At 37.7% G+C, this 72,089-nt stretch overlaps 1 long non-coding RNA gene and 1 pseudogene across 1 annotated transcript; one reads left to right on the top strand and one right to left on the bottom strand.

The window, feature by feature from the left end:
- Positions 1 to 26,657: 26,657 nt before the first annotated feature.
- LOC116422496 lies at positions 26,658 to 54,823 on the top strand (annotated as a pseudogene).
- Positions 54,824 to 64,337: 9,514 nt separating this feature from the next.
- LOC111719812 lies at positions 64,338 to 70,708 on the bottom strand. Its single transcript, XR_004233176.1, has 3 exons — positions 70,196 to 70,708; positions 68,098 to 68,208; positions 64,338 to 64,395 (listed from the first exon to the last, which is right to left on the bottom strand). It is a non-coding gene; the product is annotated as an uncharacterized LOC111719812 (long non-coding RNA).
- Positions 70,709 to 72,089: the final 1,381 nt, after the last annotated feature.

Raw genomic sequence — 72,089 nt, 5'->3', positions numbered from 1 at the left:
AAAGATTCTGGCAGCTTGTAAAGTTCTAAAAGTAATGGAATTTGAAAAACTAGGACTATTCCCAGGCAAAGTAGGGTAACTTACAAGTTTTCTTATACTAAAAAAACAAATTTTGTCTCATAGCTTATTTGATCATCACTTATAGAAGTTATGAAATTATACCTGTTAATAAATAATATGTATTGAAGTTATATCTTTGAGCCAAAATGCACTTTAGATGCAAAAATTTCAATTTTGCTTTTTCATTTAATTGAATATTGGTTAGTCTGGAGGTTTAGTGTAGTCAGCATTTTTCTAGGAATTGGAATCTTGTATTCACTGTATGTATTAAATTGCAAAAGATGATTATTCCTAATTGATAGAAGGATAAATTGGATATCCTTATATATGTTGTTAACTAAATAACATAAGAAAAATAAAAATAACCTAACCTCTAAGTTATGTTTAGTAAATTTTGCTATGTGAAGTAAAATTTCTTGGAACTGTAATTTGATATTCTGAGTTTTAATTTTAGGCATGGATGTCTGAGTTGTCATTAAGCCAATATTACACCATTCAAGAAAATTAACATGTTCTGCCCAAAGTGAGTGTAGTCTCAAAATTGCTACAAGTAGACTTGTGTCTGGGAAAACTGAGGGAACCTTGCATAGGTAAAAGTAGGATCCTCCTGACTCGGTTTCCCCACTGTGCTTTTTCCTTTCCGAACAGGATATTTTCCCTTCTGATTAATTCTGAGCCTTACTGTGATAGCCTTGTTGTATATTTGGCTATTAACCAATTTTTACCTGAAACTGAAAACAACTGTGGGAGTTTTTTTCCCCCTTGTTATTCTTATGTCAGGTTAGTCTGTGCCTTTGAAAGGACAGTCTTGATATTGCCCCTTTTTGTTTTCATGGCAAATTTTTATTTTATTTTATTGAGGGGAAGGAAACAAATCATTTTAATTCAATAATCTACTATGCACATGAACCCAAGCTGAGTTATTGAGAACTTGAATGAATAAGCATAGTTTCTGCCCTCAAGGAATTTGCATCCTAATAGGGGACATTAAGTATAACAAAAACAGTGTAATAAAACATTGTATATCAGATGAACTGGAGAACCACAAATAAAGTCCTAAGGGAGAATCAAACATGATCAATCACAGATCAGGAGAATCAAGGTGAATAACAACAACACAAACATTATTGACAACAACAACAGATAACATTTACATTACACTTTTAGATCTTCAAAGAATTTTATATATTTTATCTCCTTTGACCTTCAATAAGACTCAGTAAGAAAAAATGATAGTAAGATGTCTGTTTTATATATGAATATGCAAAATCTCAGAGGCATTAATACCAAAGATCACATAGATAGTAATATAGTGAGGAAGAATTTTTGTTTCAATAATATTTTATTTTTCCAAATACTTGCAAAGATAAGTTTCAACATTCACCTTTGCAAAACCTTGTGTTCCAAATTTTTCTCCTTATCCCTTTCCCTTATCTCATCTCCCCAAGACAGCAAACAATACAATATAGGGTAAATGTGTGTAATTCTTCTAAACATATTTCCATATTCATCATACTGCACAAGAAAAATCAGATCAAAAGGGAAAAAAACCATAAGATGAGAGTGAGCGGGGAAAGCAAGCAACCAACAAAAAAGATGAAAATACTATGCTTTGATCCATATTCAGTCTCCATAGTTCTCTCTTTGAATGCAGATGGTATTTTCCATTCCAAGTCTATTGAAATGTATAGAAAATTTTATAATCAGGGCATTTTTGTCATTGCAATACTCACTATGGATTAATACTAAAACATTTGAGTTACCATAATAGGATGCAAATATAAATGACCTTCCTTTTAAAATCTGAATTTGTGGTTAACTTCCTAACCTAAGCAACTAGTTGAAATGAGCTCTAAGGCTTGTCAGCCCCTTGCTAATAATATATATTCTTGTATAAGATTAGGTCCTTAAAGTATCTCTTTCTTTCTTTTTTTAATAGCTTTTAATTTAAAAGTTATATGCATGGGTAATTTTAAAGCATTGATAATTGCCAAACCTTTTGTTACAATTTTTCCCCTCCTTCCCTCCATCCCATCCCCTAGATGGCAGGATGATCAGTAGATGTTAAATATATTAAAGTATAAATTAAATACAAAATAAGTATACATCGGACTCTGAAAGAATGTACAATTAGCCTGTGTAGGAAATCCAAACTGCTGGCAGGCAAAAATATAGGGATTGGGAATTCAATGTAATGGTTCTTAGTCATCTCCCAGAGTTCTTTCGTTGGGTGTAGCTGGTTCAGTTCATTACTGCTCCATTGGAACTGATTTGGTTCATCTCATTGCTGAAGATGACCAGGTCCATCAGAATTGAAAATCATATAGTATTGTTGTTGAAGTATATAATGATCTCCTGGCCCAGCTTGTTTCACTCAGCATCAGTTTGTGTAAGTCTCTCCAGGCCTTTCTGAAATCATCCTGTTGGTCATTTCTTACTGAACAATAATATTCCATAATATTCATATACCACAATTTATTCAGCCATTCTCCAATTGATGGGCATCCACTCAGTTTCCAGTTTCTGACCACTACAAAGAGGGCTGCCACAAACATTCGTGCACAAACAGGTCCCTTTCCCTTCTTTATGATCTCTTTGGGATATAATCCCAGTAGTAACACTGCTGGATCAAAGGGCATGCACAGTTTGATAACTTTTTGAGCATAGTTCCAAATTGCTCTCCATAGGTTGGATTCGTTCACAACTCCACCAACAATGCATCAATGTCCCAGTTTTCCCGCATCCCCTCCAACAATCATCATTATTTTTTCCTGTCATCTTAGCCAATCTGACAGGTGTGTAGTGGTATCTTAGAGTTGTCTTAATTTGCATTTCTCTGATTAATAATGACTTGGAGCATCTTTTCTTTTTTTTTTTTTTAATAGCCTTTTATTTACAGGATATATACATGGGTAACTTTACAGCATTAACAATTGCCAAACCTCTTGTTCCAATTTTTCACCTCTTACCCCCCCACCCCCTCCCCTAGATGGCAGGATGACCAGTAGATGTTAAATATATTAAAATATAAATTAGATACACAATAAGTATACATGACCAAAACGTTATTTTGCTGTACAAAAAGAATCAGACTCTGAATTATTGTACAATTAGCTTGTGAAGGAAATCAAAAATGCAGGTGTGCATAAATATAGGGATTGGGAATTCAATGTAATGGTTTTTAGTCATCTCCCAGAGTTCTTTTTCTGGGCATAGCTAGTTCAGTTCATTACTGCTCCATTAGAAATGATTTGGTTGATCTCGTTGCTGAGGATGGCCTGGTCCATCAGAACTGGTCATCATATAGTATTGTTGTTGAAGTATATAATGATCTCCTGGTCCTGCTCATTTCACTCAGCATCAGTTCGTGTAAGTCTCTCCAGGCCTTTCTGAAATCATCCTGTTGGTCATTTCTTACAGAACAGTAATATTCCATAATTTTCATATACCACAATTTATTCAGCCATTCTCCAACTGATGGACATCCATTCAGTTTCCAGTTTCTAGCCACTACAAAAAGGGCTGCCACAAACATTCGTGCACATACAGGTCCCTTTCCCTTCTTTATAATCTCTTTGGGATATAATCCCAGTAGTAACACTGCTGGATCAAAGGGTATGCACAGTTTGATAACTTTTTGAGCATAGTTCCAAACTACTCTCCAAAATGGTTGGATTCGTTCACAACTCCACCAACACTGAATCAATGTCCCAGTTTTCCCACATCCCCTCCAACAATCATCATTATTTTTTCCTGTCATCTTAGCCAATCTGACAGGTGTGTAGTGGTATCTCAGAGTTCTCTTAATTTGCATTTCTCTGATTAATAATGACTTGGAACATCTTTTCATGTGGCTAGAAATAGTTTCAATTTCTTTGTCTGAGAATTGTCTGTTCATATCCTTTGACCATTTATCAATTGGAGAATGGCTTGATTCCTTATAAATTAGAGTCAATTCTCTATATATTTTGGAAAGGAGTCCTTTATCAGAGCCCTTGACTGTAAAAATATTTTCCCAGTTTATTGCTTCCCTTCTGATCTTGTCTGCATTAGTTTTGTTTGTACAAAAACTTTTCAATTTGATGTAATCAAAATTTTCTATTTTGTGATCAGTAATGAACTCTAGTTCTTCTTTGGTCAAAAATTCCTTCCTCTTCCACAAGTCTGAGAGATAAACTATCCTGTGTTCCTCTAATTTATTAATAATCTCATTCTTTATGCCTAGGTCATGAACCCATTTTGACTTTATCTTAGCATAGGGTGTTAAATGTGGGTTGATGCCTAGTTTCTGCCAAAGTATCTCTTTCTTTTAGGATGATATAAGAATAATATATTTTTTTCTAAAGAGAGGGATACAATAAAGATATTAAAGTTTTAAAGTTTTAATTAAATAGTGAACTTTGAGAAAGCAAAATATTAGACCATTTTCTCTTAGCTAGGATATATACATATATATGAAATATATTTATATACACACATACATATTTACACACATATTCACACATATACACATGTAGCTTCTAAATTTTTCTAATGAGGAATACAAGCTTTGAATATGGTTTAGTAATAAATTCTCAAAGTTGGATTAAGGATTTTACATATAAAATTTCATTAATCATTAGAAAGAACATTGTAAATCTTAGTTTTTTTGTTTTCTATTTGAAGTCTTTCTCAGATAATAAACAGGATTCATTTTATAGCTCAGATTCTCATGAATCATTTTAAAATATTCTTCCTTCAATCTGTTGATGACATTGTTCAAATCTGGTACAAGCTTCAAGTAAAGATAGAAAGAGCAAGTAGTATGTAAAAATGGAAATTTTCTGAAATTTCAAGTGAATTTTGGGTTCCTAATTTGATGCTTTTCTTAGAGTTCTATCATTAATAGGATTAGATACAGAAGGTTTGAGCTGGTTTTCAACTTATAAACTAGCTACTGGAAAATCAAATTTAAGAAGTTGCTCTGAGTCTTGTTACTAGCAGATTTCAGCAGAATTACTTAGGAAATTGCTTAGGAAAAATTAGGAAGTTGTTTAGAGCCAGAGAAGCAGATCTGTTAGGAGTAGCTTTAAGAAGTAGGCCTATTTCAAAATGTTTAAGAAAAAATAATACTAGGGATTAGACAATTGCAAGGGACACCTGGTATTCAAAATGTGTTGATTAAGTGGATGTTGGGAATGGGTTATAAGGAGACTTGATATTATATAATATTGATGATTAGTATTTTATTATTTTGATTTTTTTTGTTTCGTGGTTTTTATATTTGCCTGGGAAAGAAGTATGTCCTAAGTCTTTTTATTTATTATTTGGCGATCAGGACCATTCTTACTACAATTTTTGGTCTCAAGCTTATTTTCCATTTTTAGAGAAACTTAACTAATGTTTTATAATGTTAACTATATGATACTCCTCAGGTCGAAGGCAAAGATAAATTTAAAGCTCCCCAAGTTAATTGTGTAAGAAATGATTTCTCTAATACTGTATTTTTTGGGTTACCTTAGTCATTTGTAAATCTCCCTTTTCAAATTAGTCCATTGTTGGGACAGCTAGATGGCACGGTGGATAGAGCACCAACTCTGGAGTCAGGAGGACCTGAGATCAAATTTAGTCTTAGACATTTAACACTTAAAACCTATGTGACTCTGGGCAAGTCACTTAATTCCAATTGCCTCTCAAAAAAAAATCAAATTAGTCCATTATGAACTCTCTAAAAAGATTAATCTATAACTTGACTTAATTGACCTATAGAATCTTTTTAAACAATGTTTATTTCTGAAATCCCATTTAAAATAAATATAAACAAAATAAAAGATTTGAGTGTTTATCTGCCAAGACAAACTTAGGAACTTTATGAACACAATTATAAAACACTTTTCACACAAATATCTAAATAATTGGAAAAATAACAATTACTCACCTATCCTTTGATCCAGCCATGTCTCTACTGGGTGTATATCTCAAAGAGATCATAAAAAAGGAAAAGGACTCACATATGCAAAAATGTACATAGCAACTCTTTTTGTAATGGCAAGAAATGGAGTGGATGCCCATTAGGGAATGGCTGAGTAAGTTATGGTATGTGAATGCTATGGATTTTATTGTTCTATAAGAAACGATCAGCAGGATGATTTCAAAAGTACTGGAGAGATTTATATGAACTGATGCTAAGTGGAGCACAACCAAGAGAACATTATGCACAGCAACAACAAGGTTTTTGATGACCAACTGTGATGAGGTGATTCAGGACCGTTCCAACAGACTTGTGATGTGGAGAGAGCCATCTGCATCCAGAAAGAGGAATATGAGAACTGAATGTGAAGCACAACACAGTGTTTGCACCTTTTTTGTTCTTTGCTAGCTTTTTTTCTTTCTCATTTTCTCCCTTTTTGATATGATTTTTCTTGTGCAGCATAAAAAATATGAAAAAATATATAGAAGAATTGTACATGTTTAACATAGATTATCTGCTGTCTAGGGAAGAGTGTGAGGAGAAGGGAGAGAAAAAAATTTGGAACACAAAGTTTTGCAAGGGTAAATGTTGAAAACTAGCTTTGCATATTTTGAAAATAAAAAACTATTTAAAAAAAAAGATTAAAAAAATCAATAATAGTATCAGATCTTAAACTCTATAAAACAGCAATTCTCAAAGCCATATGGTACTGACTAAGAAACAGAGTGATAGATCAGTGGAATAAGTTAGATACACATGACACAATAATCAATGAATGTAGTAATCTAGTGTTTAATAAACCTCAAAATTCCATCTTTTGTGATAAGAACTATTTCACAAAAATTGCTGGGAAACCTGGGAAATAATATGTCAGAAAATTGGCATAGATCTATATCTCACATCCCATACTAAAAGTCAAAACCGGAATATGATTTAGTGTAAAGGATGATACTATAAGCAAATTATGACAGCAAGGGGTAGTTTACGTATCAGATCTTTAGAGAAGGAAGGAATTCATGGCCAAAGATTAGAGAACATTATGAATGCAAACACGAACAACTTTGATTACTTTAAATTAAAAAGTTTTTGCACAAACAAAACCAACATAGCCAAGATTAAAAGGGAAGCAGAAAAACAATTTTTGCAGCCATTGTTTCTGATAAAGACCTCATTTCTAAAATATATAAAGAACTGAGTCAAATTTATAAGAATACAACTCATTCCCCAATTGATAAATGGTCAAAGGAAATGAATTGACATTTTTCAGATGAAGAAGTTAAAGCCATCTATAGTAATATGAAAAAATGCCCTAAAATATTATTAATTAGAGAAGTCTAAATTAAAACAACTCTGAGGTACTACCATATATCTCTCAGATGGCTAAAATGACAGGAAAAGATGATAAATGTTGGAGGGCATATGGAAAAATTGGGACACTAATCCATTGTTGGTGGAGTTGTGAAATGATCCAACCATTCTGAAGAACAATTTGAAAGTACTCCCAAAGGCCTTAAAACTACATACCTTTTAGATCCAATAGTACCACTACTGGGTCTGTATCCCAAAGAAATCAGAAGAGGGAAAAAAGACCCACATGTACATGTTTGTAACAGCTCTTTTTGTTGTGCAAAGAATTGGTAAATGAATAGATGCCCATTGGGAATGATTGAATAAGTTATAGTACATGAAAATAATGGAATATTATTGTTCTTTAAAAAATTATAAGCAGGCTGATTTTTAAAAATGTAAAGATTTATATGAATTGATGCTGAGCAAAACAAGCAGAACCAGGAAAACAACAAGCAAGACTGTGCAATAATTAATTATGAGAGACTTGGTTCTTAGTGGTTCAGTGATCCAAGGTAATACCCATAAACTTTGGATACAAAACGTCATCTGTGTCCAGAGAAAGAACTATGGAAACTATAAATCAACACATGTTAAGTTCACTTTATTTTTATTCTTTTTTTTTCCTCTTGTGGTTTTTCCCTTTTGTTTTGATTTTTCTCTCCCAACATGATTCATAAAGAAATATATAAAAAATTAATATACTTATGAACAGAAGTATTATTTTTATATGTAACTAGGGAAAATAAAAATTAAAAACAGACAACAACAACAGAAAAATGATGTTTCCTTAAAGGGAAATGTAAGACTGGCTCTGTGAGCAATTTTTATAACATTGAAAGAAACATGCGCTAACGATTCCTGTGATACTCATGGCCACAATACACTTTTGCCCCATAGGTTTAAGTCTCCTAATTTACAGTCATCAATACTTATTTAGATTGATCCTTCTGATTATGACCACATTCCATTTGTCACTAATCTTACCCCTCTCCCTCCTTAAATGACTTATATGAGATTTTAAACAATATGGATGGTAAGGAGGATGATTCCATTAGTTCGCTTTGACATCTTAATCTAATTTTTTTCTTCTATAATTACTCTTTCCTTAACATGAGAATGTTGGGCTTAGAAAATCCCCAAAGAGGAAATTGTGGGGGAAATGATTTATTATGCTGATTAAGGAAAATTATTATACTGTTTAAATCCAACCTTATGTTATTAAAGGTTGTCCACACCCAGAATGTCTCTAGATCCCAGTAACTCTAGGCACAGAGACAGGTATTTCCAATTCCTTCAGGCCAGAATTCCTGAGGGGTCCATCCCAACCTTCTGTTTTGGTTCACAATTGCTCATATCTATTTCAATCTGCTTTGTTTTCAAGCTGCCCTTTCGGCAAAATTGCTTAACTGTGGGGAAAACCTTTGTCAAAATTCTATTAAATCTTGATTCAGGTCTCACCCTAATCAATGAGGCAAAATCATGAGGAAAAAAGGCAAAAGTATTTTATTACCACACCAGGGCATTAACCAGTTATTGTGATTTGGGGGAATCCATTGTATAAAACATTCTGTTAACAGTTGTTAACAGAGAGTATTGCCATTGCTTAACTTTCCTGTATGGGAAAACTTTGTCAAAATTCTATAAGTAAAAAGTAAACTTTCCAGAATCTGGACAAAAGGAGGCCACACCTCCTTTCCATGGCTCTTTCCTGTACAAAATGACACATTTCTTTCTAAAAGTGTTTCAGATTTTGGGGTCTGTTCTCACATATAATATTGACTAGTTCAAACACACTGATGAGAAATTGTCCTACCCTGTTTTTCCAGTCAAGAACAGTGTTACATTATTCTTTATTTCTTTAGTGAGCTCAGAGCATTTCTATACTTCTGATCAATATAACTGTTATTCTTAGGCACTCTGAGGATTATAAAGCTAGGTACCAACTCAGATACCACATTTATTGAAGCTTAGTCATATCTGAGATGTCCATTCCCATATAATGATCCAATTTGAGATTTTTAGCTCTTACATAGTTTGGGACATGGGCCACAGGTTAAAGAAAATAGAGGGAGAAAGTAGAGCTGGTATTTGAAATAAGGAAAGAGAATCAGAAGACTAGGTTGAAGGAGCTAGCAGGGCCAGTAATAATACCAAGAGATAGTACAAAAAGTGTTGCTCAGGAAAGAAGCTAAAAATGAAAAGTAGGTCTTGGAGACTAGGAAGGGGATAAATGTATGCTGATACATTTATGAGATGATAAATGGAAGCTACTCTGTAGTCTTCTGGGTTGGAAATTTCATGTGTCATAGAATATATGACCCTAATAGTTAATAGCTCTAGGCAATATGAAAATTCATTAATGTTTTAGTAATGATATTGATGGTGATATTGATATATATACATATACACATTTTTTAAAACTATTGTGTTGTGCCATCCTGTTCCTCATTTCCTTCACCTCATACGACTGACCCACATGGACCTTTATAATAGAATTTGTTGTTCATCAGAGTTGAAAAACTTGGTTTGACTAGAGAAATATTTATGCAATACATATTTGAATCTTGGCCCACAGAAGTAGAGGGGTAAACTTGGGGCCACTCCTTTGTTCTTCTTTTCTCTTCCAGCCCTCTCTGGAATTGCTCTACAGGAAGTGGGGCACTGATGCTTCTCTAGAAACAAGCTGCACTGAATTGATGAGCTAATTATCCCAGTTACCTCCACCCCTCTTATGACACCATTCCCCAGCCTGTTGTACCTGCTGGTAGGCCTGCTTTAACTGTGCTCATGGGTATTGTGGCACCTTGCCAGGGTGAGGTATATGGGTGATTCACTGGAATGGTGCCCTAGCTGGCTGTTGCTCCTACATGAATCCCACAGTGCTAAGTCTGACCTCTTTGAGTCCAAAGACCTGAATACTTACTGAATCCTAGGAACTGAGTTGGAAGGAATTTGAGAAATTATCTAATTTAGCCCCCACTTGAATAGAACTGCCTTCTAAAACATTTTTTAGGGTAGGTATTTTGATATTTATTCTTAAATATGTATATTTATTTATAATAATTTTTTGTTTTTCCAAATATAATCTAAAGATAGCTTTCAACATTCATCTTTGCAAAACCTAATGTTCCAAATTTTTCTCCCTCCTTCTTTCCTCCCTCTTCCCTAGATAGCAAGCAATCCACTATAGGTTAAACATTCAGTTCTTCTAAACATATTTCCATATTCATCATGTTGCACAGAAAAATCAGATCAAAGGGGAAACATGAGAAAAAGAAAAAAACAAGCAAACAACACTACCATCCAAAAAATGTGAAAATACCATGCTTTGATCCACATTCAATCATCTCCATAGTTCTCTCTCTGGATGCAGTTTGCTCTTTCCATTACAATCTTTCCATTGTTTTGAATCATCTCATCTCTAAAACATTCTTAACAAGTTTCATCCATAGCTTTGGACTTTTTACACTGCCTATAGAGGCAGCTAATGAATTTTTGGATAGTTCCTATTATTAGGAAGTTTTTCTTTATACCTTTCTACACTTTTCATCTTTCTTCTCATTCCACCTTTGGGCAATAAAAGAACAAATCTAATCACTGTTCTACATTAAAATTTTCAAATACTAGAAAATAGTTATGTTTCTCTTCTTCAATAACGCTGAGATTCTTTTATTTTTCACATCCCCAGATGTTTTAATAGGTTTTCACATGGCGCGATGGCCAATCCCATCAGCAATCTAGCCATGTTTTCTTTGAATTTCTCCAGCTTCTTAAATGTCTCACCTAAAATGTTGTATCCAGAATCAAACACTATTTTTGAATTTTCAAAGTACCTGATTTCTCTATTAGGAATTCTTTTGGGGAATACAAACCTAGGATGGTCCAGTACTATTACTGGAGACTAGATATTTCTCCTCTGGGTCACTGGTCATGTATGATATCCTATGGCATAATGTTATGGTCCCCAGGACAATCCAAAAACTGAAGACCTAGTAGCTAGGCTCTATTGTGGCTTGTTTGATCAACAAGCATTTACTAAGTTCCTATTATGTGCCAAGCACTGTACTAAGTGCTGGGGATACAGCTAGTCAGTCTCTTAACAAGTGTTGAGTCTGCTACTTGTCAGGAACTGTGCAAAGCATAGGGGATACCAAAAAAGGCAAAAAAGAGAATGCTTACTCTCAAGAAGCTCACAATATAATGAGGGTGACAAGCAAATATGCACAAACAAGCTATATAGAGGAGAAATGGGGAAAATTAAAAGAATTGAGTAGTTGGAAAGGCTTCCTGTAGAATATTAAATTTTAGATGGATTTTAAAGAAAGCCAGGGAAATCAGTAGGTAGAGAAGAGGAGAGAGACCACTGTAGGCATGGGATGTATAAAGTATGTACAAACAAGATTTATACTAGATAAATTGGAGATAATCAACGAAGACTATCTATGGCAATAGTATATAAATAGCTATTTTTAGGTGCCCAACTTTATTAGAGTAGGAAGGAATCTATAAGCTACATAGAGATAAAAAAAAACCCTGGATATAGTTTTATATTGCTTCATTTACATGAAACATTATTTGGTTACTTCAATTTTTTACATCTTAGGTTATCTAGCTTTTCCTGTAATTCTATACTCTGAACCATTATTCCTTTATGCCTTTTCTATACTCCTTTACTCTCTTAGTCCCTAAGAAAGCAATGTTTTTCCCAGGTCTGACCCCAGGACTAGCCTCCATTTTAGGTTGAAATTGTTCTTTTATAGCCTCTTCAGAAGATATGCATATTTCTCAAAATAAGAATTGGAAATTTTTAACAATCATGTGGCAGAATGTTTCAAATCTTTAATAATAGAAATACAAATTTAAAAATCTGTGAGCTTTTACCTTGCACAGAAAATTGGCAAAAATGACAAAATATTGAGAACAATTAATGTTTGAAGGATTATGAAAAGAGGAGCATGCTTATAAATTTGTTTTTTGGAATTGTGAATTTTTCTAACTATTCTGGAAAGCAATTTAGAAGTGTGCAAAGAAAGTGACTAAAATGTTGATATACTTTGACATAGAGATTCTACTTAAAGAAAGACAACAAAAAAAGATATTATACACACTTAAGTATTTATAGCAGCACTTTTTGTATTAGCATAGAACTAGAAACAAATAGATGCCAGTCCATTGTAGAATGACTAAACAAATTGTGGTATTTGAATGTTATTGTTTTGTAAGAAGCTTTGAAGAAGATAAAATATAGGGGAGCAAGGAAAACCATATGGATTAATAAAGACTGAAATAACCAGAACCTGGAAAATGATAAACACAATTACTGAAACAATGAAAATGAAAGAGTAACAGTAAACATATATAAAGTTCATAATCACCAAGCTTAACCCCTAGAAAGAGCTTTGAGAAGTCCCTTTTAAAATTTCCTTTGTTATGTAGTCTTCTCCAATTAGGTATAAACTTGAAGACTCTTATTATATTCATATTCAGTGCTTCCTTAGCTCTGTGTCAAGCCCTTTGTATTTAGTAAATGACTGTTAACTTGACCTTCCCTCTTCTTCTCACAGGTCGGGGAACTATAGATGAGGAACATTTAAAATATTAGACTTTTTTTTGATGTGGTGTTTAATTTTCTAAATGTTTTCCCCTCCTCTTTATTCTTTATGATTCTCTGGAAATGAGATGGAGCGGACCAATATAGTGGGAAATACAGTAATGTAAAAATCAAAAATATCAATAATTTATTTTGGAAAAAGAAAATAAACCATATTGTGATCTAGCACCAGGGTAATACAAGATCCTGTTGGGAAAGTGATTTTCCCATGCAAGGTGTTCAGATTCTTGTCTCAAGCAGACAGGCATTCATAGTGGGGAAACGACTCCAAAGAGAAATCTACATTTTCTCATTTTTCTATGTTTTATTGTGCCCCTATCCAGAATTTAACTAAGAAAAAATCTCTAAAACAAAGCTTAGTTATGTCTCAAGATTAAAGTCTCTTTAAAAATTAAATATATATATGCATATATATATACATATGTATATAAACACAATACATATGTATATGCATATATATGTTCAATAGACTTTAAAGTTTAATCCACATTAATAAAATCCTCTCCATTACTTAAGTCTAGTCAATTAACAAAATAACAAATTAAACCATATATTGTGGCATTTGCCAATTTCTGAGATATAAATGTTCACATTGAAAATTTAATTTTGGGTTCTGGCAACCTGATCAGAGCTGTCTCCTGAAAAACTCTGGAACAGATATTAGACTTAGATCAATATCTTACTCCATATGCCACATTAAATTCAAAATGTTTACCTGACCTAAATATTAAAGATCATAATATAAAAAGTTGAAGAAAAGCAGATCTTTCACAATTATGTTGTTCATGAGAATAGAACCCAAAATCTGAAATAGTTTTTAAAATAAATTGATTAGGGTATTTAGTAGAAGAGAGTGAACTGGAAAGGAGATGTAACTTCATATTCAAGAAGAGTTGTGTTATGTAAGATTTTGACAAAGGTTTCTCACACAGGAACCTTACATACACAGGCTACACAGGCAAAGAGAAAGCCGGAAAGCAAGGTAAATTGAAATGAGTAAGTGTAAGCCAAAATAAAAGCTTGGAGTAGATCCCCTCAAGAGCTCTAGAGTATGATAACCCAAACCAAGAACATTTCGCATGGAATCTGGGCATGATAGAATCAGAACTCCTTTGTAGCCATCTCAGGTATTCCTAGAGAGTGATTAGGACCTAACAATATAATCTGGGTACAGACAACCTTTAATCATATATGGTTGGATTTAAACAGTTTTTCCACAACTATGGGTAGAAGTTAAATTCTGAAACACAGGATAGAGGCCATTACAAAAGATAGAATCAATAATTTTGATTCCATGAAATTGAAAAGTTTCTGCATGAAGAAAATTTACATATCTAGGATAAGGGAAGCAGTCAACTGGAGGAAAAAAATCTTTGTTTAGAATTTCTCAGATAAGAGTTTGATACACAATACAGATAAGGTAGACATCTAAGGCTTGAAGTCATTTCCTAATTGGTAAGTGGTCAGATATGAACAGTTTCCAAAAGTACTTCAAACTAATAACTATATGAAAGAATAGTCAAATAAATAGGGAAATGTAAAAATTTTACCTGAAATTTTACCTCATGCCTAAAAAAAGTTGACCAAAATGGGAAAAGATGGAAATAATATTTGTCAAATTGTGGAAGGGTAGGCACATATATACATTGTTTGTGGGGCTGTGATTCATTACAACCATTTTGGAAAACTATTTGGAATCATTTGAATAAAATAACTAAAATATCTATATCCTTTTATCCTGAGATTAAATTGCTATATACCTCAAGGAAATCACTGATTTAAAAGAAAAAGAAAAGAAATGAAACCCCATATGCACCCAATATGTGTAGCAGCACTATTTAAAATCAATCAATTAACAAGCATTTATAAAATGACTGAGATGGGCTAAGCATTGTGCTAGGTATGGAGATACAAAGACAAACAAACTATCCCCTGCATCAAGGAGTTTACATTCTTTTCATACACACTTACTTAATAGTATTTTATTTTTTCCAATTACATGTAAAGATAGTGTTTTGAACATTCATTTTGTAAGATTTTGAGTTCCAAATTTTTCTTTCCTTTCTGAGAATAAGTTCAGAGATAGAGGTTGTACATGTAAATCATTTAAAACATTTTTCCATTTTAGTCATGTTGTATATCAGAAGTTTTTGTGCTATCAAAGAGCTGGAAACAAAGTTGATACCCATCAGTTATGAAATGGTTAAATAAATGATGACACATGAATGTAATAGAAAAGTACTGGGCTGTAAAAAACAATTTGATGGACACAGAGAAAATGGACTTACATGAATTGATACAAAGTAAAGTAAGCAGAACCAAGAAAACAATATACACAATGACTACACCAATGTAAATGGAAAGAACAATCACAAAAAAATTAATGTTGCAAAATTAAAAAGAACAAAGTTAGCCACAACACTAATATAAGGAGACACTATTCCCCCATTATTTTGTAGAGAAAGGAGGTCCAGAAGTGTGAAACATAGTCAGATTTTTTCAATATATTGATGAATTTTGTTGATTTTTTTCTTTTCTTGTTTAGAAAAAATCTTTGTTATGAGGGGTGACTCTGGTGGTATATATAGTGGGAAAATGTAATATAAAAGCAAAAGATAATATATTTTCAAAAAATAGTAGTTAATAGTCTCTTGTAGAAATTGTAAGCATTGTATTAAATAGACATTGGGTATAAGGCAGAGTCATTTCCTCCACCATAAAATAAATGCTTAAAACACAAAAGACTCAAAAGCACTTATTATTCAAGACATAAAACCATAATCGATTACATCTATAATACGTACATATATATGTATAATATGTACATATATGGTTTTTCTTATACATGCCTCTACTCTCCCAGGAGATAATAACTTTGCAGTACTGATGAATAAATATTTCACTCTTAGCTTGAATCTGGACCATCTCAGCATCTCACAAGATCCAAATCTTCTGACTGGCCAGGCATGATTCTTCAATCCTTTCAAGTGAAGAACTATTGTGTTCACTTCTAATTGGCAATGTGTTTCCAGAAAGCGACTCCTGTCAGGCAGTTGGTGCTCACTCAGGAACCAAAGAATTCTTTGGATCACTGATCACTGGTCACCTACCCTGTGCTCTGGTAACTAGAGATAGGTTTACCTAAGTAAGCCTCTGTTCTTGATATCATGTGCTTATAACCACCTGTAGTGTGAGGGAAGGTGAAAAGAAATCCTTTCTCCTTCATATCTAGAAGTCCATGGTACAGGGAGCAGTGGCTAACTTCTAATAAAAATTTAAAAGGGAGCAAGGAAGAGAAACAAGGCCACCTTTTTTCAAAATGCACTCTTAAATCCAGTGACATTGGCCACCTGGCTGTTTCATAAACAAGACATTTCATCTCTTAGCTCCAGGTATTTTCTCTGACTGTCCCCCAAGCCTGGGATGTTCTCCCTCCTCATCTCGACCTGCTGACTTCTCTGGCTTCTTTTAAGTTCTAACTAAAATTCCGTCTTCTGTAGGAAGCCTTTCTCAATTACTCTAAATTCTAGTACCTTCTCTCAATTATTTCCCATTCTTCCCATAGTTAGCATATTTGTACCTATTTCATTATGTTCTGAACTCCTTGAGGGTAATGATTGTTTTGCCTCTTTTTGGAGCTCCAGTGCTTAACACTGTTTTTGCCATGCTGTATGTGCTCGATAAATATTTTTTGACTGTTTACTGACTGACTGATGTGAATTTAATTGAATCTTTACAAATGCACCTGGTCCAGAAAAATATAAGATCACATGATGTTTATTGTCTGATATTTATTTAAAAGGGCACCAAAGATGGCACAGTGGATAGTGTTAAACTTAGACTCAGAATTCATCCTTCTGAGTTCAAATCAGGCCTCAGAGACTTTCTAATTGTGTTACCCTAGACAAATCTTTACCTTAATCTTGTTTACCTCTATAAAATCTGTAAAATAAGCTAGATAAGAAAATGACAAACAACTCCAGTATCCTTGCCAAGATGATCCAAGATAGACTCACAAAGAATTAAACACTACTGAAACTGAAGAATCATGTGATTCACAGAGCAAAATACAGTCTTAAAAGTATCTCACCTATATGCTTTAAGATCATTCAAGATTCTTTAATCAATGAATCAAATATCTATTTAATGATTTGTCAGTGACTATCACTAGTGAATAAAGGCATGAAATAAGGACTGGGTGCTTGAAAAGATAATATCTATTTGATGATTTATCAATAACTATCACTAATGAATCAAGTCATAAAATAAGGAGTGGGTGCTTGTGGCAGAGTTCAAATGGAAAAGGCATTTCCTGTAGATAATCATATCTTCCACGTATTTTAGTGGATAACATTTTGCTGATTGTATCAAGCTCCGGAATACTAGAGAGTACCCCAAATTTCCACAAGGACTCAAAAAAGTTTTGTCTCATACACATAAAAATGCCTGATATTCATACTATGAAATACAGTTGGATGGGCAGACTATTAAGCTGATCTATCAGTATATAAATCTTGGATAGATATTGTATAAGAACAATAACTTGTGCCCAGAATTTTACAGGAGGAAGAGTACAGGCTGGATTACATTTGAGAAATTGAGCATTGTTTCTAACAAATCCAAGCTCTTTTTGAAACAAAATCCATATTTCTAATACCATTGTTCTTTAGGTGGTACTAGATTCAATGTGCCCAGAGAATATTTCCAGGTTGACTTGAGCATTTTAGAAAGTTTTGATTAGGGATCTTCAGGCTTTCTGATGAAGAAAGAACCTGAACTCTCTTCTGGCTCTCCTTGAGAATTTCCCAAGTACTTCAGTTTTCTTCCTCTGGAGGAAATCTGTCGCCTTTCAGAAATGACAGGAAGTTATTTTATTCTTTGTTTTAACAAGCACTGAATGACTTCAGGACCTGGTATTCTTATTGTCAAGAATATTGAAACAAATAAGAACTGACCTCTACTCTCAAGGAGCTTATAGAATAATTTGCTTTATTAATCACAAAGTACTACAAAAGTTTGAGCTGCTATTATTAGCTACAGAATAGGTGGTAAAACATAAGGGATATAGAAAGTATTCTAGGAATTTAAAAGATGAGACTACTAGGAAGATGTTATTGGTACCCAGAGGAAAAAAACCCAATAAATTTATAAAATGCATGTATAGAATGATTTTGCACATATAGTATGCATATATTACATTTTACATACATATACATATTTATGTCTAATACGAGCCATCTTTAGGGTGAGAGAGAGAAGAAAAAGGGAAAAGAATTATACATGATAACTAATATATATTTTAAAAAGAACAGCAAGTGATACATAATAGATTTGCAGTTTCATGCACAGTCATTTTTAAAAAGTTATACTATGTTGTGGAAATATTTAGTTTATTCCATAAATTAAAAATTAAATAATTTTTAAAAGATGAGATCACTCTTAGATAGAGGGAATAAAGCACAGGGTCAGAGAGCTGGTGATATTTTAGCTGGGCTTTGAAAGATGGGCAGTATTTCAACACTTGGAAATGATGGTACATTAACAAAATAATCTATTTAAGAAAGACACCCTAGCATAGTGGACAGAGAGCTGACTTGGTACCAAGAAGACTGGGTTTAAGTACCTTCTCTGAGATATACTATGAGCCAGTTTCTGGACAAGTTGCTTAAACCCCTTGGTAAGGCTAAGTAAGGCTTAGATGATAATTTTTAGAGAAGGTGTTGACACGTTCTTGGAGGCAATTCCCCAATCTGTGGGGTTCCAGTATTACAGAAATCACAGGCTCAGTACCTATCCCTTTATCTGTCATTTGAATATACTCCAATTTACCTGCCAATTTAAGATTTACAGAACACTTTATTTACAACTCTGAAAGGGACAAGCATTTTTATCCTTCTTAAATAGTTGATACATGCTCAGGATTACATAGTTACTAAATGGCAAAGCTAGGATTTGAACTTGGTCTCTTCAGGACTCTATATGATACCATGTAACCTCTCAAGAATACATAGGGAATGGTGTGAACAGAAGGTCAGAGGTAGGAAATGGACAAGATGTTGAGGTAAAGGCTCTCTGTAATAGTCCAGTAGTGTTGGGATGGAGGATAAATAAATGGGACTGATAGATAAATCAGGAAAACAAGTCTGAATCTAGATCATGAAGTGTGACTTGGCAGATATGATATAGTAGACAGAGTACTTTCAGGAAGGCCTCAGATTTAATGACCTCAAATATTGACTAGCTGTGTGACCCTGAGCAAGTCCTCTTCCTATTCCTCATTTGTAAAATGAAGGTTTGGGTTCCATAAGTTGTAAGGCAGTGGTTCTCAAAGTGTAGTCCAAAGAATTGTTGGGGTCTCTGAAACCCTTTCAGAGAGTCTACAATTTCAAAATTATCTTTTATTTCTAATATAGTAAATAGCTATAAATATAACCCATGTGAACAAAAACTCTTTGAACAGATCCTTGATAATTTTTAACATGAAGATACTAAGAACAAAAGTTTGAGAACCACTGCTGTAAGGTCTCTTCCAGCTCTACATCTCTGATACTATTAATTCATTCTATAGGCAATAAGGAGCCAAAGGGGAAATAACTGCAGAATTTTGAGCACAGAATTTATTGTTCAATTATTTCAGTCTTGTTTAATTAACTCTTTGTGTCTCCTTATAGGATTTTTTGGTATAGATATTGGAGTGATTTGCAGTTTTCTTCTCCAGCTCATTTTACAGATGAGGAAATTGAGGCAAACAATATTAAATCATCCAGAATATGAGTCTTCCTGATTACAGCCCCAGCATTCCATCCACTGTGCCACCCAGCTGCCCCATGAACAGAACTAAAAATTGTAAAAAGATTATAAAAATGTAGTCTAACAACAACAGGTAGAAAGGATATGGAAGGGAGGGAGTAAAGATAGAGAAGTTGGGAATTTAATCCCAGGCAAGAAGTAATAGTGACCTCAGGTTGGTGTCAGAAATGAAAATGAAAGTAAGAGAATGCATTTAAGACATATTAGAATTAAAATTTCGGGGACTTAGGACTGGTAATATATTGTGAGATCCAAGGAGAAGGGAAGTATCAAACGTCTATTGGATAACAAGAAAAATAGTGGTAATTGACAGAAATGGAGACACCAGTAATAATTTGCAGGGGAAAATAATTTGGGATTGGGAGATGGTGAGTTTAAAGTGCTTATAGAGACCCAGAGGAAGATACTCAATTTCTCATTACAAGAAATAAAACAAGTTTGTTCATTTATGATTTTTTTTGCAAGGCAATTGATTTAAGTGACTTGCCCTGAATCACATAGCTAATGTTAAGTGTCTGGGGTCACATTTGAACTCAGATCCCTCTGATTCCAAGGCTGATGCTCTACCCACTTCACCATCTAGCTTCTTGCTTATTGTTTAAAGAACATTGGCACCATTAGCAAAATTTAGATCCATTTTGTCAGCTAATTCCTTGCTTTTCACATTAGTAAGTTCTATGTATTAAAGAATATTTTAAATGAAAGAATTTTTGAGAAGTTCAAGAATAAGTATACTTGTCCACCTCAGAGAGAGAGAGAGAAGAATTGGGAGATTCTTTCCCTTGTGAAGACAAGGAAAGACAATTGCTGTCATCAGTATTTGGAGCTTTAAACATATATGAGCAGCAGGAATTTGTTTAGTCCTTATTAAACTCTGTTTCTAGAAGTTTCTTTGTTATTTTGTTTCTTCAGACATCTTTTATCTTTTTTCATAAAAAGGTCTTTTTTTCAATTATCAAGTTTTTCTGTTTTTTTTCTTCTCTACCTATTGCTATAGTCCTTCCCCACTGAAGTATAACTATAATTCTTTTAAAAAGTACAGTATAATCAAAGAAAACAAGTTTCCAAACTATGTCCAAAAATTAGTGTTTGATTCTTCATAGTAGTTCACTGCTTCTGTTAGGAGATGAGTAGTATTCTTCATCATTGGTCTCTAGATTAATAATTAATCATGGTTATTGATAGTAGAGTTCTTAAGTCTTCCAGAATTATGTTTTTACAAAATTGATGTTATATTATAAAGTTCACTTGACTCTGGTCACTTCACTCCATACCAATTCATATACAACTTTCCAGGTTTCTCTGAAATTGCCTCTTCATTGATTATTGAATATTTCATTATATCCATAAACCACAATTTGATGTCCATTATCTAGTCAGCCTTGCTTGCTTCTGGTGAGAAGCCTCATGATTCTTCTGAAGGTATTAGCCTTCGATTTTTGAACTTTAATTTCTGACTTGGCCACCCAACAAGTTTTCCCTGTCCTGCTCCTCTGACTCCATGATTATTACATCAAGAATTTTTTCTTTTCTGACAGCTAAGTACCTAGGGCAGGGGTTAAATAAGACATTTTTCTCCCAGCATCCCTGAGATAATCAAAGGTTAATGCCAAATATTAGAGAGTCTAAGGAGAGTTTCCACATGGGCCAGGGTGCTGGTTTTATGAATGAGGAAGCTATTGGGGAGGGGTTTGACAGGACAACTGGAGCCAAGATTGTTAACATAATATTGCCAACATATTTCTGGAGAGGCCATTGCCATGCTTAATCAATGAATCCACAAGCACTGATTAAATACTTATTATGTGTCAGGCATTTATACATTTAAATAATATTTTATTACATTCATATACCATAACTTATTCAATCATTCCCCAATTAATGGGCAAGTACTCATTTGATGAAGACATTCTCAAAAAGGATATTCATCTATATTTCAGAAGGTTTTCCACTTTTCCTAGGTATATAGAACTACAAAGATAAGAACTTTTAGAGGTCCTCAGTGGAAGGAATCAAGTCAACAATCATTTAAGGATCTTCTGTAGCAAGCACTGGGCTAAATGCTAAGTATACAAAGAAAGGTACAAAAACAAGGAGCACGTGGTCTACTGTAGAAGACAACATTCAAACAACTCTGTATAAACAAGATATATACAAGGTGATTTGGAGATAATCTCAAAAGGAAGGCATGAAGATTAAGGAGTACAGGAGAAATGCCTAGGAAAAATCTCCTAGAAGATAGGACTTTATCTGAGGCTTGAAGTAAATTAGGAAGAATCTAGAAAGCTGGAAGCTAGAAAGTAGAAGTGAGGAAGGAGGGAATTCCAGATATGATAAACACTGAAAATGCTTATAGCTGGGAGATGGAATGTCATGTTTAATGAACAGCTAGGAACCCTAGATTGCAGAATATGAGGATGGAAGATGGGTGGAAAAGAAAATAGGGTCTAAGAGAATTTCAAAGGTAGGAAAAGGCCAGGTTATAAAGCAGTTTAATAGCCAAATAGGGGTTTTATATTTGAGCTTGTAGGCAATTGGGAACCACTGGAATTGACTGAATAAGGAGTAAGACAGGTAAAATTGTACTAAACATAAAGATACCAGGATTCTTCGTAGCTTTTTAAACTAGCTATGTGGCTTTGGGGTTGTCGCAGCTTCTCTGGGACTCAGTAAAATCAAGGAACTGGATAATCTGTAGGGTTCTCTCCCTTTCTCAGAACCAGTCATTCAAATTTGTTAGAGAGTTGAGATCCCTATTTCCATTCTAAACTGCCATTTCCTTTTAAATGTTAGCTAGAAAAGGCAAAAATTATCCTTAACCCTATCTGAGTCTTTCACTTCTTTTACTACCAAATTTTAATCTTTTCTTCCTCTCTCATATTTTCACCCAAGAATGTGAGGGAGGAATGTGAAAGACCAAGAATAGTGAGAGGATGATTGATTTGGGGAACTGAATTAGTGGGATGACAATGGTCTCATCATTAGAAAAGGGAAAGTTTAGAGGAGAAATAGGTTTTTGAAGGAGAAGACATCCAGAAGAACATGATGAGTTCTATTTTAAATATTCAGAGTTTGAGATACTAATGGAAGGAGATAGTGATGTCTTGAGATGTTATGCTAGAATGCAGGAAAGAAAAATGTTCTATAGCTGAAAGGGACTCTAGAGCTGATTTGGTTCATTTCTCTCATTTTATAGATGAGTATTCAGACTGTCTTCAGTACACTGAAATAAAGTATTTTATTCTATTCCTTTATAAGAGAAACAGCTCATTTTAGTGTGCTTTCACAGGTATTTACTATCAGTGATGTCTCTAGGAATATATATGTATATATAGTTTTGGTTTTTTGGTTGATTTATCCTGTCCAATTTTTGTGACCCTATTTGGGGTTTTCTTACAGAGATACTGGAATGGTCTACCATTCCTTTTCATTTTACAGATGAGGAAACTGAGGCAGGTTAATTGTGACTTGCCCAGAGTTACATAGTAAGTACCTGATTTGAATCCAGCTCCTCCTGACCCTAAGACAACATTCTATACATTCTGCCACCTATTCCTTCTCTTAACTTGAACTTGGGTCTTCCCAAGCACTTGGGTCTACACCAAGCACTCTATCAACTGTACCACTTGGCAATCTCAGAACTAGATGACATGAGTTCGAGTCCCATATCTGACACTGATGGCTGATTTGGGGACTTGGGAGGGGGGTTTAAATCAAGAAAGCCTTTCCCTACTGGGTTTAGAAATTCATTTGAATCAAACCCACTTTTCGGTACTTGATCACTTTGTCCATTCAGCTGTCAAAAGCACTGGGTGGGTAGAATTCAATGGCAAAAAGAGATGAGATCATTTAGTCCTGATAGCATCTGAATGAACATACTTTCATATCATGACTTCAAGGATTTGTAATTTCATCCATGTGGGTACTTTTACTAATGCAAACAACACCCCCTCTATGACTTAGTAGAGAGTTTAATGAGTTGTTATAGCCAAAAAAGATAAAACCCAAACAAAACAAAAAACAACGCTTCATTGCCTGGTGACCAGCAAAGGCTAGAGTCAAGAAGAAAATCCCAGATTTTAATGTATCTGGTCAAGAAGAAGAGGCTTCTTTTACTTGGAAGCTCTTGATGACTTCTCCAAACTTGGGCTGAACTTGGATGACAGATTTACCACCATATGGGCCATTGTCAGGCCTTTATTCTTCCAGCTTGTGCTACCAGAGTGTGTGGTACATGGCACTGCCTTTGAGAACCTGATGCCATTTCAATGCCATGGTCAGACTTGAGACTAAAGTGCTTATAATGTACAATATACCTTGCCACGTACTGGAAATACCTAAATGAAATAAAATATAGTTACTGCCCTCCAGGAACTGACTTGCTTAAGAATGCTGAAGAACAAACCCAACCCAACACTTTTTTTAGGGTTCTTATTCTTATCTATGTCATCATCTTTGATCCGTTAGTGATGGCTTTTGGATTATTTTATTTGTTACTATTATGAAGCTAAGGCCTAGTCTTGTGATTTTACTGGAATGTTTGGAACTATTTGGTGAGAAAACTCCCTCTACCTAAATAGGTCAGCAACTTGTTTGTAAATTACCTTAGTGAGTTGCCTAGTTGGCTGAGAGATTAAGTGATTTGTTCAAGCCATCCGTGTCAGACATGGGACTTGAATTCATGTCATCCTGGTTCTGAGGCTTCCAGGTGGTACAGGAGATAGAGTCTTGGTGTAGAGTTAGGAAGATCCAAGTTCAACTATGTCCTCAGCAGACCCTTATTACTTGTGTGAATGGGGCAAGTCACTTAGCTTCCATCTTTCTGAATCTGTAAAATGGGGATCATAAGTACTTACCTCTTATGAGATAGTTATGAGGATGGAATGAAATGCTATTTGGTAAAGGATTTAGCACTGTTCCTGGCACATGGTAGGCACTTAATAAATGCTTTCCCTCCCTTTCTCAGTCTAATGTAAGTGAACTTTTTACTGTACTGAGGAGAAAAACAGAAATGTGTATACCCACTTGGTTCAGCAGTTAAATTAGCCAAAAGGTCTAAAATAATTAAAGACTTAAAAGGCTTATATAGTTTCTGATTTTTATTTGTGTGTGCTGATAATTTGGGTCTTTGTATGTTTGGGCTGATATGTTGTTGCTCCCTTTAAATAAAACAAACAAACAAACAAACAAAAAAAAGCAGAAGGAAGAAGCCCAATTCCCCTGTTTAACAGATAAGGAAACAAGCCCAGGGAGGTTAGAGGGTTCCTTAGCATAAGAAAAATGGGGAATTGAAACTTTTTTCTAGTTTAAAATATTTAGAGTTTCACTTTATGTCTGGGTGGTTCCTCTGAATTTTATTTCTATATTCTACTATCCTAGGCTGTGGTATTCTTCCATAATTCTCCTTTTCCAAGGGCCAAGTTCTTCAGCAGTATTCCATTTTCAGTCTTCCTTTGATTTCATTTGCACTAAGCTATTTCATACAATAACAGTGCCCATTACTTTATTAAATTATTTGTATCCTACTTTACTCATGCTTTTCTTACTTCTCTTCCCTTTACTTTTCTCTAGGCCTTTTTTTTTTTTTTTTTTTGCTGTATTAGGTACTACTGACTCCAAACTAAGCAATCTTCATTTTTTCCCCACCCTGATCCTCCCTATTTTATAGTTGATTCCTCCCTTCTTCAATGCTCTCTGTCCCAGATTTGTCCACCATTTCCTAAGAATCCCACTAGCTTCTGTTCCTGGAGTGCCTTCTTTGTTTCTATCCCTGTGCCCATACTTTTACCAGTCTGGTATTTACCCATTGAGTTTTGTAACTCTATAATCTTTTTCTGTTTGGTCCTAAGGGGCTAGTGCCAACCAAACTCATCATTTAAGACCTTTAAGCTTGATAGCTGGAGTTCTTTCAATGGGTTTATTGCTTTTAACTACAATGTACTTTCCTCCAGCATTTCCAGGAGAGAAGGATAGAAGGGGAAAGGAAAAGGAGGAAGAAAATAGCAAATTATTTCTCTCCTCTTCACCCCATATTTATGTAGACAATCTCTATTTATGTGTGAATTCTACCATTACTTCTGTGGGACTCAAACCACTGGCCTAAATGCTTGACACCTGTTTCCCACAGTTTGTAATCTTTTTTACAGATACATTTCTCCCCAGAAACCCGCAGATTATTTTAGAGGTCCCCCTTTTTTTCTCTTTTGGTGTCCCAGAACCCTTTCATTCAGAGAGTTTTAGAGTCAAGAGGAATGACCTACCTGCCATAAGGAGGTACATACACTAAGTTTTGGGGTCTCAGTTTCTCATATGTAAAATGGGGACTGCTGAGTGACCTTTGTGCTCCCACTTTAATGATCTCCACTTTTCTGATCCCACTTTAATCTGGCTTGATTCAGCGTTCCCAAATCCGGTTTCTGTGCCTTGGTTTCCCTGTTCCACCCAGGAAAAATCCGTGTCTTGCTTTTTTTTTGGAAAGGAATAGGACCATTTATCTGGATGCAGGGCAGGCACTTTATGGGAAAGATAATGCTGGTACACTTAAGAGCAAAGGGGCTCTGGGCTGAAGAGGGAAAGATCAGAGTGAGTTAGGGTTGAAGCCGGGCAGATATCAGACGTCTTTCAGCCCCAGAACCAGGGGGCGAAAGTAAAGGCCAACTTAACGCAAGTTACGAGACGAAGTTTGGATGCGGGGAGGGTAATAGGAGCGGAGAAGGCTGAAGCTGAGGCGGGCAGTTGGGCCTTGACCCAGCCTCTGGGGAACCGTCAAGGGAGGGACTAAGCTAGGGGCCGGGACTGCTAACTTTTGCCTTGGGGTCCGGGCGGGCCGAGCGAGGAGGTGTATTTAAATCCAGCTCAGCAGCCTCACTTCAGTAAACTTTCCGGGCTTCCGGCATCTATTACTTCTTCCACTTCAGGCTGGTGGTCTGCCTCCTGACTGGGCACTATGCGGTCCTCCCTAGCTCCCGGCATCTGGCTCCTCCGTGCCTTTTCCAGGGACAGCTGGTGAGTGGGATTTCTGGGGAGGAGATGGGGGTCATCTGTGGGCCCTGGTAAATTAAAGAGTTTGCAAAAGTCGATCCTCGCCGCTTTCTTCCAGATATGACCTCCTTTGGCTGGAGAGATCTCTGGAGATGTGGCCTTGTTTGGTCCTCTCTGATAGATATCTAGACCCCTATCCTGAGAAGACAGTGGGGCTCCGGAGCTTGCAATTGCTGGGATGGGACATTGTGTGGGTGTAGCGCACTTTGGGAGAGGATAGTGGAAACCCAGAGGGTGAGGGTTTTGGCAATCTAGGCACCCTTCTGTTTGATGATTTCCAAGCACCTCCTAACCTGCTGGCAGGGAAACAGGTTGTAGTGTAAGTGCTTAAGATGGCTCTCTGGAGTTCTGCTTGGCCAGTTCTTTGATGTCCCTCTTGGCCTCTGAATAAAACTGTCTAAGGTAGGAGGAGGGTAAGACGAAGGTGAAGAGTCAATGCTGATTTGATGTGAATTGACTCGCCTTGGAGCCTCATGTCCATTGATTAGAAAGCTGGAACATCCCCAAAGAGCTCAGATTTGTCATCGGAATGTCGCTCCGCTTCTCTGCTTGGTCCTTACTAATTAACTGGCAGTATTTGGTTAATTCACTTTATTTGGCTCCTCTAGCCACGAGAGACTGTGGAATAGGAATTTCAAATCTCTTTGTCGAAAAAAATCTATCGTCCACTTGACTGGTGAGGCAACAGCAGCAGCAGTCCACGTTTAAATAGTGTTTTAAAGTTTACAAATAAGTGTTTTCTTCAAAGCAAGTCTTTAAAGTCAATAGTATATTATCTTTCTTTTACAGATGAAATTCAGAGAATGACTTGTTCAAGATAGTATAGGTAGTAAAGATCTAAATTTTGGCTCAAGTCTCCTTATTCCAAAGTTCAGCACCTTTCTTTGTTGTTCAGGTGTTTTCAGCCCTGTCTGACTCTTCTGATCCCATTCGGATTTTCTTGGCAAAGACATTGAAGTGATTTACCATTCCATTTCCTTCTCGAGATCATTTTACAGCTAAGAAAACTGAAGTAAACAGGGTTATGTGACTTGTCCAGGGTCACACAAGTAGTAAGTGTCTGAGGCCAGAAAGATGAGTCTTCCTGACTCCAGGCTGGTCATTCTAATCCATTGCCTTAGCTAGCTGTTCAGCACATTTCTACTACCCCACATTTGTTCCTTAAGGAAGTAGTAAGACAAAATATTCAACTAGACTTTCCTGCCAACACATATGCACACATTGCTATCTTTCCAGGACTCCTAGTCTTCCAGTTTTTCTCATCCATACTGAATACATCTTCACCTCAAGAAGAGTTCCTCAGGGTTAGTCAGTCTTCAGTTGATTAAAGTGAGTTGGGGTGGAATATTGAAGAGGGGTTGAAAGAAAGCCTATTCACCAGATTCACTTATCCTAATAGATACTTCTACATCTTTAAAGGAACAGATAATCTGCAATGGAGAAGATTTAGGGTAGAAGAAGAAAAGGAAGGATTTTCTCCTAAGATTCTTGTTTTGCACTTTCTTTCTCTGAAGACTTTTAGGTATCTAAATCTTTTTCCCAGAATTTTCATCTGATCAGGCTGGGTAGTGAAGGGATATATCAAACTCTGAAGAGTGTCAGATTAGAATCAAGCCATAGATATTTAAAGTCTCCTTTGACTATGGTCAGGATAGAATTGGGGCTATGAGAGATATGAGAGATAAACACAGTGCTCATCCTAAATACACACCTAAAAGATAAAAATGACCTAATTCTGCACCTGTTACTGGAAAGGTTCAAGCCTCAATAGATAGTAACATAAAGGGATTCCGTTTTCAAGGCTTGTTAGCGTAACATTTGTTTTGTTCAGAATTTGGGATCGGTCCATAAGCATAACTAGACAGGTAAAATAAGACCTGCATTTTGCTTTGGGAAGGTTTACAAATTAGAATGATGCAGATATAATTGTAGAATTAAATGTTATTTGAATTGAGACCTGATTTTGATTTCATATACACCTTAAACTCTTTGGAAACAGCAATCAATAGGATTTAGGAACTTGGGTGTTGTGACTCTGGGAGTCTAGAATTGCTATTTAGTTCTTCTATTTTTAAGGCCTTAAAACCTCAAAAATACTATAGAGAAAGGTGGAATTTTGTTTGTTGTTTGGTACGTTTTTTCATCCACTAGATCAGGATGGCCCAAAGGAATCCTGGTAGCATAATCTGGAAATCAGAGAAAGGCACCTACCCACAGGGTTTCTGTGTGGTCAGTGGAAGTGAATTGCAGGCTCTTCCACCTTCTTCCATCTCTGGAAGGAGCTTGGGGACAATCTCTGATAGGGGAACTAGATCTTTGCAGAACTTTGTGTTAAACACAGATTTAAAGGCAGCTTGATTATTGGCAGATCAGATTATACTCCTGTGATCTACTATGAAATCCAGTGCAGGGAGCAAAACCAAAAGTGAATGCGTTCCCTGCTGGTGTTCCCAAAGCAGTTTAGTTTTTTTTCTTGTTTTTGTTTTGTTTGTTTTTTGTTTGTTTGTTTGTTTGTTTGTTTGTTTTTGCCTTGGCTTGGGTGGAATACTGAAAAGGGAATCGAAAGAAAGCTGTCCACCAGATTCACTTATCCTGATAGACACTTCTAGATCTTTAAAAGAACAGATAATCTGCAGAAGAGAAGATTTAAGGTAGAAGAAGAAAAGAAAGGATTTCCTCATAAGATTCTTGTTTTGTAATATCTCAATCTGAGAACTGTAGGTATCATAAAGATTTTCATCTGATCAGGCTGATCAGACATATCAAGAGCTATATCAGACTCTGAGGAGTGTCAGATTAGAATTAATCCACACATATTTAAAGTCTTTTGACTGTGAACAGGACAGAACTGGGGCTATGAGAGTCGCAAGAGATAAACACAGTCTTCATCATGTACACATACCCCAAAAGAGAAAATATGAGGTAATTCTGCATCGTGCCCAATAAGTGATATCATCAAAACCCAAGTTTACATAAAGTTTTACAGTGATGGAATGATGTACACATATATCCTATTTGAAACTACATAAAACTTTTGTGTCAATGCAATATATGTTTTTATTTTCAATGTAAGGAAATTGAGGTTTAGAAGTCATTGCCACCAAATCCAGAATTCTCATGATGTCCTCTCATAGTAAGTGTTATGGTGTATGGGTGTAATTGTCAGGGTGAAAGCAGAAATGGAACCTGAAATGAGTCAAGAGGTTAGCCATCTGTGGGACCTTATTGCTAAGCTGTCTTCTTCTTCTTCTGAACGTGGTAAAGGAGTAATAAAAGTTTTTTTTTTAATGATTTTTATGGATGTCCTTTTAAAATTTTCTTATCTTTATTTATTTTTATGACCAACTATTCCTCTGCAAAACTCCCAAAATGCTATTGCACACATAACAAATGACATTTTAAAGAAAATAATGGAAAAATCAGCAAAATTGACTAACATATCAAAAAGTCTAAATATATGTGCAATGTACAAAACTCAAAGATTCCTCCAACTTTGCAAAAGAACTGGGTATACGTAGAACCTTATTATTTCTCTTCTTTGGTGTCAAGCTTGTTCTTTGTAGTTTTGCAATATTCACTTTTAATTCATTTATGATTCTTTGCATTTACCTTTTGTGGTTATTACATGTTGCTGTTTTCTTAGCTCTGCTTGCTATATAATCTATAATCTTGCTTTGTATGATGTTCTCTGTACTTGTCATGTTTTTTGTTGTGGGGGGCAGTAGAGAAGTGGTAATAATCATATTACTTCTACTGTACTATCCATTTTACAAATATTATCTCATATAATTCTCACCATGTGAGGTAGGTGCTCTTATTATCTATATGTTACAATTAAGGAAACAGAGACATACTCAGACTAAACAATTTGCCCAAGATCATATTAGTAAGTGCTTAAAATTGAATTTGAATTTGAACTCTCTGACCCCAGATCCAGTGCTCTACTCACTGTGCCCCTTAGCTTTCTCCAGCAGCATGGAATAATATTCTATTACATTAAACAGCAATATTTGTTTATCCATTCCCTCATTAATGACCATCTACTTTGTTTCTAGTTCTTTTCTACCACAAAAATGCTGCTATAAATATTTTGGCCTGTATAGGGAATTTAATCTTATCAGTGATCTCCTAGGGGTTTAAGCTAGTGATAGAATCTTTGAGTCAAAGGTTATGGACGTTTCAGTCCCTTTGTTTGACTAATTCCAAATTGCTTTTCTAAAAGTGTCTATTGATCCACAGCTCCATCAATCCCATACTTCCGTGCCTATCTTCTTACAACCCCTCTGACTTGAACTATCCCTTTCTTTTGTCATCTTTGCTAATTTTCTGAGTGTGAAGTAAAGCCCCAGGGTGGTTTTGATGTGTATTTCTCTTATAATTAGTGATCTGGAGCTTTCTTTCCTTTGGTTGTTAAGAGTTTGCAATTCTTTTGAGAACTGTTTGTTGATTGTCTTTAATCACTTTTCTTTTGGGAAATAGTATTTTGGTTTAGTTGTCTATATCTTGAATAACCAACCCTTATTTGAGAAATGTGATATGATGATTTCCCCATTTTCCTCCCTTCTTATCTTAGGTGCTTTAAGTTTTGTGTAAAACCTTTTAGTATCACATTATCAGTTATCTATTTTATCTTTGTCAATTTATTATTTATCTTGGCCTTCACCTCTTGTTTGGTTAAAAACCACTTGTCCTATCAATAGGTATTATAAATTTTTATGGTATAATCTTTGAAATTAACCTTATATATCCCTTTATAAACTATTTTGGAATAGGCTTAAGTTTTTGGTCTAAGCCTATTTTTTCCAAGTCGTTTTCTACTTTTTCAATAGTTTTTTTTTTTAATCAAATAGGGAATTCTTTCCTAACTTACTAATATTTATTGCTTGATTGGTTTATTAAGCATGGGGTTAATTGAATTGCATTGTTTCTCATTCTCCCTTGTCTAGACTTGTTTCTTTACCCACTTATAATTTTTAAGCAAATATCAAATCTTTTTCATGATTGCTGCTTTATAATATAATTTGAAGTCTGGAAGTGCTAGACTTCTTTTCTCCCTCTCTCTTTTCATGATTTCTCTAAAAGATAAATTCTACATTCCTTTTTATGCTGCCAGGTAAAATGGCTCTTTTCTAGGGCATGAGCAGGATTTCACTGATAAAGGAAGGGAAAACTTGCTTTTGAAGAGGAATGAAGAGTTAAAGGAAAGGTTTGAGTTGGAAGGGGAAAAGTAAAGAAAGGCTTGGGTCTACTGTTTCGGTGGAATAATTTTTCTTGGACAGAAAGCAGACACAGGAACACTGGGGTAAATGGAGTGATGTCTCCAAGCAAAATGTACAATATCATTTTGTCTCTTCCCTCCATTCCCACATTAAAAACACACACACACACACACACACACACACACACACAGGTAGCCTTGCCAGGGGTCCCTGTTTACTTGGCCCTATGTCCTCTAGGAGTTAAGTGGAGGCAATGGCTACTAGGTGGCACAGTGGATCATTTTGGACTTGGAATCCGAAAGAACTAAATTTAAATCTTAATCTCTCTTATATTTGTTTTATTCATTTATTCATTCAACAAGTATTCATGCTATAACTGGAGGTTTGGGGAAGAAAGGGTGTTGTTAAAGAAATGCATATGTCCATAATTCCTGCCTTCAAAGTTAGCTCCTAGTTGGGGAAGTGACATTTACATTTAAATCACTGCTATACAAAGGAGATAGTAGTTGATAGCTTCGGGATAGATGTGCTATGCTGAAAGGGAATTCAGAGGAGATAAAGACCTTTGCTGACTTTTGAGTAGGGCTATAGAAGAGTAGAGTCTTAGTAGATAGAAATATAGGGTGAGAAATTAGAGGGAGTGGGATGTAAGATGCTGCTAGAAGGAAGTAAACTGGCTGGTCTAGGGAGTGGCCCAAGCCCCTGAGATTGCAAATGCCAGGTGTGTTTAGGGAAGGGCTGGAAGTCGAGTTTCAGTGTAGTAGGTAGGGTTAGTTTATGGGAATGTTGGAAAGAAAGAGTGGTTGAGTCTGATTATGGAATGACCTTCTCTGTGCAGGAGTAACTAGAATCAGCTAAGGTCAGAGTTAATATTCAAACGCTTCTTTCCAAGATTTCCCTGTTATTCTCTCCTGGAGACCATGATTTCCTCTGTATGTAAATGACGTTTACCTGGAGAGAGGAACAGTTTCAGATTATCTGGATTATCATTCATGTTTTTGGTTTATAGTAGGTGGCATCTAGTTTCAGCTGTGAGAGCCCTAGACCACAGACAGGGTGACCGGTGGCACCTAAGTCATTATCTGGGGGGAATAGAAGACTTTGGCATTCATTAATGAATGAATTAATTGTAGATCTGTCGCTGCTTCTCTGACACACCACTATCTTAAGGTGAGCTGCCTAGAATGCCTCTGAAGATCTATGTAGTTGATATTTGTGTGTCTTTTGGCCTATGTGTCATCCAATATGCCTCTATAGGGAGAGGGTATAAAGGTTTAGATAGGAGACCAAAGGAGGGAGAAAGAAAGAGATTCACTGAATTCAGCAGTAAGGGAGGAGAAGGAAGCAGGTAAGATGGACAAAGCTAAAGGCCGGAAATGCCCATTTTAACTCTGTCCTTCAGAAAAGGTCCAGATTAGGCAGTTGATGTAAATGAATCTATCATGTGAAAGCTAGAAGACTGAATCTCATTTGATATTACAGGACCCAGTTAAAAGCCATTCTGGTTTCCCTTGATCCCTGCAACGGGAGCCTAAATTCAGAACTGGGAAAGACCTGGGATATCTTCTGGCCCTGAAGGAAGGGAGGCCCAGAGAGATGAGGTGACTTGTCATTGAGACAGGAAGTGGTAGGGCTAGAGTTTTGGTCTGTTGATTCCAAATCTTACATTCTTTCCAGGACACAGCATTGCCTAAGTGAGAAGGCCTTGTTAGTGTTATTAAAAAAAAAAAAAAAAAAAAAAGATGGGGGTGGTCTGAAGAGGAAAGAGAAGGACTTCTTTTGACCAGATTTAAAAGATGGAAAGACTGATAGGGTTAATGGCTTATGGATATGACAGCATCTCCAGCACCCCAACTCTCGTGATTGAAGGAAGTCATTTCCATCAGCTGCCTACTGTACTTCCCTCCTCCCTACACTAGCTTCCCGTTTTCTATTCCACTCAGCAGAAAGAGTCATACACATAAATGTCTGGGGCCTCACACCAGGGTTGGAGATGGGGATCCACCAAGTGCTGTATCTTATCCAGTCAAACCTTGTTTTTCCGCTCTTACCAAAAGCTATAGTGCCCATATGGGAAAAGAGCTCTTTATCTGAGTGTGAAAGTTCATGGTTCTCTCTTGGGTTATGAAAGTCAAAGAGTGTTGAGCAGAATCAGGCTGGTATTGTTATTACTGAAGAGCAAGATCAGGAGCCCCACAGCCAAGGGGATTGGGATGGGCCCACAGAGAGTCAGGGAAGGCACTTGGGAACTGTTGTGGTCCAACTTTTTGCCTCATAGATTTGCCAGCATAGATTTTTAATAAATGATAATGAGTCCTCTTCAGGACAGATAATGATTGTATTCAAAATCAAGAAGACGCTGAGCACTTACTAAAGTGCTATGTTAAGTATCTTGTTAAGAAAAAAATGGCAAAAATGAAGAGTCCTTGTGAACTTTCTTTTTCCTAAAATGATGATGATGGTGATGAAATCAATAAAATCATGATAAAACAACTACACATTCCTGTTTGCTTTGATGACAGCTAGATTGCACAGTGGATAGAGTGCTAAGACTGGAGTTGGGAAAAATTCATCTTTGTGAGTTAAAATTGGATTTAGATACTTGCTGTATGGCCCTGGGCAAGTAATTTATTTATTTATTTAGTGAGTCAATTGGGGTTAGGTAGCTTGCCCAGCATCACACAAGTAGCATCATTAAGTGTTAAGATGTAGGGGTAGGATTTGAACACAGATCCTGTTGAGTTCAGGGCTGATGCTCTATCTAGCTGGGTAAGTCACTTAACCTTGTGTTTGCTTCAGTTTCCTGTAAAATGAATTGGGAAGGAAATAGCAAACCTCTCTAGTATCTTTGCCAAGAAAATCCCAAGGGGGTCACTAAGAGTTGGACACCACTGAACAATAACAATTGTGCTTTAAGGTTAACAAAATATTTTCTTTAAGCAATTCTGTAAGGAATGTAGTGAAGATTCTTTTTCTAGATAAGGCCAACAAGTCCAAGACTGTGACTTAACATGGCCATAACTTGTTTCCTATAACCAGAAAGTAGGCTTTAGTCCTTTTCCTTTTCAAACTAATTTGTATTTGGTATATATCTCTATATGTTGTACGTGTACATATATATGTGTGTGTCTATGAGGGCATTGTAATCTCCATTAGAATGCCTTCTTTGAGTGCTGGAGCTGTTTCATTTCTGTCATTGTATCACTAGTGCTTAATAAAATGTCTGGCACATAGTTGGTGCTTAATAAATGTTTATTGGTTGACTACTTTTTAGTCTAGAATTTTTCTATTACACTGCATCAGAAGGCTTGAGTATAGTGTATAAGGTGGGATGGAGAGAATGCTCACACAGATTGGAATTTAGAGCTTGGATTTCCATAGAATTCTAAAAGGGATCAAAAGTAGTTATCTTATATCCTTGGCCCCAAAACAGTCCTCTACCTCCTTTAATCTAGAAAGATGAAGGTTTATCTTATTTTTTTTAAAAGCACTTCAGAGGCTGTGAAAATAAGCGAATTGGACAGGATAGCCTTTTAGATCTCATCTACCTTGGATCAACCTCCTGAAGATTCAATGACTGATTCTCTTGTCACCTATGCTTATGCCAACTCTCATTGTCTATAAGTTCACCCATTTGCTCTAAACTGAATCCTCATCCTGAAGCTTCAGCTAAAGTTTTTCATCCTGTCCTGCATGGAAATAGTTGATCATGTCTTTATGACAGTCCTTACTTATTTAGGCACAGATAAGTTCATGATTCATATTCTCTCTGGCTCAGCCTTTTTCTTCTTTAGACAAAATAGTCATTTCTTGTTCTTCAAAGTTTTCCTCATAAGTGGTGCTGAGTTTGAACTTAGGAAAACCGAATTTGACACTTAATAATTGCATGCCTTTGTGTAAATCACTTAATCCCTGACAGCTTCACTTTACTTATCTGAAACATGGGATTAATACTAATTAAAGTTCTATATACATTTTAGCTATTGTTGTTGATTTTCTTTGCTTTCCTCTGAACCTCCCTAAGAGGAACTTGAATTCCTTTTGTTTCGTTTATAGCACCTTCCTGGGAAAGGCTATATTCAGGGCTAGGCCTGTGGCCTTCTCTATGTAGCCTGCTTCTTTGTGCCACAGGAATAGAAAGGACATAGAGTTCTGATTAGGGAAGAGAAAGGGTGACTGAGCATACACTCATCTGTCTGCTGCAGAAAGGTCTTTTGCCAGTGCTGCCTTTCCAGTCCTGTTCTGGCCTGGCCTAGCTTTAGAAGAATCATTCGAAGAACTTAGGATTTTGAACTGGAAGGACTTTAGACATAGTCTAGTTCAACGCTTTTCTTTTATAGATGAGGAAACTGAGTCCCAGCCAAGCAGAAGAACTTGCCCAATGTCATATAGCTCCTAGCCCTGGACTTAGATTCTGAATCCAGTTCTCTTTCTACTTTATTGTACCGGTGAACCAAAGTTTGGGCCACTAGTTCTGCTTGTCTTCTAAAGTTTGCTCTACACTGTGTTATAATTTTACCCCCTCTAGAACCTCCTTCTAGGAAGCTATTCTGGTTGACTCTGGAGCTTAGTAAGCAAAACTTTATCAGAGCTCAGCCTTGCATCTGTTTCTTTCTAGTTTCTAGAATTGCTGACTACTGAAACAGGTATATATGTGTTGGAATCTTTACAAACTGTTAAGTCATTAGAGTTCAGAGGCTTTTCCACTGAAATCCACTGAGGGGCCTGTCAGTCCCATGTTCAGGGCACCAAAATGTGATTGATGTTTTTGTTCTTTAAAATATAATAAAATGATGGTTCTCTCTGGGAGAGCAGGTTTCTCAGGGAGGTTTTCTGGAGGCAGCCTTAGTTTCAGTTACAAGTAATAATCACCCAAAACACAGCCAGGTGATAAAAGTTCAAATCTTTTATTGTCTCCAATATAGCCAGTTAGCTCAGAGGCCTATCTCTCTGCTTGCTTCCAAGAGCTCTTGCAGCTTTGTACTTTGCCTCTGCTTTCTTCAGCCTCCAGCCAGTACCAAGGTGGAAGATGCAATGAATCTCTCTCATCTCGGAGAGCGGGCTTGTGTACACACATATATATGTATATCACACACACACCCTCACACATATATATAGACCAATCACAGAGTTAATTTCCTCTCTGGCACTTGTCTAGGTCTTCTGCAGCCATATTAACCCCTGCCCAGAACATGGCTATTCAACCTCTACTACTAGAAACCATAGGAATGGGCTGCATCAATGGCCGCTGTTTCCAGTCTCTTCATTCTCCAGTGCAGTGTGCATCCTTGGCTGCTATGTTCTCTGGGCAGGAGGGGGGATGAATATTAAGCATGTCCCTAGAGGAAGGGAGAAAGACATGAGGTACTAGCCAAACTGACCAGGTGTCAGAAGGTGAAGGAACTTAGCAAAGAGAGTCAGCTTAATTTGCCCAGAATCTGGGACAATTGAGTCTGTTCTCCCTCCCATTCTCAACCCTCCTTAATCTCCTGGGATAAAGGTCTCTTCTCTCTGTTCTTATTTTGAAATAGATTGTTCCTCTTGTTCCAATTCCGAAACATTTCTAGTGCAAAGTCTTAAGGAGAATGATAAAATGATTCCATTTCTAGAACTAGGAAGTTAGACTGTCAGCTTATAATTTATAAACAGCCAATTAACCTCTATATCTGATTGGGCCCTTAGTACCAGGGTTATTGGAGGTGTGGAAGAAGGAGATAAAGTGACGAAGCCTCCTTACAAAGCACTAAGGTTCATGGAGTATAGTTTGGCCTAGTAACATGCTGGCCCTTCTGTGGCATATGCCATAGGGCCTGGGTCCTCCTCTAGGGTAGAACTCATCGAGTCCTAGACAAACTTCCAAACACAATTCTTGGCAGTCCTGTAGGAGCCCTCTGACCCATAGTTGTCTCTTTTCTGGGTTCTTCTTTTCCTTGATGGTCTTTGGGGAGCCTGCTTTCTTTGAGTCAAAATAGAAGTGAAACCTGTGGGTCCTTCAGTTTGCTAGAGCGAATGAGCCTGTTTACTTCCTGTGAGCTAAAAAGCCAGCCTAACAGCCTGTGGCCTATCCTATGCAGCTTTTATTCCTTACCTCCAGCCTGACTGAGAACTCCTTCCTTTTTTTTTTTTCTGAGACAATTGGGGTTGAGTGACTTGTCCAGGATCACACAGCCAGGAAGTGTTAAGTGTCTGAGGTCAGATTTGAACTCAGGTCCTCCTGATTTCAGGAGTGATGCTCTATCCACTGCATCACCTAGCTACCCCTCAAGAACTCCTTCCTTGAAAGTCCTTAATCTTCAGTATTTTGACCTCTTCTCTCTCTTCCAATGGTCTGGCTTTTAGAAGCAGAATGCTTTATTTGGAAGACTACTGAATGCATCATGGGCACGAGATCTGGATTCTTGACTTGGCTTTGCAGATAATTTGTTGTGTGTACCTAATGCAAGTCACTTTGTTCCATATTCATTAATGAGAGAATTGAATTACTTTATTTCCAGTTTTTTTATTTCTAGTTTTAGAGTTTTTCAATTCCTAGGAGAGACCAGACATGAGGTCACACAGGAATTGTAAGAACAAAAGGGAATGAAGGAGACTCAGTTACAAAGCATGTATACAAAGTACAGGTCACATTTCAAGTTGTCTTGGATGTCAGGTTCTGTAGCAGGGTAGTAGGTAATAGGATCATAGGGTCATAGATTTAAAGCTGGAAGGGACCTTAGAGGTTATGCCCAGAAAGGTGAAGTGACTTGCTTAAGATCTAGGGGGAGGGGTACTAGTAAATGTTTAACAACCAGCTCTCTTGGGGAAACTGTACACATGATCTGCATTATTAACATTTTATCTATCGCTTTCTAAAATTTAGAGAATTAAAAAATATATAAATAATTTCCTGATTTATAATCTTTTTTATTTCTAAGGTTAAATAGTCACACTGAAAATTTAACAGTCAGCTACATTTTGACCTGGCAAGGTCACAGAGTAAGTGGCAGAATCATGATTTTAACCAAACATACTCTATAATACCAGTATGTTTCTCTAATGCTATCCATGGGGTGGCTCTTTGGGGAAGATCTAACTCTGAATGGTCTGTAACACTTGGTTGTGACCATTTCTAGTAGTTGTCATAAGAGCTACCAGCTTTAAACCCCAGAATCAAGGTCTATAGTTGTCCCTATTGCTTCTGATAGGGTTGGGAGGGTGACGAATCAGAAGGTTGGCACTAATTATAGACTATTTGTCAAAAGTATTCATATTGGCTCTTTGTTCCCAGGAAAGAGGTATCAATGTTCACAGTACTGAGAAGGGAACACTCTAGGAAGTTGTCCCCATTACATAGTTGAAAAGAAGCTCTGCCTGATCTCCTATGAGAGACTGATGTAAAGAAAACTAAGCTTCTTCAGCCATGCTGAATGAAAGAGATGATCCTTCTGTCCTGAAATCATGCCATATAGGAACCAGAATACTAGCATTCATTGGGATATCTGTGCTAGAGCCTCAATTCACCCTGTTTACGTCTGTGGGAAAAATGAAAAATGTAATAGAATTGGAAATGTAGGAAAAGGGACAGTCCAAAATTTATACTGAGGAGGGAAAAAATCCTGGTGACTCAGGTTGCAGCAGGAGAAGCTAGGGGAGGTACTAGTTGGTATTCTACAGTGTAGGAACAGCAGAAATCATATCAGTGCCAGACCCTAATAGTACTGGGTTTTGCATTTATTAGTCTGTTTATACACTATGGAATATTATAATTGTCCTCTTTTGTGTCTCTTCCACACTTAGAATATAAGATCCGTGAGGGTCTTATCCAAATTTTGTCTTTCCTTGTACATGGTTGGTATACACAGTAAGTGCTTAATAAATGTTTACTAACAGATGATAATAGATAGTAAAACTCCAGTATAGCTTATATTAGAGTAGTAACAGCCCAGAAATAGGAATATGTCAAAGGCTCCTTCACTAGAAGTGTCCAGATGAGTACAGATCCAGTTCAGGGTCAGCAGGGACAAATTATGGGGAAATGAATATAATTTAATCTACTGACATGATAATCTTTTGCATAGTACAGTAAAAGAACACAGGCTCTGGAGTGAGAGAACCTGGATTAAAATTTACTCTTCATACTTATTAATTGGAAGTGTCCAGAGTAGGGCAACAAGGATAGTGAATGGCTTTGACCCCATATTTTTTTATTTAATAGCCTTTTATTTACAGGATATATACATGGTAACTTTACAGCATTAACAATTGCCAAACCTCTTGTTCCAATTTTTCACCTCTTACCCCCCCCCTCCCTAGATGGCAGGATGACCAGTAGATGTTAAATATATTAAAATATAAATTAGATACACAATAAGTATACATGACCAAAACGTTATTTTGCTGTACAAAAAGAATCAGACTCTGAAATATTGTACAATTAGCTTGTGAAGGAAATCAAAAATGCAGGTGTGCATAAATATAGGGATTAGGAATTCAATGTAATGGTTTTAGTCATCTCCCAGAGTTCTTTTTCTCTGTAGCTAGTTCAGTTCATTACTGCTCCATTAGAAATGATTTGGTTGATCTCGTTGCTGAGGATGGCCTGGTCCATCAGAACTGGTTTGACCCCATATTATATAAAAATCAATTAAAACCTTTAGTCTGGAGAACAATCTTAAGTATTTGATGTATGTGGAAAAAGGGATCCAAAATTGAATCATATCATAGGATCGATATTTAGAGCTGATAGAATCCTTGAGGACATTGGTTGAGTCTAATCTCATTTTGTAGCTGTGGACCTCTCTGCTTCCTAATTTCTAAAATAAAGTTCAGTTAGATAATTGCTAAAATCCCTTCTAGATCTATTATGATGAAGCTAATATCATATTTTAAAACAGTCCTCTACTGATCTCCTTCACATTTTTTGAACACAATTCTCCATCTCCTAATTTTGGACAAGTTCACTGGCATTATCCTATATGTAGATTGCTTCCCTTCATCCTTTCAACTTTCTGGCTTCCCTGGCTTTCTTCAAGTTCCAGCTAAAATCCTGCCTTCTACAGAAAGGGTTTCTTCCTTTTAATTCCAGAGCCTTCCCTCTGTTGGTTATTTCCAATTATCCTGCACATAGCTTGAATTTGTACATTTTGCAGGTGTCTTTCATCTCTCTCTTTAGACTGTGAGCTCCTTAAAGCAGATATGGTTCTTTAATTTTCTTTGCATTGCCAGTGCTTTGCATAGTGTCTGGAACATTTTTAGGCACTTAACATTTGTATAGTATTATGATGGGTTTTTTCCCTTGAAGGTACATTGGCCCCTCACATCCCAATCCCACTGTTTGGAAGTTTTGACTTGCTCTGTTTCCAACTGGGGCTGGCTTGCTTCTTCTTAAGCAGCCTAATGGACACCTCCACACACACTTCTGCTCTTGGAGGGTTACCAATTTGGTGCTAGACTTAGTGCAGACATCCAATAGTTCAGCCTATTGTAGTTATGAATTCTTTAGTTAAAATGTTCCATTAACATCCCTGTCTCTCCCAGGAGCAGGGATAATAGGCATATACCACTATACCCAGATATTTTAATTACAGCATAATCTCTCATTTGATTCTTACATTATCAGCTATAACACTGAGAGGTTATGAAAAGTATGTCAAGCTCTTATACCTAGTTCACAGAGATCAAGTGTCTCTTTAAGGTCTTTTGACTTCTATTATATACTTTTACCATTGGACAAAATTTTCCTTTGCCTATGTGTCCCCTCTAAAAGTCTAGCCAGATATCCCATTAAAATTCCCTTTGGGAGACCAGGTTGGACTTCGGAGGAAGGTGAAGCAGGCAGAGTGAATCCTTCCTTTCCTTGAACTTCTGGAATGGGGGTACCATTGCCATTCTAGTAATTGACCAAGTACTATTTAGTAGGGGCCTAGAACATATTGTCCTCAATTCAATTTAGCTAAATATTTTTTAATATGTGCCTGCTATTATGGTAATACTTCATCTGTCTTCTTCACTTTGCCTTTTAATTGGCTATTCCCCATCCCAAGAATTCTCTCCCTTTTGACTTCCTTCAAATTTCAGCTAAAATCCCACCTTCTGAAAGGAAGCCTTTCCCAGTCCTTAATGTTAATGCTTTCCCTCTGATGTTATTTCCATTTAATCCTATGTGGAGTTTGATTCTGCAAAGTAGTTTGCATGTTCTCTCCTCTTCATTAGAGTGTTAGCTCCTTGAGAACAAGAATTGTAGTTGCTTATTCTTTGTATTCACAGAGCTTAAAGCACTGTTTGTGCATAGTGGGCACTAAAAATGTTTGTTGTTTGACTCCCATTTCTATCTTTTCTTCCTGGATAAATATCTAATGAATATCTAATGTCTTTATTCACATTTGTGTCAAAATAACACCTCTGTGTTAAAAAGCCCTCCTACCAAATAAGCACAATCAAGTAAAAGAAATATACATATTGACATGTCTTAATATGATAAAATGTTCAGTTTTGGACCCACTGAATAGTTAAGCTATATATAGACGGAGATGAGGGCAATAATCCATATTTATAAAATCCTATAAAGTTTACCAATTGCTTTCTTCACAACAACGCTGTGGGGTAGGTAGCATAAAAAAGTGCTCCTTGCCCATGATCACACAACTAACTGAAGGTTGGAAACAGAGATTTAAATGGAAATCACTCCTAAGAATTTCTCACACATCACAAGGTTTTCCAAGGATTTCTCCTCCTTAGATCTTAAAGCAATTGTGGTCATGACCTTTGCTTTCCTTAGTCCCTCTTTTTATTCCAATTTGTGGTCCTTGGGCTGAGCCCTATCATCCTTCCTGTTCTTCATGCATACTAATTGCATATGCTGAGCACTGTATTGGGAGTTAGGGATGCAAAAAGGTTGGCTATTCAGAGTATAAAAGAGTATTCTTGCTCTGGAGGGATTTAAAATTGAGTGGAGGAAAGAAAGATACCAGTAGGTATTTGAGAAGTAACAGATGAATGAAACTGACACTAATGCTGCTAGAACTTCAGAAGAGCAAATAATTGCTAAGGAAAACTTCATGGAAAAGGTGGGATTTGAACTAGGTCTTGATAGAAGGATAATATAAGGTGGAGGGAGGGCAGAGGAGAGAGCAGTCTGGAAGGGCAGTGGCCCAGAGACAGAAATGTACAGGTCTCAGTGGGAAACAAAGAGTGGATAGTTTAGTTGGGGAAGGGGGGATGGGTGTTGTGTACAGTAGTAGAAGATAAGGTTGGAGAGGTAGGTAGGAGTCAGATTTGGAGGTCTTAGAATACTTAGCTAAGCTAAGGACCTTGGACTTCATCCCATGGCAACAATAATAATATTAATAATGGTGATGATAACATCTCTAGTATTATTGCAATTGCTTTAAAGTTTACAAAGTACTTTCTTCCTAAGTCTAAGCTAGGGTAGAACAAGATCCCATTTTATGAATGAGGAAACTGATATATAGAGATGTTAAATAATTTGAGCTATTTATTGATTTCTTAGTGAAGTACCACTGAAAAATTTTGTTTTGGAGATGACTATGTAGTAATTTGTAATTTAATGTGTTATAAATTCTTTTACCATGGTGTGTGAGATGGTTTGGAGGGAATGAGGCTGGAGACTGGAATACCAGCTAGAAGATTATTTTAGAAGATTAGTTTAGATTAGTGTCTGACACAGTAAGTACTGAATAAATGCTTTGTCTACATAGTATTAATGTGAAATAATAAAGGCCTGGCATGCAGTAGTACAGGCTTTTTTTTTTTGAGATACCTTTTCCTTCCTTCAAGTTGGGAGTTCATTATTTCTGAACCACTGAGGGAAATGAGTCCTCTTTTGTTGAAAGCTCTTCTCTGTGGTAGGGTGAAAACCTAGAGGTTCTCTCCTAGTTTTCATATAATCATAAAAGGGACCCTAAGGGGACATCTCTTTGTTCCATATTTTACTCATTTCAGAGAAGCTTGTTATTATTTCTTTCCCCTTCCTTTGCATGGTTCTTGTCCTTAAAAATGTTCCTTTTCTTGGGTACAGTGTTCCTTTTGGGGAGAAGGCAGATTGCATCAATAGGTAGAAGCAGCCTATTTACTGTTTCTCTTCTGTCCCACCTCCTCCCCCATTGATCTATCCCTGTTAGAAAAGCAGGCAATGACTCAGACCCAGGGAGCTGAATTCCTTTCCCAAAATGCTACCATGGGACAGGAGGGTGATAATAGTGATAGTGGAAACTCTGGGCATATTTTTTCCATCCCCAGCCAGAGTAAAAATTTAAAGAATATAGGGCTATGTGAGATCTGTGAGCCACAGATGGAAAGAGGAAAAGTTTTTGAAGGCAAAGCAAAGCAAAGATAGGCTGGGCTGGGATTAGGCAGGGCTTTGCTACTTTTCTGAACTTTACCATTGCAGGACCCTTTCCCCTTCTAAACCTCAATTTTCTTAGAATTCTTTTCATGAATAGAGAAGAGTAAGGAGACAACAAAATATAATAGAAAGAGTCTCAAAGAATGGATAAAGAGGAAAAAGCTATGGAGAGTAGTAATGGCAAAAACAGTCTAAGCTCTGCTATATATAGTAGATCCTATAGCTAGGAGAAATTAGTTCTGTCTCCATGCCTCAGGAGGAGAATCTTCCCTTGACATTTAGGAGTCTTCCTTCTTTATTCCCAGGCTTAAGCTACAAAATGACCCCTATCTGCTTTTCAAACAGCTCCTATAAAGGTGGATCCAGATAGTCTTTCCTCTATTTTAATGAACTAAAAAGAGAAAGTAGTGTAAGGGATGGACAGGAAGAGTTCTTGGTCTATAGTGATAATAATGAATCAACCCTGCTGAGAGGTTTGGGCATGGAGCAATAGGTGGAAGCTTTCTTGTCTAATATACTCTTTCTCCCCACTGCTAACTCTTAAATTCTATACTGGGAACAGGAGTGACCTATCTCACTCTTGCCTTTTTGAATTCCAGCTCATATTCCTAGATCTTTTGATTTGCTTCTGTGAATTTTCAGATCAAGTTTTCTTTATTGAGCTCTTTCTGGAGAACCATGTTATAAAGCCTAGTTATATCTAGGGAATGGAATTGTGTGTGCATATTATGATTCCTGGCCCTGATGGATCTTGGTGGATTGTTACTGCCAGCTCCAATTGTTTCCTATTGACTAAGATGTCTGTCTCGTTCTGTTACAGGTACCGAGGCCTTATTCTGCTGCTCACCTTCCTCATTTACACCTGTTACCACCTGTCGAGGAAGCCGATCAGTGTTGTCAAGGTGAGGCCAGGGAAAAGCCAGGGTGAGGTCTAGAGTGACTTGAGGGAGGAAGCAGGTCTGTGCTGGGATACTGTTGCTTGGCTGGCAGGATGTGCTCCCAGATCCTGAAGGACAGGTTCTTACACATTCCCAGGCATCTGGCAGGTATTTTCTCCTCCCAGTCTCCTTTGGAAGGGAAGTAGCTCCCTCCAATACACCATAAATCCTCTTGTCCACAGCTCCCCTTGCTCCACTTTTTGTGTGCACATACTGTGCATGAGGAACCAGCCAGGGTGTAGGGCACAAAGACCAGAGAGCTTTGGGAGCAGGAACGGACAGTGAGTTTTGGATAGGAGTTAGACTGGAGAATCTGACCAGGTGGGATCTGACGAAGGAGGCTCAGGGTGCTGAGGGTGCTGTTGCTGTGAGACTCTATCTCAGTGGGGAATGACTCTCAGGCTAATCCTTTGCTTCCTCAGAGCCAGCTGCATCGAAACTGCACAGGGCTAGAAAACCCCAACAACAACTCCAACAGCACCACATGGTGTAGCTGGGCTCCATTTGGTAAGAGCTTGGCCCTTCTCCTTCTGCCTTCTATCCTTAATATTCCCTAACTTTTCCTTGAAGAAGAGGAATGTATGGGGATTGTGATGACTAGTGAAAACAAACCCTTGGGAAGGGAACCTCAGTGTTATCCTATATTCCCTCCTACACAGTCATTTATTTACCAGATCTTTGACATAGATCACTTCTCCTTGCTCACAAACTCAGTCCAATGGTTTAAGCCCTTATCACCTTTTCACTGAACTACTGCAATAGTCTTGTAGTCTCCCAACCCCAATCAAGTACTATTTCTGCCCTATCCATCCTTCATATAGTTATTAAACTTGTGTTGGTAAAGGGCAAGCACAACCATGTTATTTCCTTACTCAATAAGCTCCAGTGATTCCTTATTTGCTCCAGGATCAAATGTAAATTCCTTTGTTTGGCGTTTAAAGCCCTTCCCAACATTGCCCTGATTTACCTTTACAGCTTTTTTAATGTATTCCATACTCTGAACACTGCAGTGCAGTTGTCTTTCTAGCTGTTACTCATCTTCCATCTCTGTACCTTTATCCATGACTGCAGTGCATACCCTACTCACCATCATTTCTCAAATTATTAATTTTCTTCACGGTTCAGCTGAAGTGCCACTTTCTTCAGGAAACTTTTCCAGACCCTCTCTTCTTTTACCTATTAGTGCTTTCTTTTCAAAATCACTTTATATCCATTTTGTCTCTACATGTATCTTTGTCTCTTAGAATCTAAATTCTTTGAGGCTAGGGATTTGTCTTTGCCTAGATCTATATGTATCTGGAACATATATAAATATATATTGTTTCTCAATGGTATTTTATTTTTAGTTACCTGTAAAGATAGTTTTCAACATTAATTTTTTAAGTTTGAGTTTTGTAATTTGAGTTCCAAATTTTTCTCTCCTTTCTTACCCCAGATATCAAGCCATGTGATATTATACAAGTACAGTCATCTTAAACATTTCCATATTAGTCATGGCATATACTTAATGTTTGATTAATAAATGTGTGGCTGGGAGAGTTGGGAAGCTGTCTATCCTGTGGCAATCTGATTGGGAGGCATCTTTTCATTTATTTCAGATCAGGAAAACTACAAGGAACTGCTGGGAGGTGTGGATGATGCTTTTCTGATTGCCTATGCTGTTGGCATGTTCATCAGGTATTAAGGGAGAGCCGGAGTCCTTCATAGCATAGAATAAATCAGGATAATTTATTTTCTTGAGTTCAGTATCTTTATCAGTACTAGCGTATTTATTTAAGGATGTGCAAGGAAGATGGGGAAAGAGGTAGCTCAGCTAATGGAAGAGACCAATACATATACATCAACCCTTAATATTCCCCACAGACAAAATCCCTAGATCTGGGGCTCTTCCCTACTTTCTCCTAGCTGGCTGCCTATTTATGACTTTTTTTCTTCTCAAGGCTGCCTTTGATCAATGATTTTTAATCTCTAGTCAATAAGATGGAGTTGCCTCTTTGCTACCTGAATTGCTCCTTTACAGGGTGCTTTTGATTAATCATTCTTCATCTGGATAAAAATGTTGAGGGAACCCTTCTTTTGTTACAATCTAGACCTCAAATTCCTTAGGAAACATTTACTTTAATAGTAGATGGAGCTGGGGAAGGGACCAGGTATGAGTTGTGGCTTGGGTTGGTAGGGCCAGGTTGTGATTGGAATATTTTTGAGATTTAATGATTAATTTTCTTCAGTGGAATTTTTGGGGAGAGACTTTCCATCCGCTATTACCTGTTTGCTGGGATGCTGCTGAGTGGGATTTTACTCGCTCTTTGGCCTGGGTTATTATTGGAACATTCACCAATTGTGGTACTATGTGCTTGTCCAGGTAAAGATTCCCTTCCTTTTGCAGATTTATTTTCCAGCCTCAATTCTTTTCCATCCTCTTCTCATTCCTTGACATCCAACCTATCTTCTCTGCCCTTTATTCATTAGTTAGGAGAATATAGGACATTTTGTTTTGTTTTGTTTTAGCTTTGTGAAGGATTTGTATATGATATTTGAGTCATAGGGCTTCATTCCCAAACTTCTTGCTTCCTTTCTTTATTTTCAGCTCCAGATCTTTTAAGTTAATCTGTGCCATCATACATGTTCTCTTAATTCTTCTCTTCCTACAGCTCTTTAATGGATTGGCACAGACCACAGGCTGGCCATCGGTAGTGACCTGTGTTGGTAACTGGTTTGGGAAGGAAGGTAAGTATAGTTATGGGGAAGGGGTAAAAGGGAGGAAGAAATGGGAAGTAGTGGGTGTTTAAAAGAGAAGGGAGGGAGAGAGAGAGAGAGAGAGAGAGAGACAGACAGACAGACAGACAGACAAAGGGAGACAGAGACAGAAAGAGAGAGCAAGAGAGAGACAGAGAAACAGAATACTCCAAGTTGTGAATCGATTTCGCTGTAAAAGATTTCACAGGTGAAGGATGGTAGAAATAATCGCATTGGAACTCCAGGATAGTGGGACTAAATAAGGAAAAACTCATCTGGAAGGTTTTATGATCCCTCAGTTCTCTTCCTATCCTAATGTGACATAGATCACATTCCTTCCTTGCTTACAGCCTTAGTTGTCCCTTTGGTGATGAGGTGCTTTGAGCTCATCAGATGAGATAGAGGCTCATGAAATTCTCAATTAGCTCCTTCACCTAAGGTAAGGCTACTAACCTTTCTACCTCTTTTCTCCTCCTCTATCTTCATCTCTAGGCGAGGATTTATCATGGTATCTGGAACTCCCACACATCTGTGGGCAATATACTGGGCTCCCTGATTGCTGGTATCTGGGTGGATTCAGCTTGGGGCCTGTCCTTCATTGTGCCTGGTATTATCATTGCTGTCACAGGCGTCATCAGCTTCTTCTTCCTTGTTGAGAGTAAGTGCAGAATTAACTCCCAGGTCTTTTCTTTTTCCAGGATTCTCTAATGAGCATCATACTAGGTTTTTGTTTTTCTAATCAGAAGGTTTTTCTATACTTAAGGGGCTGAGAAAAAGAGATAACTAATGTTAATTCACATTTGTATTGTACTTCTAAGTTTATAGTATTTTCCTCATAGCCATCCTATATCAGGTACATAGTTTTGCATTATCTCAGTTTTATAGTGATAAAACCAAGACTTTAAAGAATCAGTTGTCATTGGTTTGTAGCAAATAGGTGACAGAAACAAGATTTGAAATTGATGTCTCTTGGCTTTAAATTTATCATTACTTTGAGGATCAAATGAAGCAGTGTATAAATAAAGCACTTTGCAAGTATTTAAATGCTAGATAAACAAAACTTACTATTTCAGGATGCAGTAATTAGAAATGCTTTACTTATCTCTTTGTTATAATCAGTCTTATGATATACATAGGGAATTTAATAATATCCTTATTTTACAGGTAAGAAATTGATACCAAAAGATGAAATAATTTGCTTAAAGACATACAACCAACTAGAGATAATAGGGTTGGAATCAGGCCTCCTGCCTCTTGGGCAGCTAGGTGGTATAGTGGACAGAATGTGGGCCCTAATCAGGAAGAGTTGAATTCAGATGCAATCTCAGACACTTGTTGTCAGTATGACTTTGAGTAACCCTGTTTGCCTCAGCTTCCTTATCTGTAAAATGAGCTGGAAGAATAAAGGAAGCCCTCTAGGATCTTTTCAAAGAAGACCCTAAATGGGATCACAAAGAGACAAGACTGAAATGACAGAACAACTCTTGCCTCCCAATACACTATTCCTTTCCTTTAAGTTCTACTGTTTTTCCTTTTTCCTCCTTATTAATAAAGTACTGAGAATCCCCAAATTCTGAACTGCTTTGAGCTCAGTAATAAGGAAAGAAGGATGAGGATACTCAGGAATGATAGGTACTGGCCTCCTGTGATTCTAATCCTCACCTTTTCTTTTAGATCCTGAAGATGTGGATTGTGCCCTCCTCAGCACCATGTGAGTAGGAACCTTCCCAGAAGGTGAAAGGTGACCTTACTCACCTCATTCCTCCCATTTTGGTTTCCAGAGAAACTAGTTACTAGAAACATCAGGCTAGTAAGAAGAAGAAGTTGGGAAATCAACCAGTTACTTAATGGACCTGATTAGTCCCTGCTTCTCACTTCTTGCTATACATTTGACCATCTAAATCTCCATCAGAAATAGGGCCAGCCATAACAAGCAATGAGTTCTATAGAAGAATCCCTTAAAGCCTGTGTTTAACCATGAATTTAAGCCTTTGACCCTAAGGCCTATTCTTTTCAGTCAGGGATATCCCATACCCCTCAGGTAATGGTGAGTAAGTTTGGATTTCCATTCTGTGGGAGGGGATTGCCAGAATCTCATCCTCCATTTTAACGGACATTTCCCACTGTGTTCAGAATGACCCGTTGAAGACCTGGCTACATCTGTGGATTCACATTGTGTTGAGAGGGATTGTGGAACTGAAAGTGCTGGATGTTCCAAGGAGTCAAATGAAAACCTGGAGCCATCAGTTTCCTAGGGGCACTCAAAATCCCGGTGAGTAAGAGAGGATTGGCAGGGTTGGAGTGGTGAAGAGTGGGCTAGTGCTTGAATGGTTACTCCAGAGATTTCTTTCTGGGGTTGAGCAGAACAGAGTGCCCTAGAGATGGTACCCTGAGATCAGTGATGGGGAGTCCCTTGGCACTATCTCCATCCCTTTACTTTCCTCCAGGGTGTAGTGGAGTTCTCCTTGTGTCTGTTGTTTGCCAAGCTGGTCAGTTATACCTTCTTATTTTGGTTGCCCTCTACATCGTTAATGTGGGTAAGTGCATGTGCTAGGTGGAGAAAGTAGGGAAATGGGTGAAGGGGGAAGTAAGGAAAGAAATTGTGAAAGAGTATTTGGAAGGCTGAGATGGGAATGAAGGGGTTGGCTCAGCAGAGTAAAGGATCACCCAGGTACTATGCATGTACTTCAGGCTGGGGATACAAATTTTCTGGAATCTGTCTTGTGAGAAAAGCAAGACTTAGAAATTGGATACTAGGGCTTTTAGGCACCCCTATATCCATAGGTCCATAGAATGCAAATATCTTTCATCATGTCATGTTTCATGTTTTAGACAAAATTGAAGATTACATAATGAACCATGTCCTGAGTATTCCTTTCTTTCTGTTGTTCTCTGTTGTGACTTCTTAACTTTCTATTTTCATTACCTAACAAGAACCTACTTGAAGGCTAACTGATTCCATATTAGGTGCTAAAATGGAGGCTTTTGGGGAAAGGCCTTATAATCAACTACCAGAGAAGTTTATAGCTTTCTCTGTCAAAGAGAGAATTCATCAACACTGTGAGGATCATTGTGGTTGTGGTTGTGTTGGCTCTGCTCTGGCACATTGCCCTAACTTGGGCATTAAGTAGATACTTCTCTCTGTTGGCTGGCTGGACTCAAGATCTGGTATTCAATAGCTGTTTATGTCCAGGAGCTATATGTCATTGGGGAAAATTGCCCCCCTCCAAATCTTAAAACCACAGCAAGGCATACCCTTCAGCATCCTTCATCCACTTTGGGCTCCCAATATCTTCCACCACATTTCTCTCTCCACTCCTAATCACTTTAGGGATGAGGAGTCAAATTCCCTCAGGTCCCCCTTAAACCATTAAACCAACTACTCACCTAGCATCCACGCTCTTCCTTACCTGTCTCTTCTATCATAAATAACATCCCCAATTTTCTCTGATTCCTATAAAACTGCCTTTTTTATACATTCTAGCAGCTTTGAGCATTGCATATGGGACTTAGTCATGATAAACGTTGAGTTTAGTTTATCTCAAAGCTTATTTAAAGGAATTTTTTCAGAGATAGCTGCAGAATGTCATGGATGTTGTTCCTTAGATGTTCTGTGAATCAATCCCTTTATTCTTTGCTTCCAAGTTATGCATTTTAGTTAGCCAGTTCTGCCTACTTTTAAACTTATGGCCAGATTTTTTCTCAGTTATTTTGTTTTCTCCACAGCTCATTTTGGACCCAAGGAAGCTGGAGATCTTTCTACCCTCTTTGATGTTGGTGGCATAATAGGTCAGGCTCTCTGTGCTTGTTTTTCCAGAGGGCTGAGTCTTTCCCTTGAATTGAGAGTAGAGTAGTAGGGAGGGAGGGAAGTAGTGATCAATAAGGCTTGACCTAATCAAGCAAAATCAGAGGAGAGGACATATATTTCCAAGGATTCCTGCCTGACCAGGCAGCCTTTGAAAAAGCTGTTCCTCCTCATCCTTGTTTTTCATTTATAAGGGATATGTAGGGAAGGGTGGAGTGGAAAGAATCCTTTGTCCACACCTTAGTTTGGAGGCTGTGGTAATAATGCAAAGGGTCAAAGATAGTGGGATGATGGGAAGAGCTCTGGTTTTATCAGTGATTGCATTGGGAGGTAAGGTGGGGTATGTGTTACAGGTGGCATCCTTGCAGGATCATCTCTGACTATACCAATGGCAGGGCCACTACCTGCTGTGTCATGCTGATTGTAGCTGCCCCTATGGTTAGTCTCTCTATTTGGGAGGGATGGTTGGCTGTTTACAGGGGATGTTTACAGGGAATAAATGGTTTATCCACAAGAGGGATGGCATAGTAAGAAGGGAAATGAGAGCTTAGAGAACTATTTAGCTTAGGGAAAAGAGGGTATGTGTGGTGGTGGTGGTAGAGAATGGGAATAGATTGTGAAAAAGAGGCCAGCTGTTATATTTTCTCGCCTAACTTAGATAAAGCAAAGGAATTTTGGTTTACATTGCAATGGGAAATTTGGGTTTGATAAGAATTTTCAAATAGGAAACTATAGATTTCAAAGCTAAGTCAGCTTCCTAAGGGAGGTCTTGGAATTTATTGTTGGGGACAGAGATCCCTATCAGTTTTAGGTGGGTAGACAAGATGACTAGGGATTCCAGGATGGAAAAGGGTAATGTAAGATCTATAGCCCACAGTCCCTTTAAACATCCCATGAAGATAATCTTTTATACCATGCCCTTTTTTCTTCTTTCTTCTTCTAGCTGTTCCTGTACAATTCTGTAGGCCAGAATGGAATTGGCAGTTCTGTAGGTGAGACTGCAATTTGGGTTCTTCTGGATTTCCATGGATGTGCACAGAAAAGGACAAAGGGAGGGAGAAGTTTGGTGCTCTGAATGTTTGAAATGCCTAGGAGTAGACTGGGGTTGGGGATGGAAGGAGGAACTAGGAAACAATTCAGTTCACAGGAATTCATTAGGGATGGGAAGAAGGGACTAGGTCTGGTAGGGAACAGTTTAAGACTGGGAGAACTTTTCACCTTTACCCTTTGGTGGAGATGACCACTATCTTTTCTCTACCTTCCTAGTGATGTTGATTATCTGTGGGGCTTTGGTCAATGGGCCCTACGCTCTCATCACCACTGCTGTCTCAGCCGACCTGGTAAGCTCAGCCCATCCAAGAATTGGCATTATACTTCCACTTAGTACAACTCATGGTGTCCCTCCATGGAGGGTCCCAGTTCCCCACGAGGCCTATATGATTAGGGAGAGAATTGTTTGCAAGATTTGAGTAGGTATTTCTCTTCTGGTCTCATGTCCATTCCCTTTCTCTTTACTCAGTGTTAGATAGGTTAGCATGTTGTCTGTGAAACATTTTCCCTTCTGAATAAACTATGTTCCTTTTCTCTCTCCCAAGTTAGGCATCTTCCCAATACCATCATCAAACTTATGAGCTGTATCCTTTTGCCATTATTGAGTTATCCCTCAGCTAGAGACTGATGCTCTCCTTGGTGAATTTGGATATACTCTGGGCCTGCTAAATAGCAGTGATGCAAGTTGCTCATGGTAGACCTCTGATTTTACTCTCTCTTGTCTCCCCAGGGCACACACAAGAGTCTGAGGGGCAATGCAAAGGCGCTTTCCACTGTGGCAGCCATTATTGATGGGACTGGCTCAATAGGTCAGCGTGGTCTGGCTGGGTTCTTGTCCTTCCACTCCTTATTCTGGGCAATCTCTTCCACTGCAGAGATTGGCACCCTGAGCATGGGCTGAGTTGTGGGGAGAATGTTACAGCAGAGGAGATTTGACCACCTGAGGTCTGGACCATCTTGCTTTGCTCCTCACACATCTGCATTATTCTCTAGGTGCTGCTTTAGGGCCTCTGCTAGCTGGACTCATCTCCCCTACAGGCTGGAACAACGTCTTCTATATGCTTATTTCTGCAGATATCTTGGCTTGCCTGGTAAATGACTTTTTTTTGCCTTGAGTGGGTGTAGGGGTCCCAATGTTATGGCATCCTGGCCTGGCTGTTTAGCAAGGTTTCCACAGGGAAGGAATTGGCACTAGAAAATCTGGTACAGTATAGGAGTAGCTGCGTTTTGGAAGTTTTGCATCTTTTCTGGATAGCTCAGAATGGTATCACATTCTTTAAATAATGCACCACTCAAGGTTACTATCCTTCCACCTATAATTAATCAACAAATATTTATGGAATGTGTACTATGTGGAAAGCACCACTAGACCCTATCCTAACTCTTTACCCCAGACCTCTAAAAACAGTTGATATCTGCCTAGCTCCATAGTTCCCCTTCATTTTCTCTCCCCTACAGTTCCTCTCTCGCTTGGTGTACAAAGAAATCCAGGCCTGGAGGAGAAGTGAGAATAGAAACAGAGGGTGAGTTCTCCTGAGATCTAAGGTCCTTGAACTGGAGGGCTTGTTTGGGCATTCAATTTTAGGGATTTCCCAAACCCACATTTTGTGTAATCATAATCTACCCCTGAATCCTGCTGGAGAACCAGAGGCTAATCTCTGACTTTTCTAAAAGTCGTGCTTGAGCCCTGACTCCTGAAAATTCTTAACCTGGACTCCAGGGAGCCTAGCCTGAAGTCTCCAGCTTCCATGCTTTTCCCTCCCTCCCTTCCTACTTAACTCCCTTGTTCCTTCTTTCCCTCCCACCCCATCCCTTCCTCCCAACATGTTGCTAATCTTTACTAACATCCATTGTCTTCCATATGTCTTCATAGCTCTTGTCTGGCCCTAACCCACCCAAGGTAGTGTCCGTGGGCTGTGGTTTGTATTGTGAGTATTAGTCCCATGACTGATTTGCAATCGGAACCAGGACTGCATGCCAACTCTCCTCACCAGTGTGATTTCTCTTGCTTGCTTCTAAAGGGTCAGCTCCAAGGACTTGTGATTTAAACAATGTAATGTTCATGGGGTTTTCCTTATGAAGTGCAGAACCTGAACAGGGGCCTCTGCCTTCTTTGGGAGGACCGGACCTTAGGGATATTTTTATTTGGGGAGGGAGGAAGGTTTAGAATAAAGACTCTCCTCTTTGCAGTTGTAATGCCACTGCTATGAGGTTCCTAGTCCAAAATTATCTAGTACTCTGCTTGAAGGGTGAAGAAAACAATGAAAGTGAATTCTAATCAAGTCCAATGGAGATACTGACCTGGTTCTCCCTCTGCTCTTTTGTTGATGGGCAATGGGTGTTTTGGAGAGAAGAAAGGAGGGAGGAAATGGGATGGCATGGGAAGGAGATGGGAAAAGAAAAAGAGTTTGGTCTTGTTGGGCTGTGTTGGTGGTGGTATGGATAACCTTTTCTGTGGCCTCCTGAGCTCCTCTCTTGGGCCTGGTTTTCTTGCTTGCAGGGATCTGGTTGATGCTTTGAACCCAGACTAGTGAACCTTCACTAGAGTGAAGGGCTGGGAGGAAGTTTCTTTTGTATTCCATGGGAAGCCTGGGGAGCTCTGTTCTAGTGTTGCTTATCTGGGAAAGGATAGGAGAGCTCTTTCCCTTCAAGGAATCTGTTTCCCACGTGGGTATGAAAGATTGGGGGGTCAGAGGTTGAGGACTACATAAAATTCATGCTGCCCTCTTTAAAGAGGAGCCAGGAAGCATTAAGAATACCATTTTGATGCAATTTGGGATTATGGGTGAGAAGGACATTCAGAAGAATGAAAAGAGGAGGAATCAGGTTATTCCTGGGAATCTAATTGACTCCCTGTAGAAACTTATTTCCAGTCCAATCTATTTTATTTAGAATAGAAGGAAGATTTATAGTTCCTATCCTTACAACTTTATTTATGAAGAGTATAAGGTAAAACTTGAGTGTGTCAAATAGTGTTCTTCTAAGGAGATATGAGTCTATCTGATCCTCTCATCTGTCTTATCTCCTTAACCTGAATTTCTATCTTCTTCCTAGATATAAAGAGATATGAGGTCCCCATCTGAAGTAGAGGAGCCAAGGATCTTCGCTGGATCCCCAGAAAACTCCCCAATGGAGACACCCACAGACATAAAGAGACATTCTGGGCACCCAGAGCAGCCTAGCCCAGGCCAGCCCAGGGACCTGCTAGAGGTCTTAATAAATTTTCAGGGAAAGAGGCTGAACAGCCTCAGGGAATCATAGACTAAAGAAAAAAGACACATTTTGAGCAGGAAGTGTGTTGCAAGTAGTACAATAGTAGGGCTGGAACTAAGGTGGCATCCCAATCAATAAGAAAAGAAAGGCATAGCCTTTTGCCTAGACTACATCTAGTTTCTTTGCTGAATTGAGTGACCTAAATTTTAGGTGCCAAGATAAAGGGAAGGATTCTGTGGGGACAAAACATAATAATAGGCCATACTATTCCTCTCTTCTCCCCATTACCATTAATTTTAAACTGATTTTGTAATCAATTGTTCCCCTCTGTAACAGAGATAACTTAACATGTTAAGGTGAACAGCTGCAGAGTTTGGAGTCCATTCTTTTCTCTGCTCTATGACCTTATCTCTGTATTCCCAAATTTAATATCCCTCCTCCCCACCCTCCTGCCAACTTTGACTCTGTTTGTAAATGATACCTTATCTTCTTTATCTTTGATTAAAATTTTAATATAACGTTTGTATTGATAGTCATGGATTTTTGTCATCTTTTGTGAATGTGATTGAAAAGACCTATTTGTGTGTGTTGTGTATGTATATATGTGAGTGCATGTATGATGTGTCTTCTTAACCTAATTGCATGAAGTGAGTACTGTTCAAGGTACAAAGGTATAAAAGTCAGTCTTTTAAAAAAAAAAAACCTTAAAATATAGTTGGGAAGACACACTGATCATTTGCAATGCCAATAACCACGGTACAAATGAAGTCTCATTTACTTCTCTATGGTTCTTGTTTATACAAATGTGAAGTGTTACTTATGATTGCCTCCTTGCCTTAATATGCCTGATTTTACTTAGAGAACTCAATTCTTCTATAAATAATTACACTCACATTTTACTGTTGTTTTCTGTCAGCCTGGCCTGGTGATTACTATGGTCTCCTATTTGCAACAATACTTTAAAGGCATGTTTCATCATCCATATAGCCAGCTGCTTTTTTAAATAGTCATTGCTCTTCAGTTCTCTATAGCAGTGGTTTTACATTTTAGTTCTCAATATCTTCATACTATCATGTGGGTTTTATTTATAGATATTTACCATGTTAGAAATAAAAACTAATTTTAAATTTATATACTCTCTGAAAGGGCTTCAGGGACTCCCTAAGATTCTCTAGACCATGCTTTGAGAACTACTTCAGCATCTAGGATTTGGGTTTCTGCTGTTACACTGTCCATTCTACATTTAAATTCAATTTTTTATGCCTCTTTTAAGAAACCTGTCTTCTGGTGTATGACATCTGTTACAAATTTATTTCATATTATTATTATTTTAGTTATATCATGTATTAGTTCAGCAATGTCTCATTATGAAAGTCTGACTAGGCATAAATTGTTTGGAAAATGAGTTAATACCTCATTTCTTTCCTTCTATCCTGTGTTCTCCATTCAACATTTTAGAAAGTTGTTAAAAAGATGAACATTTATGAAATCTTACTCTGGGAATAGGGACAAAAGAAGCAAATAAGGATTAACAGAAACGACATAAGGAGAATCTATTCACAATTACATTTGGTGCTTCCTACCCATAGCAGACTTTATACCCAAAAGCCCACTGATAGGAAGTTCAATTTAGCAGTTTCAATTTCCTCTTTGGCCACTAGATGGTGATACTCCCTCATGGTAGAACACCATGGGACTCAGAGCTAAATAGAGAATTCAATACTAAGAGGAAAAGACTTTTCTCAAACTGCAGAGAAGAGACTTGAGAATTCAGAAATACTGTGTGGTATCTCCCACTGTTGACAGTTCTTTCGTTATTTATTTTTCCTCTTATTTCTCTTAAGTTTTAATAATTTGCATTGACTTCCAATGCAAGATGTAGTTTTTTGTTTTTGTTTTTCTCTATTCAAGCTTCTGGAGAATGTGTTGGCTCTCATGGTTGCAAGTGGCACTTATTTAGAGATCTGAAAGTTATTCTAAAATGGATTATCTCCACCAGGAAATAAAAATTCCCTAAGCTGAGCTATTTCCTAAGTATCTAAGCTATCAAGACAACTTATTGCCTGTTGTTTTTTAGGAACTAGAAGATATGAAAATGTATTAGAGTGTGTTCCTTATTCTTACTGACTTCACATGTTGGTTCACGAGACCAAACATATACAGAGAGTTAAATAACAATAATGCCAGCGCTGTTAGAATGCTCTTACTGCTTAATGAGCGATATTAACAAAAATACTCAAGTTTGGAGGATGAAGTGAACATAGTTGAAGGGCTTCATGGAAGTAGTGGAACGTAAGCAAGGCTTTGAAGGATATGTAGTATTTGGATAAGCAGAAAGATGTTTTGATAAAAGGTTGAAAGCAATTGAAAAGCATTTATATTTTAAGAAAAGCAAAAAAAAATACCCATGTTTTTAGGAAAACCACATGATGTATTTTCTTGTTGTTCAACTGTATTTGACTCTTTGTGACTCCCTTGAAGTTTTCTTTATAAAGATATTGGAGTGCTTTACCATTTCCTTCTCTGGCTCATTTTACAGATGAGAAATTGATAAAATAGGATTAAGTGACTTACTCACAATCACATAGTTAGTAAGTCTCTTGAGACCAGATTTGACTTAAGGCCTAGCACTATATATATACTGTATAGCACTATATATAGCTGTCCAAGGGATTGCTTAAGGGCTACTGAATAGATTAGGTTGTTTATGGAAGTAGTGATTAGATCTGAAATGTATGATTGTGAATGTCAGGTAAAGGAATATGAACTTTATTCTATAAACATTGGGGTCATCAAAGACTATTGAATAAAGGAAATGACAGATTTGTCTGGGGATGGTGTGTAGGATCACAGATAGGAGGAGAGATATGGTGGCAATGTAAAAGAGGCACTACATAAGAGACAATAAAGAAAATTTCACTTGCTCTGGTAATAGTGATTTTGACTATAGGAAAATAGTCCATTTATAGACATGAAGAATTTAGTTTTAACTAGGGATGGAAGAGTAGGAGAAAATTGTAAGTTTGATTTTAGGCAAGTTGAGTTTGAGAAGACAATAAAACATTCAAATAGACTGTGTTCTAAGAAGCTGGAGATGTTTCTAGAGCTCAGAAGACAAAGGTAAAAATACAGATTTGGGAATCACTAGTATAGACATGATAGCTGAAGACTAAGAATAAATGAGATTTCCCAGAGAAAGAATATAGAGTTAGAGAGATGAGAACTAAATTTTACCTGCCCAAGTTAAGAAATAGGAAGAAAACTAATTTTAAGTAGGTAAGAATGATCAGTCAGAAAGAAAACTGGACAATATATATCCTATATTATCTGTTTTCAGTGTATAGATTCATTTCTTTGAACATTTTTGCTCTTTCCTTTGATTTCCACAAACACAATCCTACTACTAGGGACATCTGATTGGTGCAGTGGATAGGATGTTGAGGGTTCAGATATGATCTTAGACACTTATTCTAGCTGGACAGTCTTGAACAATTCACTTAACACTGTTTGCCTCAGTTTCTTGATCTGCAAATGAGCCAGAGAAAGAAATGGCAAATTCCAGCATTTTTGCCAAGAAAACCCTACTAGGGTCATGAAGAGTTGGACACAACTGAAAAATGACTCAACAAATTCAATTATTGTACTCTACTTTATCTGGATTAGTCTAAAAACTTTTCCCTTCTAGTAATTACTTTATCTGGATTAGTCTAAAAACTTTCCCCCTTCTAGTCTTGTCTTGTACATCCTGATTTGCTAAGAAGTCTTGTTCAAATTTTTTTAGTATTCCAGGTTCAATTTAAGAGTCTGACCGGATTGAGGTTCTCTACTACCTCATAAATTGGGCATACCTAGAAAATTGTCATATGTGGGCTGAACCAGAGATACTTTTCCATGTGTTTGACTATGAAGTTCATCAATTCTTAACTCTGTGATACTTTTCATCCCACCATGGAGGTGTCCAATTGAAAGAGAAGTTATGTTTATGTATTTCTATGGGTCTTGAGGAGCCAGAATTGGGATTAGCTTTTCTACAGTTATTTCCCCAGTCCCCAAGATTCCTGCCCCACTTCTGCCTTTGGGCACTGTATGTTCACAAGAGGCTTGAGTCAAGCTTCTCTCTGGGCCTCAGCACACACACGGGCTAATGCCAGAACATTACGTTAATTAGTTATTCATTTAATTTAACTTCACATTTGGTCTCAATTAAGCCTAAAGTGTTCCTCCTTATAGATGCCTACAATAGCACTTGTAATTAAAAAGCAATAACTCTTTGCATTTCTCCTTTTAGAGACCCATTGGGAGGTTTGGAGAGTGGGGGAGGAAGATAGTAATAAGAGGAAAGAAGGAAGCAGTGGTTGAGAACTCAGCATTGTTAGGACACAAATATGGTTGGCCCTGAGGCAGAGAAGTGGGAGAAGGACAGGTTAAGTCTAACGTGATGGCTCTTGCCAAAGTTACTGATATTGGCTTTGGAGAAGCCAAGGGTCAAAGTTGAAGGGTACATCTCTGATAGAAAAGAAGGAAAGTAGTAAGGGAAACAACCTTCATGTTATAATTATGAGTATTTACCAGGATACCAATTGAATATGAACAAAATAAAACAGCAAAATGTCCAAAATTAAAAGTGGTAGGGAGTCTATGGTACATAGTTTCATATGTGCTCCATTTACCTTGTCAATTTTCTGCTGGCAGACTCATCCTAAATACATGTTTTCCATACCATCCAATGCATTTTGAAGACTTTTAAGGCTAAAATGAGTAATAGTTGACAAAGTGAACCTGTTTTGAGTTTCTCCTACTATGTCTGTGAGAAAAATTCAGATCTGATAATAGATACCAGTCTTTCCTACTTGGGTTCTAGGAACTTAGGACAGAAAGCTACAAAATAAGAAAATTCTTTTGACTCCAGCCCATAATTTTGACTTTAAGTCTAGCAAGTAGCAGTGTAGAAGACAGTAAAAGTATACTTTTCCCAGTCCAGTTTTGTTTAAGGCCATCCCTGCCACCACAGGATTGTAACTACTATTTTTGAAATAGCTGTTTATGAATGGTGGTATTGGGGAAAATGAAAAGTTCCCAACTTGGTTTGCCTTTGAATTCTATTTTAATAACTATTGACAATCTCATTCCTGTTAACATAGTGATCTGACGGGTAAACATCTATTGAGAAAGCAGAAAGGGGGTATGGATATATGACTGGCCCACCTATCCATAGGAATCTTCCCAGACTTGCTTTCAGCAGGATTCTCCCAGGAGAAGCTGACAAGCAAAAGCCTGTGCTTGTTAGGAATCATTGTTCTGCTTGGTTGGCCCAGCATCTTTGTGCTGCAGCTCATAGGCACCTGGGGTCTTGGGAGCAGCAGATGCAACTGCTCTGAACCAGAGTACATACAATAATATAAAATCTGTTAGTCTCTCTTGCCTTCCAATCTGTTTAGATGATGTCCCAGTTATCCCTTTTGTTCCCTTACATATTGTCTGTGCAAAACAGGTTCCTTACAAAAGTTCTCTGAAGCATTCTCTATTTTTGTAGTAAAGCCTCAGCCCTAACTATATTATTCTGTAAGGTCTATCTTAATTGAAGATGATAAGGTAGGACCCAAGACAAATTGGGGAAAATTCAACTTATCCCCATGCCTGATTATTCCCTAAGCTCTGTTCCTGTCAAAATTTAGTTCCTATACTTCTGGACAGGAATTATGGCTTCTCTCTGTTCACAATCAAAGCGACCAAAATCTTGAATTTTCAGAAACTTCAGCTTATTTGACTTGTAGCCCTCATTTTCAGGTTTCTTATTTCAAGCTAAAAGACAAAGCATTAAATAGTCTTCTTGTGATTTTGAAAACCGATAAAATTTAGAGTCCTTGCCCATTTCATGACTAATATCACTCAGTCTGAGATTTCAAACAGGTAAAAGGACATACCAGACACTAACGATGAATAGCTAGTGATGTACAGTTCTGGTTACAGTTAAAATGTACAGTTCTGGTGAAGGAATTATAGAGTACCAAGAGAATACAAGAATGTTTCAAATTGAATTCATATAATAATAAATGAAGAAAAGCTCAAGAAGGAGAAAATGAGGGTACAAGATGCAATGTATTTCAATTTATTCACTACCAAAATGAAGAATTCTATTACTATTTACTATTACTTCTACTATTACCTCTTTTGTCACTTTTTATTGAACTTGGAATACACAAAAGACAGGGTTAACTGTTTTTCTTAGATAGGAAATGAGACCAATATCTATGTTAGAATTCTCTAGCACAAAGCTTCTTAAACTATGGGGTTCTGAAAAATTTGGCTGCAAGTAAAAGATATCAAATATTCCATCAAGATTTAATTCTTTATGTAAACTTTAATTCTTTATGTAAAAATAAACAAGTACATTCATCTCAGTATGCAAATTGGCTTTCATGTTTAATAAATGATAGCTATATTTATATGTATATAAGTTATGGCTATGGATAAAGTTATATACCAAAGAATTGTTTTAAAATAACTTCCCATTATTTATTATCAGTAAACATTTGATTTGTATACCAATTTTATATATTTATATGACTGGATTGTGTAAAAATTTCTTGGGCAGAAAAGGGTTGTGAATAGAAAAAGTTTAAGAAATCCTGTTCTATAGGTGATTTCAGAAAAATCTGGCAAGTTCTGTATAAAGTGATGCTGAGTTAAGTGAGCAAAACAAAACAGTGTATACAGTAACAGCAACATGTGATGATCAATTAACAACCCTGTATGATGATCAACTATGATAGACTTAACTCTTAGCAATATAATGATCCAAGTCAATTTCAATAGACTTGGAATGGAAAATGCCATCCATATCCAGAAACAGAACAATGGAGACTTGAATGAAGATTAATGCATATTATTTTCACTTTTTTTCTTTCTCATGGCATTTCTCTTTTCTGATTTTTTCCACATCATGGCTAATGAGGAATTATGTTTAATATGATTATGTTTAATATGATTTAATATGAAATCACCTATAATTTATATCAGATTTCTGTCTTGGGGAGAAGTTAGGGAGGGAGAAAAATTTGGAACACTATCTTACAAAAATGTTATAAACTATTTCTACATGTAATTGGAAAAAATACTATTAAATGAAAAAAATTAAATAATAAATAAAAATTAAGAAAAAAGGAAGCCCTGCTCTAACATAATGTGATTAACATTTAACCACTACATGAAAGTAACACTTAGATCTAAGTGCCAGCCCTCTTTGTAGTGGCCAGAAATTGGAAACTGAGTGGATGCCCATCAATTGGAGAATGGCTGAATAAATTGTGGTATATGAATATTATGGAATATTATTGTTCTGTAAGAAATGACCAACAGGATGATTTCAGAAAGACCTGGAGAGACTTACACGAACTGATGCTGAGTGAAACGAGCAGGGGCAAGAGATCATTATATACTTATATGATGACCAATTGTGATGGACCTGGCCATCCTCAGCAAAGAGATCAACCAAATCAGTTTCAATGGAGCAGTAATGAATTGAACCAGCTACGTCCAGTGAAAGAATTCTGGGAGATGACTAAAACCATTACATTGAATTCCCAATCCCTATATTTTTGCCCACCTGCATTTTTGATTTCCTTCACAGGCTAATTGTACAATATTTCAGAGTCCGATTCTTTTTGTACCGCAAAATAACGGTTTGTCATGTATACTTATTGCATATCTAATTTATATTTTAATATATTTAACATCTACTGGTCATCCTGCCATCTGGGGAGGGTAAGGGAAGGAGGAGAAAAATTGGAACAAGAGGTTTGGCAATTGTCAATGCTGTAGTTACCCATACATATAACCTGTAAATAAAAGGCTATTAAATTTTTAAAAAAAGATCTAAGTGCCATTTTCAAGCAATGTAATATCACCAATAATCATAAAGTATCTGTTTTGACCTCTGCCAGCTGTTGGGAAATATTTTCTTCCCATAATTCATTCCATTTTATCCTGCTTAATTTAAGTCCTACTCCAAAATAATTAAGTGATTATGAAGATAACACCATTTCTCAAGGAGAATATATACTCACAAAATAATTCCATAAGCTCCTTCAATGAGTTTCAATATTCATAGAATTCATACAGCAGCTCTGTTCAATTAGTAGTTTTTGGTATTTCTTTAAATGGTCCTTACCAAGACTGAAGTGAATTAGAACCAGAAAGAGACTTCCAAGGAAAAAACATTGAGAAAAACCAGTAGAACATAATGACCAATGAAGAACTTGTCAAGGATCTAGAGAATAGAGAAACAATATCAGAAGTGATATCCAGGGAGCTGTTTTCATTTTAACATTTTGTTATAAAAAGTAAAAACCTCTAATTAGCAAAGATCACTAATTCCTGTTTATAACTTTAAGATACTACTCTACTCTGGCTTTCCTTTATAGATAAGGTATTTCTCCTTAGAGCTGAGATGAATTAGAATTTTAATGAACTAACAGGCTAAGGATTTAGAAACACCTAGAAGAGTTCTAGAAGAGTCATTATTTCTACATTACCTGGGTGATGTTTTTCTATTCTAACACAGCCTGAATCCAGAGGAATCTAGGAAAATCCCTGATAAAATAAGCCTCAAAATAATACTCTGTAACATTCATCTAAAGATATGTGAACACTTTATAAATATTCACACACCCAACATTTCTTGAACAAATGTGATTACAACCAATTGCTTGTGACATCTGCTAAAATATTTGTTTCAGTACTATCCCCAAAGTCATATGCTGATCCCTGAAAGAAATTAATACCTATCAACCAGTCACACTAGAAGATTCTGGTTTGGGCACTGATTGAAACCTAAAGTTAATAATGATTTTATCCTCAGCTCCTCTATCACGTTAAATGGTCTCAGACCTCTATTCTTCCTAAATTCACATAGTGATAATCTACCAACATAGCTAGGCAGCAATAAAGTCCAAACAATAACATCACAGCCTCCAAGGTTTTGGAACACAACACCTGGAAGATAATCCCACATGTCTTGAGTAGAGATCCAGACACAGAGCACTGTCAAATCCAAGCACTAGTGTGCTTGGGATCCAAAGACCAAGAAGAAAAGGGCTGCAACAACCCTAGCTACTCAAGGGATTGCTCAGCTTACAACAAAGGTCAGTTTGATGAAACAGCTTAAACATAAGTTTGACCTTGGCTCTAGTACAGAACAAGTCTCTTGTGGGCTACATGTTTGCTCGTTCGACACGTTTCACTTTTTAATTAGCCAATTAGCAGGCCTTGGTTGCAGAAGGCCCAGGTCATGTATTATTGATATAGTATTGAGCCAGGCTGCTACTGGGGCCAGTTCTGGAAATGCTGCAAATGAGAACTCCAATTTTGCTGGCCATGCTGACAAGCAGATTTTGTCCAAACCCCACTTTTCTCTTGAGTCTGAGACTCCTGTGACAAAGGATGATTGATTTTATAGTATCTTCTTTTCTGCAGTTTTCCTCTAGAATTTATATCTGCAATTGCTCAAAAGGAAGGCAGCTAACATTCTCTCCATTTCAGAGATGGGGAAATTGAGGTAAAAATTTATTCCAGTTCACATATAGATAGACAGCACTTAAAACAGCAACTTTTTTTCTGAAAGATTAACAGAAATTCTGGCATTTAAAGATATAATTGTCCAAATGTTAATAGAAAACATTCTCATAAATTTTCATAACCAATGAGTTGCAAAGATCACAGAAGTTCCATTTCAGCCCATGAATAGTTTTCTATAGGGATTCTGTGCAACAGTGATAGTTCCTGCTACTTCTACTGGATTACAGGCAAAGGAGAAAAACTAAACTTGGCTTTCCTCCTCTCTTGTCAGAAAGGTGCTGGGCTTTTAGAAGAAGACTACATTTTAATACATCTTCAATGAGTGATTTTGCTTTACTGTACTAATTTTCTAGGTAAGTTATTTTATTGGGGAGGGTAAGAAAGTCGATGCTGAAGTAACAGTGAAGTAAAAAAAAAATAAAAGCATCAATAAAACATTTAAAAAGAAATCGTAATTTAGGATATGGCTAAAAAGAAACAGCTCTTAATCTTTAGAGGGAAAGGCTAAAATTTCTTCATCTTGGCCTGGCATGGAATAAAGAAACTAACTGCTACTTTGAGAGGAGTGGGTCTAGGGAGTTCTAGTAAAGAAGTACAGAGTAAAGAATTTTTAGAGTATTTCAGGAAGTTAAATCACCCTCTGATAAAGGTAGGTACCAATTTTGCAACAAAATTAAAAGCCTAACACTTTGTACAAGTATTTGAGCACCAAGGGCTGATAGGAGAGAGGAAGACAGCTCAAGGATCTGAGACCAGATATATCATTCTGTGGTACAGCTATAATCTTATATGATAATGAAAAGGATCTTGGGACAGTGACAACAAACTATTGGCAGACAAGCAGAAAATGAGGCAAAAAGAAGGATCTTAAGATTACATTTAGGAAATCTTTTATAACTTACATTACTTGTTATAAAGTATTTTCCTCACCACAAACCTATAAAGTAAGTCATTCCTTTTTATTGATGAGTATAGTGTTGTTTAGACAAGTTAAGCACTTTGCAGACAGCTAAAGTCTCTTAGAGCTAGGACTTCTGACTTCTAGTTGGGCCCTCTTTTTCAATACCAAAGAATTTCTCTCCATTTTACCTTTCAACAGTGATGTTCTTTTTGCTGATTATTTTTCTTAATAAGGAACTATTCTCCCTACTTCACAGATGGAAAAATTTATACTGAGGAGGAAAAGTATCTCACTCAGCAAGCTTGAGTCACTACAAAATCTGAACTGGCTTTGAAAGCTGTACTGTTGGTTTGATATGATGGAGGTTTGAGAAAATATTGTAACAGGCACATAAATGTCTGATAATGTTCCAGCAAAGATTCAGAAGTAGATTATTTTTCTTAGAGAATGGGCAGAATGGGAATTAAAAACTCTCTCTGTGCTTTCTCCTTCATTTTCTGCCACCACAGCTTTTCTAATATCATATAACAAATCAACCCTACATCAGGAAACATCCCATTAGATTTGGGAAACACATAAGAATCATAATTAGAAAGGCAAAAGAAACAGAATTTTACCTTCATTTCTACCTCTGGGATTGGAACCTCAGTGGCCCAGGGAAAAAATAATAGAACTAATGTGATGATCAGAAGCAGCAAAGAAAACAAAAATGACAGAGAACCTGAAAGACCAACACACAAGTATTAAGAACACCATTCACATTTTCCACCAATGTGTTGGGCTTAGCCTGCTACTCAAAGTCAGTATTATAGAGTCTAGTCCCAAAACAATGCTCAGAAGTCCTATTGTCAACCTGGCTCAATAGATTTTGGAGATTTTTCTAAAGTCTCTTGGTCCTGTTTTACATAGATACTTAGCCAGAAGTATTCCTAACAGAATCCAAATTTCTAATGTTGCAAGTCTGGGGTCTTTGTTTTGCCTCTGATCATAGGGTCACATTGTAATAACCATAACAATGCAAGTCAAAACAGGCTTTTTGTATAACCTTTTTCCTCATTCTGGTAGGACAGGCAGAATATCTGTAGGCTAGCACATTTAATTACTATTTCTCAGAAGTTAATATATGGCCTTAACTTCACAATCATTGCTGGTTTAAGGTATCCATTACTTTTTCACTTTTTCTGGGCCTAGACCTAGAGTTTCAGAGAAAGAATTAATCAAATACAATTGAAAATACTTTTTTGAAAAGCAAAGAAAGATTATTTCTCTATATTTCTGGCATAATTTCCACTTCACAGTGAAAAACTAAAAAATAAATCTTTCCTTTAGACTATAAATAACATAGTTAGTGTTTATGATAGACTAAAATGCAACTCATTCAAACTGCCAGTAATTACAAAAATGATCGCCTGAATTCTAAATGTTTAATGAGTGTCAGCGATTTCACCTCTAATTGCTTTTACCTAGGACTCCCAGCTGGAAAGAACATCTTACCTAGCTAGACTGGAGGCTCGGGATAACAGCACACACAGCAGCAATATCAACACCCAGAGCAGCGCTAAGATGAATACTTCTGCACCCACTCCAAGTATAGTGCTGGGCATTCTAAAGAAGAAAGAAAACATCAGCATTGCTGCTTTGGCTCAGCATCACTGCTCTGCCACAAGAACATGATTAAATGTCCTATGTGCTCCATTTGCCTTCTTCCTTCCTCATATTTCCAGTTTTTATTAAGCCATTCATTTGTGTACAGAAAGCCCAAATTTGAGCACCAATTGACTGGGGGAGGATGTAGTGGTAGAGAGAGGGAATTTTCTTATTAATATTTGAAGAAAATTAACCACAGCAGGTTATGAATTTCCAAAAAATGTCTAGTCTTAATAGACACTGGAAATTCAGGACACAAGACTTTTTCTGCTCTATGCTTATTACTTGGAGTCTGGCACATGTATATTAGCTTGTTGTCATCATTAGTCTGTTATTAACTGTACTCTACAATGTGGTATACTTGGAAAGTAGATCTAGCATCAAACTCTGACTTTGAAAATTATTAGTTATGCAACTACAGTCAAGTTTCTTGACTTGTCTAAGCCTCACCTTACTAAGTGGGAAAGCATAAAGTATTTTCTTCATAGAAACACAAAGTGGTAAAAGCATTTTATGAAGAAATACTACTGCTGCTATGTTACCACCTCACTGGATGAATTAAATTTGCGGGGAATTCTATGTGATGGCATAAAAGTTAGCTTCCCAAAACAAAAATCAAATACTCACTTTGGAGTCAGGACCTGGGTTTAATTCTCACCTATGTGATCTGGGGCAAATTGCCTTTCTCTGGGCCCCAATTTCCTTATTTATAAAATGAGGGGATTGGATCAGATGACTTCTAGCTTCCCTTCCAACTTTGGAGCCCAAATCTTAGGACTGTCTTCCTACTAATTCTCCAAACTGAACCATAACTCAAGAAGCAGCACTGTTTAGCTATAGACTATATTACATGCAAGCACATGCGCATTGTCTTTAATTAATGAAATCAGTTACAGATAAAAATATATAAATATTTTCCATTGGGTTATCTGAGCAAGCGTTTTTTCCCCAATACAGTGAAAGGACCATGATAGCAGGGGTGTTTTATTTTTGTATCTGTACCTGGCGCTTAATGTTTGTTGAAAGAATGAAGTATGCCTTAGAGGAAGAGGATGTTCATGCCATGAGTCTGGATCACACTTTGGGGGGTTGAGTCCCGCCCTCAATTTCCCTTTTAAGTATTTCTTTAGAAAATAACTTGGGAAGGCGCACAAACCCCGACAACGGCAGAATCCTCCGAGTACACCAAAAGGCAGAAGGGAAAGGGCCAGGGGAGTGTTTCTGGTCTATGCATTCAGACCGGGGGTCACACAATCTCTCACGCCCTTTCCTACTTTCCCTGCTCCCGAGGTGGAGTCCCGCTTTGAATCTGCCGCAGGAGCTGTCCAGCTCCGCGGCTCACACTCACTGGCTCACCTGGAGCACAGCTGACCGCGGACCACGCCAGGCTTCTGTTTCCAGCCCTGCTGCTAATACAGTTACAAGCCCTCTATTCGTTACCGGCCCACCTGGGGAAGGCCGACGGAGCCTTTCCTTAAGGACAGGGGAATTGACAAAACCTACAAGGCGCTGGCCAGGCTGGAAGCGCCGCCCTTCCCGAGTGCGGGAGGGACAAACGCAAAGGCCCTGCCCGTGGGAGGGAGGGAGGGACAAACGCAGGCCCTGCCCGTGGGAGGGAGGGATGGAGCCGGGATTGGGCGGATACAGAGAGATTCCCGCCACCCCCTGCAGGCCGGCGCTCGGCCCAATAGCGTTGCCTCGGAAACCTGGGGGCTCCTTGAAATCCGTCTCCCTGGTTCCGGGGCTAGCCCGTCTCCGATGCCCGGCCTTTACTGGCTCCAAACAAATGTTTCACTTCCGCAGGGGAAACCAGTCACCGGGGAGCTGGGAGCAAAGGCCCCCCTCCTGCACTCTCCCCTTTTCCTTCGCCATCAAGCGGGACCGCTCTCCTCAAACTCACCGTTCCTCCCCTCGGTCCCAGCGCCCCCGCTCCCAATCCCCTCACCTGGCCAGCCCTCTCCCCAAGAGCCGACCCCGAGGCCGCCTCTTTTCCACACAATCTCCAACTCCGCTGTAGCCCCTCCCCACTGGGGCCTCGTCCTAGAGGCAGCGAATCACAAGTGGGCTTTCAGCCCCAGCGTTCCAAACCCACTAATCGGAAGCGTCCACTCAAAATTCATTCCTCCTTCCTGACATCCTCCAGTGGCGGGCGGAGGTTATTTCATCGTCCCTCACTATTGGTTAATACTGGAAAGAGCCGCGGGCCCAACCTCAAAAGCGATTGGACAGTGACAGACCCGGGTTTCCCTCGTCCCCATCAATGATACCTTCTTGTTGCTAGCCCCTTCGAATCACTGGCTAATTTATCTTGAGGGCGGGTCCCTGAGTGGAAGACAGCGATTTGCCTCTCTTCTTTTCTGTTTCCATGGAGACCGCCTTAGCTGCTTCCATTCCTGGGAGGCCGCGGTGTAGCTGCCCCTCCTCAGTGTTGTGAGTTCCTGGATTCTGCTTGCGACTGACAGACCCCCCCCCCCCCATTGATTCAGCTTATGCTCCTTTAGTTCCGGGAGTTCCCTAAGACCCCCCGGAACTTCCGAGGGGGCGGTGAATAAACATCTGCAGTCCGACAGAAGCGGATCCCCAGGCTGAAGCCTCGGGGACGCGCGCTTCAGGGAGCTCACTTAGAGGCCTGGGTGAATGTGGGACGAGGACGCTTTCCTTCTCTCTTCTTCTCCACGAGAGGACGGAGAAAGGATGCTCTTCCATTGTTGCAGATGAGGTCGCAGAGGATGCCCCAGAATCACACAGCCTCGGTGCTACTGTAGCTGGGGCTGAGAGTCCTCTGCCTCCGTGCGGAGAGCTCCCCCTCGTGGCCGTGCTGCGTAAGAACGGCGAGGGGAAGAGAGGCGGGTGACCCGGGGCTCCGCTGGGGCCGTGTACAGCACAAGGAACACAAAGGAGGCTAATTAGGGAAAGTCCGTCCCGGACAGGGAAGAGAGCACTTGGGAATTAAGACCAGGCTTCAGATGCCTTCCACGTCTCTGCTGGGTGATAACCCAAAATTTTTACACAAGTCAAAATAGAGGTGACCTCGTGGATCTGGGACCTGCTGGAAAGGAACCGGGTGCCAGAAATGCTAAGTTCGATTCCTGGCCGTGGTGAAAGAAGGGAAATAAGTGTGAGGCCGGGAGCTCGCCGCTCTGTTTACATCCTTCAGCTGAATTTGTTATTAAGGCCACAAAGTACAGTGTCCAGTCCTAGAAAAAGGAAAGTCCTCATTTGGAGAGGCAGTTTGGCAGAATGGCTGGGCAAGTCATTTAACGGTTATTTGTGCCTCAGTTGCCCCATCTGCAAAATGGGGATAATAATAGCACCTACTTCCCACTCCCAGGATTGTTGTGAGGATCAAATGTGATAACATATTTAAAGCATTTTGCATGCCTTAAAGTGGCTTGTTGGTAGCTGCGACAGTAGTAATAGTAATGCCAGTCTTAAAAAACCAATTAGTATGGAACGCTCTCCTTATTGGTGGAGGTCAGAATATTTGGGCTAAAGCACAGTTGATATGACTATGAACAGAGCTCTATAGTTCTCTTCAAGCTTCAAGTTACTTTGGATTCTGCAATTGCTTTAGGTGTTTTCTGGAAATTTTCCATTTCCATAGGGAAAATGTGAAAGGCCAATGCCACTTCACGTTGCTGAAGGAAAAAAAACTGGGAAGATATGAGAGGAACTGATAATATTCATCATGTCCCTAATCCTCAATTTGCTACCCCAGAGCTCTCCCTTGAGTGAGATCTAAGACTTAGTTGAACTGTTATCTCACTTGCATTGGCAGAAATTCTTTACTCTGTATTTTCTGGTATGTATTCTCTTATGTATACTTTCTCTGGTTTTTA

Source organism: Sarcophilus harrisii, chromosome 3, assembly GCF_902635505.1.
Source record: "Sarcophilus harrisii chromosome 3, mSarHar1.11, whole genome shotgun sequence".
Classification (NCBI taxonomy): Eukaryota; Metazoa; Chordata; class Mammalia; order Dasyuromorphia; family Dasyuridae; genus Sarcophilus; species Sarcophilus harrisii.
The sequence above is the reverse complement of the archived record's forward strand: the minus strand, read 5'-3'. Positions and strand labels throughout refer to the sequence as shown.